This window comes from Pollicipes pollicipes, unplaced genomic scaffold, assembly GCF_011947565.3.
Source record: "Pollicipes pollicipes isolate AB1234 unplaced genomic scaffold, Ppol_2.1 Scaffold_4295;HRSCAF=5057_pilon_pilon_pilon, whole genome shotgun sequence".
In the NCBI taxonomy this organism is placed as follows: Eukaryota; Metazoa; Arthropoda; class Thecostraca; order Pollicipedomorpha; family Pollicipedidae; genus Pollicipes; species Pollicipes pollicipes.
The window spans coordinates 26,444,678-26,506,637 of NW_023596461.1; the positions used below are offsets into that span (position 1 = coordinate 26,444,678).

Genomic DNA, 61,960 nt, shown 5'->3' on the forward strand with positions numbered 1-61,960 from the left:
GTTGAAGACATGTAAGTTGCATCATGTTATCCTAACTGCAAGGGGCATTTCTTTTTGTAAGGCGCCTGCTCTCTACGCTGTGATGATAGAATGATAGCGTCGTTTTTTAAACAATGGAAGCATTAACAGCATTTCCGTAGAACGCGGTGCTCTCTTTCAGTCATATGGAGAGGTCAGCTTAACAAAACATTGCAAAACAAAACAATAATTTTGTTTGTCCTTTGGTGCTGAAAAGTACTTCTGGAATTTGGTCTGCCTCGTCCTAGGGAAAAAGTTGCAAAACTTGTTTAATTTCCCAAAGCTGTAAACCAAATCAGTTAAATGGAGAGGGATAAGTGACATACGCAACCCGGAATCAAGGAGTCATTTTTGGCTTGGTATGACGACGCACTGCAAGCAGCGCCAGGCATACCAGGATTATTGCTTTTAACAGTTCATTAAATTTCCAAAACATGTCTGCTCGAGAAATAACGACTGTGGGTAATTGGCGTTTCTCATACCCTCGACATGTATGTCCGTCTCGTCATGCAAACCAGTACTTTTCAGAGCTATCAAATCAAAAAACTTGACCGGCTTTGGATTGCACACAACCCCAACTTAAGTTCGCTGACTCAGTTATACAGCGAATGAACCAAAACTCAAGCAGCCAAAAAAGTGAAGATTCGCAGATATGATTTATTCGCTCACGCATGATATTTAATTGCTACCCATTAAAAAATGATAGATTTGACAATTTATTTAAATAAAGAAATATATATATATATATATATATATATATATATATATCTCATCTCTCTCTCTCTCTTCTCTCTCCTCTCTCTCTCTCTCTCTCTCTCTCCCTCTCTCTCCCTCTCTCAAGGAAAGTTCCAGGACAGTCGCGGTTATGGCTACCAGAAAGATCGCATGACTTTCAGCTTCACATCCGTTCTTCACCGTTTTGTTCCGTTAACAGGGGACGAGAGATCGCCTCCGGCCATTAATGGCACTTCACATGGTAACTGGAATATAGGTCGTTGGTGCCAAACGTGACAATCCTCCAAACGTGTCCGTCCATATGTAATCAGCAAAGAGACCTGTGACTTCGCACATCAACGCTCCCCATTACAACAGCGTAGCAACAAGAGCCAACAACGGATGGATAGCTCGACTAAGCGCCTTGACGAGCTCGATGCCCGGTCAGCTCAGCGCAGGTGCCAGCTGTCGCGAGTTCGGCCCACCCTCGCTCGGGCACGTGCCGCCCGGTTCCGGCGTGGTCCTGCCGGCGTGGCGCTGCAGCGCCGCTTCGCTGTTGCGCCGCGGGCGCCGGGTCAGGAGCTGCACAGCAGCGCCAGTGTTTGCGCGGTCCTTGACCGGCCGCCAATATTGGCCGGGCCCTCAATCGCTCAAATTACCGGCAGCCTTGTGCGGCGGGACGTCGACCAAGTACGGAGCGCCGCCCGGCCGAGCAGACGCTGCCGGTAGTCCGCACATCCCGGTGACCTACAGCCGATCACGTCCGCCGCCCCCCCCCCCCCCCCCAGCACCCCGCCGCCGCCGCCGCCGCGGCGCGTGCGTGTGCGTAAAGCGGAGGCGACGCGCCTGGTGGCGCCAGCCTGTGACCTCGGCCCGTGGGAGGAGGTCCGCTGCGCCCCTCCCCCTCCCAGCTCCCCCTGACCGACTGACAGCACCCAAGGCGGCTCCACACTCAGTGCGCATGTGTGTATGTGTGGGTGGGTGGGGGGGGGGGGGGGACTGTGGGGGATCGTTCGGGCTGGGGAAGCGTAAAAACTGCTAGAAACGGCGCCGTTCGATTTTGTATTTTTGTTCTGTGTTCTGTATTCTGTAAAGTTTGCGACATACCAATTTGTCAAAATGCTTGGGAATACATGCTACAAAAGCTTGATACACCCGGCTTAGCAAGACGTGTATGCAAACATCAGGCTTTTAGCCCTCGAATTCAACGACACGTTATCCTACGGCTTGGATTTCCCCAATGCCATTAACCACAGCGGCTCTTTTCGGAACACAATTTGGCTTTGGGAATTAGAATATCATGTGTAACGCACAGTAACGCGCTGGTTCAAAGTTCAACCAATGCGCTTCTCGGTAACTGGCTTTTGCCACCCGCTGTGCCAGTCACAAACGTTGCTGTGTACTGACTTCATTCACACCAGTAGAGGTGCCACTTTTAAGCCCGCACGCCCGCAAGGTGCGGGTTAAAACAGCTAAAAAAGCTGATGCCCTTTACAGCTGACAACGGCTCACAGCAAATTCTACCGTCTACATGACGACGGCTAGTTGTCGTGACGGCAGTGGTTGCGACAACTGCAGCTGTCAACGAAGAACTGTAGTGCATTTACAAAGCGTTGGCAGTGTTATTTGGGCCCTAAAACAATTAAAATTTACACGCTTATCATATATTGATTGTGTTTCAGCGGCACTACCCGGTGCTGTTATTAGACGTAACTGGTCCTGAACTTTCACTGGAGTATGTTTTCGAAATATGTCCCGAAGAAGGCACATTACCTTGAATTCCGCAAAAATTTGGCTGATTCTGGAAATGACTTCACATCTTTAAAGGGAGTGTCCCAACTTAGGGGGATATTTGATAAAAAACATATTGTTATGAAACCTCAGGACCAGTTGCGTCTTATAATAACACTGGGTAGTGCTACTGCAGCAACGTCAAGGCATCATAAGGACGTAAGTCTTAATGATTTTCGAGTCTAGCTTAGGCTGTAAACGTTTTGTAACGGTTCTACTACTTTTTCCTGTAGTCACGACCACTCTCATCATGACATGCGCCGTGCGCCATCGACTGGTGCGAATAAAAGAGCGTTTGCAATTGGCCCAACGAGCCATAAGGGCCTGTTACCGAGAAACGCACTGCCTGAAGTCTAGACCAGTGTGTCACTAGGGACCATGTGGTTGTCCCATTCCCAAAGCCAAAGTGCACCTCTAAAAGACACATTGTGATAAACGCCACAGGGGAGAAATAAAAACCATGGTATAACGCTTCGTTGAATTCGCGGGATAATAACTTTATATTTGTACACCTTTTTGTCTACGCAGAGTGCTTTAAGATTTCGTTGCATCTATACGTAAATATTATGCCACATTAGTTTGTTGCAAACATTGCAGAACGCACACGTAGGAAAAGCAAGACAAATGAAATATATTACTTTTATAATGGTGAGCAAGGAGTGAAATGAGATTTCTGCCGCAGGAGCGGCCACTTTAAATATAAATTCTAAGCTATTAAAAAATCGAAAAAAACTGGCATTGCTGATCAAATCGTACTCGTCTCATCTAACAATAAATGAGAGGTATAAAAAGGTGGGGTACTCCGTTAAACCCTGGGAGATTTGGCAGCGATACCGGTCATGCGTCTAAGCCCTGCGGTTACAACACCGGAAGAGCCCTCGCTATTCGCCGTCCTTCTTCGCTGTCGCGCTTTTGGCTATCGGATGTACGGATCTACACGGGCGAATACCTCTGAAATTATGTTCGCCCCACCGACCTCCAAACGCCATCACACAGCGGCATTTAGGCCATGGCACGGCTGTGCGACCGCAGTCAAAACAAAACGCCGTTTTTATCTTGGCAACAGGATCTCAGCCCTTCCTCATACAGCAACGCGCCGCGCCTTGCGATGAGAACTACCACAAAACAACTCAAAAAGGCCGTACGAGATTCAGCGATCTACAGAAGTCAGTGCCCTGGAGTCGTGCTTCCTCGGCCGACCTCCAAACGTCCGCCAACACCGCATTCCACTCATGATTCGACCGCACTTGCAGCGCTCAGAGATCGCTTCATCGCCTTGTTTTTACACAAGCGACGTGATGCCAGATCTGTCATGCAGCAGCATGTCGAACCCCACGACGAAACCACGGAACGGCGAGGGGCAAAGTCCATGCCAGATTCAGAAATCTTTACAGGTAGGTATCTTTGAAGTAACAACTCTTCGGTGAGCATTTAAACGCAATTTGACATTGGTATTTACCTCACGGCACCGCAGCACGACTGGGGCATAATGTGTTATTTCTTTTTAAGATGGAGAACGCCGTGCTCAGGAAGACACGTTGCATTTTACTGTCGATCTAGCATGTGACTGGTACCGACAGACTGGTGCTCTTGGCTGCCGGAATCAACTCCCAAATCAGCCGAACCTCAGGGAATGAAACATTGATAACATTTGTTGGAAAAGTTGAATATGTGGTGGAGCCGAATCAAGCTTATCGTCTCGTACTTTTCACCGAGAAGACAGCTGAACGACCAGTTAGTACGCTTTGCGTGGGACCGGCGAGATAACAGCAGAGTGCCGCAGCGATATTTGACCAGCGAGGTGACATCAAAGTGCAGCAGCGATGCTGGACCAGCGAGGTGACATCAAAGTGCAGCAGCGATGCTGGACCAGCGAGGTGACATCATAGTGCTGCAGCGATGTTGGACCAGCGAGGTGACATCATAGTGCAGCAGCGATGTTGGACCAGCGGGGTGACATCATAGTGCTGCAGCGATGTTGGACCAGCGAGGTGACATCATAGTGCTGCAGCGATGCTGGACCAGCGAGGTGACATCATGGTGCTGCAGCGATGTTGGACCAGCGAGGTGGGTGACATCATAGTGCTGCAGCGATGTTGGACCAGCGAGGTGACATCATAGTGCTGCAGCGATGTTGGACCAGCGAGGTGACATCATAGTGCAGCAGCGACATTCCTAAGGCCATTTTACTGAGATACGATGCTTGTGGACTTTTGCTCTACCGGTACGTTTCCTCGCTGCATAGCGCTCCCAAAAAGGCTCATCATTCTGCTCTTGCGTGATACTTAGTCAAGTTTAGCCGTTCACGAAGAACAAAATCAGACTTTTGCTTAATTATCACGCGCATTTTATGTTAGTTTTCACAATGGAAAATTACGCCGCGATTGCTGTTTGCGTACTTGAAAACGTTTTTTTCTGGTCCGATCTAGCTCATGCTACCGCCTGATCACCACCATCTTCTAAACTTCTGCTGTTGCTCATGTTGCTACGTTTGAGATGACTTCGATCGCCGAACGTCGTCACGGTCCTTCCGCGTGCGCTTCGTAACGATAACGAAGACTAGACAAAAAAAGCGTCGGTTTTAAATCATGCTGCAGATGTTGGGTCTTCAGGTCACTGGACAAATTTTTTTATTGAGTCAGTGAGGCATGCCTGCTGCTCACAGCTGGGGGTTTTCGTCTTGCCCATGCCACGTTCATTCTCAGATCGCGCTAAATCTTACGCCATCTTTGTTATCCTGACCGTAAGTGCATACGGGACTGGTAGGTCATATTTATGCTGCCATTTTTGGGATTCCTGTCAGTCTTTTCTTACGACCATCAGTGGTATTACAATGGTAATCAGTGGCAATACACAATCTCAGCCACCTCCTTGAAGCGCTCGCTATAGACCCTGCCGGCCGGCCAGTATCAAAGTGTTGAGCCTGGAGGGCGGCACCTGTACCTCACGCGCTCCAAAATTAAGTGCCTTCTTAGTCTGTCCTGGTTTACGCCCTGTGTCAGCCTGAATGAGCAGGGTCTACCAGGCCAGGGTCTCTCTACACCCTGTTAAAGTTGTCAACGAGCTCGCGCTTGATTCGGTTCAAACTGAGAACCAAGTCAATTATCACCCAAAATTTATTTGAGTCAAGTTTGAGTCAAATACCCAGCTTTTTATATGACTCCTGAGTAATATTGAGTTGCGATCGTAAGCGCAGCTTGAAGCGTTTTGCTTTGACAGTATTACCAATGTCCAATGTTTTCTTGATAACATTGTTTAGCCAGGACTTCCTGGTGCATTGGAAGTCGAAAGCAGGAGCTCGAAGCCATTCTGGCCTACGAATACATGACGTAAACTTCACTCATCAAATAAATGCACAGGATACGGACAACAACTTTGTACTTAAATGTAATGCAAATATTTTCCTCACGCTTGGACAAAGCCGAAAGTTTGTTGTGAAATGCATTGTGAGGCAAATCGTTTACAGGGGGCTAGAGCTTCTAACACCACAGCTATTCGATACCAACATCATCTTAAGCCCTGACGACCTTGTTATAAGCACGCTCTTGCGCTGCCAATGTTTTCCTCAATTTAAATATGATCCAGACACTAGTTTTCATCCAGAATTAGAGCCCGATTCAAGTATGCCAATCGGTTTGAATAAACACTTGCCGGATCAGTATTTGAAACGTAAGTTGATGCCGATTCTTGATTCGGCTCCTAATCAATTTGAATAAGAATCGAAATGATTCATATGGAATTGAATCGAGCATAATTCTGATCATAGATAAGGCATATATATTATTTGGGATCATCGTTCTCGTGAACCAAATGTGGGTTTCATTGTGCACCACGTAACCGGCCGAATGTGTACAACAAATAAACAGTGATGCAATCGATTATTAACTGTGATATATGTTTTGTACTGTCATTCTGAAAGAAATCTGTACCAGCACCTGACATATTCCATAGAATAAGGGTGTACATTTGTTTTTTTCAAGAAAGACTCTGTTGGTCTGCTGTCTTTTGGCCAACGTATCTTATTCCCCTAAATTGCAACCGATGTCAAATTTGCAGTCCCGCTAACTCCTCGCTTGAATTACTTTCCAGCCAAGAGACCCTAAAACACAAAACACCTCATGCGCTGCTACTGATGGATTATCCTCACACATAGTGACTCGGAGTCGGGATCGATTCCGGTGGCAAATGTGAAGCACGGGCCGTCTGCGGTGCACGCCGGGACCGCAGGCCTGGCTTCAGATGTTTACGCTGCCAGGACCGCTAACCGCCGGGTGGACGACGAACGCCCCCTACATCACGCCATACGGCCATAATTCGATTGCTCACAAAAGCAACGATGAAAAATAGGGTGCCGCTCACCGAGGCAGCCGCGCACTGGCCACGGCCGGCGGTTTTTCCGGATATAGCCGTTTCCGGCGGGACTTGGTGTACACTGGGGCGTCTCATCGTCAGTCATCGGCTGTAAGGAGTGCTCGCAGACGGTTTATAGCTTAGCACGTGATGACCTCACCCCATGAGATGCACGGGAGCACTGGGTGCATGTGTTTGTCACATCTGCTTTTTCTTCTTCATGCGACACCGTCGGCCATGTCATGCAATAACAAAGAAGCGTCCAAAACGGTCAGCCGCCACGCTGTATTTGTAAGAAACTTTGTGCGGGACTGAAACCTGGTGGGATAAGGTAGAGCAAGCTTGATCACATTTTAAGAATATTATTTCTGAAGCCCTATAACGGGCTCATTATGCGAAAAACAAGTTTCATACCCATAGGCTTTGACAACCAGTTAAAGTTCTACGAAGGTCCTGCACTTTTTTGTTCAAGTTCAGCGCAGTAGTCTTGATGAGCCGAAACTCCCACATTTGAAGTAAAGTGAACACGTTAGGTGGACAGTGGGCTGCCATAGCTAGAGCATGCAAGACGAGGGAAAAATGGGTCAGTGAGAAAGTGTTAACTACAGTCAAACATGAAGCATCCCATCAGGGTAAATTCGGACACCAGGACCCAGTTCGCCCCGGCGGTGACATGAGAAGGGGTAAGGCATAACGCGTAAAGTTATGAAAAGGAATTTATAGTTCAAGAAAACACGAAATCGACAGCATTGCGGTAGGTGTGGGGAATAATGAGGGGGGGGGGGGACGCAATGCCGATCATGGTACAGCATGCGGAAGTTGGGGAAACACGCAATCTATCGGAACTGTGCAGCCTATCCATCGGATAGCCTCAAGACACGAAGAAGTACATTGCAGCAATGAAGCGCCTTTTGATTGATGCTCTTTTCTACGATTAGAGCTGAAAGCGAGTTTCAGCGGCGAAAGCTATGTGGGTTGCCTACGTCATGCGCCACTAAGTGCCCCGTCTCACCCCACGTTTTCAGATAATCGGAAGTCCAAATGCGCTAAGCCATGCTAAACTACCCATTTATTAAGGCAACAGTTTGGTTTGTGGATCCATTGCGGCGGCGCCACCTTTACATCAGAGGGCTCCGTGCCACTGCAGATTGGAAACTGGCCATGCAAAGACATACCAGGTGGAACCCATCTGCCGGCGTAAATCCCACCACATTGCTGCCTGGTGAAAGGCTGAACAGGCTTTTTCACTCCTTAGACGTTATTTCGAATGGTTTGAATAGATGACCTTGGATTCAGAGCATCTGCTAGGTTGAACTTTTCGCATGGATCTGAGCTGCACTGATCCAGTTTGTGGCATGGTTTCAACCCCCGGGCATTTTAGTCATGCAGGAAGGCAAATGTTTTTAAGTGTCGCGCGGTGCTGTGGCGCATCCTCCGTGTCAAGCTGGTCCTCTCAGACCAGTCGTCAGCCGGCATTTCCGCGTCCGTTGTGGAAAAAAGTCTGTCCTACGACTCGCATTAAGAAACGCTGGATTACGAACCCGGCAACTGTCCCCACATCCCCCACCCAACATGAACTGAACGGCAACATCTTGGTGAATGGTTATGGTAAACACAAAGAGCTCAGCTTACCAAGTGCTCTGGAAACCAAAGCAGCCGTGCAAACCACTGGAAATGGATTTTTTCACGAGATATACCAGCCTAACGGACCGGTAGAGACGAGGTGTTATTATCACGGGTGAAATAAGTGCTCTGACTACCACCCTCGTATGTCGTTTTAGTACGTAGGTAACGTTTCGGCCAATTAGCTCTCCGGCCGTTGCCAGATATTTAGAAGTCCTTGGAAGGACAGGACGGCTTTCAGCCATGTACGCGTCACAACCCGAACTATCTCCTTGGAATTGCTGGGACGTGAACCAGGGTCTTTTGATCACGAGTCCAGTGGCCTACAACTGAGCTAACCGGGAGGGACAAGGCCAGCGGAGGACTTACATGGCTGAAAGCCGAACATCCCTCGGTCCCTTCAAGAACTTCATAACACCTCAGGACGGCCGGAGCGCTAACTGATGGAAACATTGTGTACGTACTAACCCACCAGACGAGGACGACAGTTCCAACATCATTCCGCAAGACAGACCAGCAAAATCCTTCGACGCTGTAGCAAGAGTTTATTTCTTCACAGTACAGCGCAAAGACCTGTTCACTCGTCCTTACGTTCGCTGTTTGCTAGTTTGGGCACCACCGTTGCGCAACAGCAACATCCTCACGTAAACAGTCAGGAAGGTACTTACCAGCGCGCAGCGTACTGGGAAACACTAACACGTCACGGCTATCGTTCAAAAGCCAGACGTTCAGTGACAGCTCGGATGGATGGCTGTTAACGCCGTCGTCAAATGCAGGGTGCGTTCTAGTCGGGGTCCAAGACGTGATATGAAGAAATGAGCGGCTGCATGACCACACGCCGTCGATGCGCCTTAAACTCCAACTCCGAAGTAATGGGCGGCCAGTGCCGTCACAGTCGCCGTTAGAGTGCCGTTGCCGGTACAGCACCGCTACCACCGTCATTCAGCACCGTTACAGTCCCGCCAGTTACCAGCACCGGACAAAGGACAAATCGAACATCTCAGCCTCTTCGGAAACCGGTGAGCTCCGGTAAGACATGTTTGTAATTATGCGATTCCTGCTTCAAGTCTGGTGGTTCCTCCTCCTTCAATCGGATAGGTTCGTGTCGCTGCGCTGATTCATGTACCGATATCGGTCGACAACCACGAGGAGGACGCGGCCCGTTCGGTTCAGCTGCACGTGAGGTGACCTGACAACGGTGCGCGGCGCACGTGAGGTGACCTGACAACGGTGCGCGGCGGAACAGTGGCGTGCATGCAATAATCACGAGTGGGAGGACGCGACCGGTTCACGTGCTGACACGCATCACTTCTGTCCGGCGCCCGAACCCGTTGACGCAAATATTAGGCACCATAGCAAACTTCCTCGGCATAGATGCGTGGTGTAAACCGATAATTTGAATAAATGACATTCGTACAAAACTGAATATTTGTAGGGCTCTGGTAAGTGGTGCGTTGCAGTTTGGATTCAGAGATTGCGTCTCAGTTCACTTTGGTTTCAGTTCCCTCGATCCATGTCGCTGCACTGATTCGTGTGCGGATATCGGTGGACCACCACTAAGAGGACGCCGCCTGTTAGATTCAGTTGCCCGTGAGGTGACATGACTGACTCAGTTGACCGCAGCTGATTGTGTCAGGCGTGTTTCAGAAGCCCGCATTAAGCCAGCGCAGTTTTGAGTTCGTTGCGTCGTACCCGTGCACATTTAGTTTCGAATGTCATGCTATTTGCTTTTTCTCGGAATCTGCAATCGCTTGGGTTGATAAAAACCAAAATAACTTAATGCGCTCTCCGGTGAAAACACTGGGTCTTCTAGTGAAGATACTGGATCTTCTAGTGAAGACGCTGGGCGTTGTAGTGAAGACACTGGGTCTTCTAGCCCACCAGGCATGACCGTGCTGTGACTAACATTAGCACATTACAGGCTGAAAACCTCATACCATTCCTTGTCACTGGGGTTTGAAACGCACTCAGCTGCTGAGGTTACACGGCGTCACTTGCCTCTCACCCTGGCAGGAATGGCAGGCACCGCTGGGAATCAAACCCGGTCCTCACGTTTCCCAGATGAGCAGTGGTTAACGCAGACGCGTTAACCGCTACACTAGCGGCACCCCTCATACCTTTGCATGTTTTGCCTTCAGCATGGAACGTGCTGGTGAGGTCGTCTTTTTTATATGTTCGAAGCCGGAGCAACGGAAAGCTGAGTTGTCCCGTACGTCATCAGGGAGGGGATCGTGCACCCAGTCACCCTTCAGCGAGCGACCGTGCACCCAGTCACCCTTCAGCGAGCGCGGGAGTACCGCGGTATGGCCGAGGATATGGAACCAGGGATGTTGGAATTGAACGATTTTGGTTGGAAGCTTGTGGCGGGGCATGTAAGTAGATTAATCGAATCGCCTCTAAGCCTCTGCCAGTTCCGGATAAGCTCCACACTCCCGTCAGCAGGACGCGCAATCAACCGGACACAATCAGTCGGACACAATCAGTCGGACGCAATCAGCTAGACACAATCAGTAGGACACAATCAGTCAGACACAATCAGTCGGACACAATCAGTCGGACACAATCAGTCGGACACAATCAGCCGGACACAATCAGTCGGACACAATCAGTCGGACACAATCAGTCGGACACAATCAGCTAGACACAATCAGTAGGACACAGCTGCCCAGACACACACCAAGCAGGAGACACATGCAGCCGGAGACGCAGAACTGCGTCCAGTTGGACCGGTTCCTGCTTTAGCACTGAGCCTGCCGTCGGTGCCGGTCTGGAATTGGTGTTGCACCCGCAGTTAATGTCTGACCCGCAGTTGGTGCCGCGCCCGCAGTTAGCGCCTTACCCGCGGTTGGTGCCGGACTGGCAGCTGATATCACAACTCAGCTGGTGGACCCGTTGGCCCACGTGAGCCGCCGGCTAGTCGGCGGTATGCGACCGGCCGCCGAAAACAATGACACAGAGGCTGCGTTGACACACGGGCCCCATCAATATTTGCTGTCGGGCGTTTGTTTGCCAGGCTGGAAAACACAGCTGGCCCTACAGGGACGCCTTGCAATCATGCAGCAGCGACGGCGCCGCCACTTTCCACGCCAAAACATCCGGTGGGCCGGCGCCGATCCCGGCCGCTTGCGGTGCGGCTCAACGCGCCACTTCTGCACCATCGCGCCACTGCTGCACCACCGCGCCACTGCTGCACCACCGCGCCACTTCTGCATCATCGCGCCACTGCTGCACCACCGCTCCACTACTGAATCATCGCGCCACTTCTGCGCCATCGCGCCACTGCTGCACCACTACGCCACTTCTGCACCACCACGCCACTACTACATCACTGCGCCACCAATGCACCGCCGCGCCACTGGTGTACCACCGCGCCACTACTGCACCATCCCGCCACTTCTGCACCACTACGCCACTTCTGCACCACCACGCCACTACTACATCACTGCGCCACCAATGCACCGCCGCGCCACTGGTGTACCACCGTGCCACTACTGCACCACCACGCCACTACTGCACCGCCGCGCCACTGCTGCACCACGGCGCGTCTACTGCACCACCGCACCATGACTGCACCACCGCGCCAATTTGCACCGACGCATGAGTTTGTACCACCACACCAGCACTGTGCCACTGTGTCAGCATGTTGCTAGAATTGGCAACGGGTTTGATCGTTAGGAGGCATCCTTATTTCTTATGATGAGTAATTGGTGTCATTCAAGCTATATGTACCGTGGTGGGCAAAGTGATAGGTTGTTGTACTATACTTTGACAATCTCCAGATAACATCAATCGTCAAATCATGGCTGCAGGTGGCTCATCTAACGAGAAAACGGTGTTAAACCACCCTGCGCGGCGAAATAGTTAAGCCACCCATCCACCGGCGCACAGCTGGCACGAATAACATCCATCCAGCTTCTGCAGAGTTATTCAGAGACAGCACCGAGAGCTTCGACAGGTGAGATATCATCGTTTCCTGAACCGATGGAAATGCAGCGGCCATGGGGACGACACTGCCCTGCCGCGCCGTCCTCGGGCGTCAGCGGCCGTCTTCCGCCGGCAAGAGACGGACCTGCACGCCGCGGACGTGACAGTCCCAGCGACGTCGGCCGAACGGCGCCCGTCGCCGAATCCGCGCCGAGATGAATAGAATGCTGGTGTTCCGCATGAGATGGCAGCGTGTGCGACAGCTGCCGGGGGCGTGCTTATGCAGAGTGGTCAGGACATCGTGACCGACCGACACAGGAGCCGCCATGACCCTGGCGCTTCCATAGCGGCCGAAGCAGCCGGACTCGATGAGGCAGAATGTTTCCGCAAACAAAATCACGGCGGCCATGTGGCCGAATGGCCTGAATCAGTTGGACTGCGGAACAGTGTGCTAATGACCGGCTTCTGGTCCTGATTTCGCGGCCATGTTGCCGCGGAGTCTGTGGATCTGTGGTGTGTGGTGTGATCTGTTATCTGTGGATCCTGTGGACCGACGGTGATGTGTGACAAAAATGACAGAGGAGTTGGCGGACGCTTCGTAATATTCGATGGCATGGCAGTTTGTGCACGATGTGAGATGCATTAGAAATACAGCAACATTTCTCCCGGTGCTGCGCGTTAAACTCGAGGCGCGCGCCTTAGTGCGTTGACGTTTTTTCTGTGGCCCAAAGTTCTTAGTAAACATGGCGTGTCATTGTGTCTGTAAGAACGAGCCCAGTCACCTATTTACACCAAACAGACTATTTAGAAAGGCGAGGACACTGGAACGTTTTGTTTGCCACTTTGTTTGCAAAGCGGCTAATGCATACCGCGATTCAAGTGCAGCTAAGGGGCACTGCCAAAGCCTGGGGGGCCATCAGCTGTAGCTCAGCCACCCACCTATCTTTGCAAGTGGACTGAACTGGCGTGACTCAGGTCACGTGTGGACGGTCCGGACCGGTGACGAGCAACGCAGGAAGTGTACTGCGCATATCTGTATCCGTCGCCGGACAGCCTGGAACGTGCTGACTCAGCTCCTGCGGCATCCTCCTCCGAAACGCTGCTCTTCCGTTTGTCTCTGTCTGAGAGGAGATAGGCCCTCAGACTTTCTCAGGATGGTTTTCAGTTCGGTGTCCTCGTCTCTTCGCACGATGCTATCTCTGCATGCTTAGATCTCTCTCTCCCTCTCTCTCTCTCTCCTCTCTCTCTCTCTCTCTCTCTCTCTCTCTCTCTCTCTCTCTCTCTCTCTCTCTCTCTCTCTCTCTCTCTCTCTCTCTCTCTCTCTCTCTCTCTCTCTCTCTCTCTCTCTCTCTCTCTCTCTCTCTCTCTCTCTCTCTCTCTCTCTCTCTCTCTCTCTCTCTCTCTCTCTCTCTCTCTCTCTCTCTCTCTCTCTCTCTCTCTCTCTCTCTCTCTCTCTCTCTCTCTCTCTTCTCTCTCTCTCTCTCTCTCTCTCCCTCTCTCTCTCTCTCTTTCTCTTTCTCTCTACCCATTCTCTCCACGTCCATTAATCCATCCTCCCATACATTCATCTTTTTATCTACCGCCATGCATGCTCTCCCTATCTAGGATAGGACACATTTTTGCCTGCTTACCCCTATTACCTTTGTTTTCGCTGAGAACGTCTGTGCTATCATATGACCTCTGGGTGTTTTATACCAAAAGCGCTTTTTTGCTGGAATGAATAGCTACGCACAACAAATACAGATTGCCGTTTTGTATCACACCTTGCCGACAAAAGCGCAATGGTTCGGGGAAGCAACTTGACATCCATGGTGTTTGTATTGTGTGAACAGACTCGATTCCTTACCACCATCCAACCTTTCCCATCCCGCGCCGTCCGGCACTGTCCCGTCTCGGCCACGCGCCGTCCTGGAGACCACTGCCGGGTCCTCGCGGCTCACAATCTCCTGACATGACCTCCCCCGTCGCGACGCCGCATCACTTGTCGAGTCCCGCGTAAATACCTCGACACTCTCGGTGTCCCAGTATCCGGGATCTGGCCACGCACGTGACTCAGCCGCGTCCCTAGTGCACGTCACACGTCTGAGGACACGTGCTGCGAAGCAGTGCGACTCCACGTGCCGCCCTGCACGAAGAATAGCTGCGCTGGAAGTTGTTATCATATGTGCGGGGCTGGGGATGGCTACCAGCCGCTGGCTCGGAACAGAACGGTGTCGGCTTAGGGACGGTCCGATCGCCTCTGCGGTGCCAGCAGTCCCGAGGCGGCCTGTTGAGCCCCTTTTTGACCTTTTTGCCGATACACTGGATGTCGGAGTGCGAAAGCTATGTGTGGGTTTGCTCGCAATAACGTGATGTTCGCTGAGGGGACAAAGAGACAAACGCATGCATGCGTTTCATACTGTCGTACTTACCAACAGAGTCGTGTCCTTTTTATCCAACTGGCCTTCGATTTTGAGATCTTGGTAGATTTAGAAAAGTGCCGGATGATTTTGGCTGTTGCTGATCTGTAATTATGGGGCTTAACTTACGCTCAGAAAATGCTCCTTCATGTTTTGCCACCCCTAACCCGTGCAAGCAACTCAATGCAGCTTAGTTGGTTGTATGTTTGGGCGGAACAGCGAAAAGTAAGCTCGTCACATGTTTTAGGCTTCTCATCTCGACGTTTAAACTTAGCCCGTGTCAAAGTTGGCTGTTTTTCACAACGCATATTGAAATTGCCTACTCCTGATATGTTGTCCGCAAAGTCACGAATTCAAACGGTGAAAACAAGTTGCGCCTACCGAATCCTATCATTGCATCGAACAAACCATATGATCTCATACCAAACGATCACTCTTCGCTTCTTGTGACGTTCACTCCTCGGGACGGTTTTATGTTGTCCCTGAACTCTAACCACGTAACCTGTTTTTGCTGATGGGTGCAAACAAAGCCCGGACTGCCTTGGTGCCTCATTTAGACTGGTGTTATCGATTCATTCCAACTCGATCTGACCGACATGTCATGAGCGATCGGCCCGGGTCTTTACCACCCCCACACACGCACTTATATGGAGCGTGGTGGAAAGTTAGTTGCACCCCATCTAACCTACCCAGCGCTAGCAAGGCCGGCCGACTTGGTGTATCCCGCATAGATCAGGGGAATTATACTAGAGCAAGTCAGCGTTCCGTGTAGGTGGACTGCAGATGGAACGCTAATCCAGATATGTTAGCTGAGCCATGGCCCTAGGCCCTGGGACAGGGCAACTGAGCCCCAGACATGCTGAGTAAGTTCGGGGCAGCTGGAGTCTAGACAGGCGGCAAGCACTGCCATGACCCGAATGATTTTATCAGCCTGTGCACTCTCTTCAAGAGGCCACTGAAACGCCCAAGCCTAATCGGGATTCTACAGATCAACAGACCTGACACACCTGGCGTCTCGCGAACGGACATCACTGTACAAAGCAGTCCCGTTTCGCTATTTTGAGCGCCTGCCTCCTCACCAGTGTTAATCATGTTTGAATGAAAATGCGAACATGTTACCGGTCTTCTCAGACGCAGAGTGCGATATTCATTCGACACTCTATTGCCCTGTGGACGCGCCTGTTGTGTGCTGTGTGCTGTGTGCAGTCATCGCTTATCAAATCTGACAGCCCACAACTTATGCATATATTGTGAAATTACAGGCCTCAGAGGGGATATCAGATGACAGCCCAACATATCACTAGCCGTATTTTCAGACGTGTCCTAGTCCTTATGAAAAGGTTTTGAGAGCTTTAATACGTCAGACACCCACCGTCAAAGAGCCTTGAGGGCCTGCCTGCGCTGTCCGTGACCCATCGGCGCTAAATGGGTCGCCGGCTGGCCGGGACAGCGGCGGCCCACGCGCTGGGGACCGCCTGACCTGCGCCGTCCGGCGGCCCGCTACGGCCGCCGCCGGACGTCGCCCGGCCGAGCCGGTAAATCCCGATCACATCCGGCGGGCGTGCGACCGGCGGCCGGCTGCCATGTCGGCCGAGCGCGCTGACTAAGGGCGCCTTCCGGAGACCCGGCGACGTTTGTTAGGGCCATGTGTCATGCGGTGTTTGGAAAGCAGGGCTCATTGATCCATAAGTGGTCCCTAGTTTTTGAAATGGAGCAGCCGGTTGCACATGGTGGCTGTTTATGCAGCGCATTAGTATTCGATGTTATGTCTTGGTTGTCGTCGGGCGGGCGTTTTTCTCGCCATGCTCGGACGAGGGGAAGCTTCACAGACCCCGCTATCTTGAGAACTAAACAGCCGGAGAATAACGGAAAGCGTCGTCGGAAAGCTCGCATTAAGCCGCATCGGAAATGTCACTGAATATCGGTGCAGTTGACCTGTGAGGCCTCAAACGTAAACGACACGTGAAATAGGTGAAATTATGTTCACTTTTGCATCTTTAAAACCATGCATATTATATCAGTGGGGACAGCAGCACTGTATGGCCCTTGGCACACTGAGACACATGCCGCCAATAACACATCATTCGTGTACGATCTATGATTCTTCAAATCGGTACAAGCCCTTGTATGCTTGAGCATCACACCGCTATCTCAATGGCTCGCGTGGTGTGGGAACAAAACGGGTGGAGCTGCACACCGTTTGTTTACCTGCATCAAACATCGTTGAATTCAGCCAGACGTCTGGCCAATCAGCTCATGAACGCTCAGCAAATATTTCTATAACGATGCTTTAGTTTAAAGCATTTAACCTTGGCAGACCTTAGGTGACCTGACCTAATTGTATGTGTGGAATCGTTCACGAAATGGAAGGGAATTGTAGGTCTTTGCTCATTTAGAACGACTATGATCCTCCGGTGAGGATCAAGATTTACAGCATATGAAAATATAGGTAAAACTCGGCTGTTGAAAATTTAACATCGTGCGTTACCAGTTTATCAAATTACTTTCGGAAGACCTTATGAAACCTTCATGTGACCTCTGAGCGTATGTCCCGTCCGACTGGGGCTAAGAGAATTGGGCTTACCAAAGAAAATGTGCAAATATATTTTTCAGCGAGGCAAAATGGTGAGTCCAAGCGAGTTCACTTAATTCCGAACAACTGAAGATCAATCTAAATATTTCCTTTTTGAGCTTCTTTGTTCCACCAACCGTGCCGTGAGGCTAGTTTCAGACATTGCAGCATCCTATAAGCGCTGCCGTATGTTAAAGTACCAATATCGCCATTATTACGGGCCGTATACGGATTTTCTCAGTTTGGATTACTGTAGCGTCTCGCAGCTGTGCTACCTGGAAATATGTTGAAAATAACTTTTCAGTTACGGTATCAATTGTTTCATTGTTGTTAAAGTATCAGTGATATGATCTCGGCAAATTCCCCCAGGGCATAGCACAACGGGTACGTGATTACGGCCCCGAATTAAATAGATGGTTGTGCACACGTGTAAGTAATATAGCTGTGCTGTTGGGAAATGTGTCAGCACGTTTCTTCCGCAGTGGTCATTTCAATATTGATTGGTAGTTGTGACAAGCATAAAAGGGCAGCAAATTCATCTTCAGACCATCATGCCATTGGGCTAGAAATTTGACAGCGCGGACCTGCAGCCAATGATACCGCAGCGTGATGCGTGACTCAAAATTCTGACGCTACCTGTTGGCGCTTTCATTTAAAGAGGGACTTGCTGCACTCCTTCGCTGAATTTTGTTATTGTCAAAATACTGTGTATACCTTACCATGCCGTTGACTACCCATGGCGACGTTGAAGAGATTGTCACTCTGGAGCAGGCGGTTCAGCTGATTGGACGCATTGCCACAACAATCCCCTCGCTACCTCATACGTGACATGTGCAGAGTCCCGAGCGGAGCGTCTTGGAAATGCGAGTAATCAGCGTTCCGAAGCTATTTATCAGCAAAATGAATCGGGCCGCTGTGGTTTAGTATCGTTTTATGTAGCCAGTTCCAACAATAACTTAAACAGAAAACTAAGCCTATTGGCTCGGTGGAAATCCACTACCATTGAAATCAAAACTTGTTAAATAACTAAAACGTAAAGAGTGAACGCCTGACGAAGAGAAACATACCATGCGAATGAGAAGGAGCTGTATGCACGACATGTTTCCCTCTTCTCTCAGTGTTCCTTTCTTTATGTCTCTCTCTCTCTCTCTCTCTCTCTCTCTCTCTCTCTCTCCTCTCTCTCTCCTCTCTCTCTCTCTCTCTCTCTCTCTCTCTCTCTCTCTCTCTCTCTCTCCTCTCTCTCTCTCTCTCTCTCTCTCTCTCTCTCTCTCTCTCTCTCTCTCTCTCTCTCTCTCTCTCTCTCTCTCTCTCCTCTCTCTCTCTCTCTCTCTCTCTCTCTCTCTCTCTTCTCTCTCTCTCTCTCTCTCTCTCTCTCTCTCTCTCTCTCTCTCTCTCTCTCTCTCTCTCTCTCTCTCTCTCTCTCTCTTCTCTCTCTCTCTCCTCTCTCTCTCTCTCTCTCCTCTCTCTCTCTCTCTCTCTCTCTCTCTCTCATCTCTCTCTCTCTCTCTCTCTCTCTCTCTCTCTCTCTTGGGAACACTGTCTGTAAGAGGCCGAAAAATTTAATTTCACAGGTCTAATGCACAGGATCAGTTTCGTGAGCACGCGTGGAGCAAGACGCTGGGCAGAAGCTCTTTACCCAGAAAGAGTGTTGCACAAAAGTGAAACTCGGGAATAAGCAAGCAGCATGATCCCGTCTAAGCTGTAGCTCCACTGTCGCTTATTTTCGCGCAATTGCCTACAAAACCGGCTGTACAACACGGGCTCCCCATTACAATCGGCCTGGGTCCCAAAACGGAACCCGCCCCAGGTGATCCCGAGACCCGGATCCTCTCCCAAAAGGGTGTTATCGGATCCAGGTCTGACCCTGGGACACATCCAAGCACATGTCCGATCGAGAGTGAACATCGCATCATTCATGACCGCATCGATCCATGCGTCGTAAAGCAAACCATGGTGTTACTCAACCTGTGGGTCTGAGTTCATGCCCTTTTCATATTGCCGAATATCCTGGTAAATCTTGACATTCAAAACATCCGCTTGTGCTTCCATTACCAGGGGTAGGCCACGAAGTCGTGGCCCTAATCAATAGGCAGAATCGTTTCTATTTGGGCTTTGTCTTTGGACAGTCTGCGCGGTCTTTGTAACTTGACCATCAAGACTCGAGTTCGGATGTACCCCTGCTGATGTCCGACATCCCGCAAATTTGCATATTGCCATACCACAAACGTAACTCATAATAATCTCAGATAACTCTTCTATGTCTGTTCAGGTGAACTGTGCAATTGTCCCGTCAAAATGCATAGCCGAATCCCGTTTGAGAACTGACAAAACCTTTAGGCCAAGTCAAGCGTCCGTCGTGATCATCCAAGACAAATCTCCTTGACATACTGAGGTGCCATGGACACCGTGTGCAAGCGAATCAATTATTGCCTACCAATCCCCCGGCGCCCGCTAAAAAAATAAGCAGCCCCGCCACCAGGACATGCCTGCCAGACGCGTACAAATTGGGACCTTTGCTAGTGGCGAGCGACCGAGCGATGACGTCACGCGCTCAGGCTCCGCCCCGCACCGTGACGTCAGGTGGCTGGCCTGACGCCGCGCGCGCCGCCGCCCAGGCGTATTCCGACCGAAACAGCGCTGTGAGGTGGGCGTGTGGCGCGAGCTCCTAGCGCGGGCTTCGACCGAGCTGCGGAGGACGTTGCGAGCGCGCGTCGAACAGGACTGGACGAGCGCGCGGCGCGAGGGGCGCGGCGATGCGCGAGGTTTTCGACGTGCAGTGCGGCCGTGCGCCGCGCCGCGCGCTGCTGGCAGCGGCCTGCGGCGGCGGCTTGCTGACCCCCAGCGCTGACCGGCTTCAGCAGCTGGTACGACCGGACTCCATCTACGACGTCTACCTGGTTGAGGACGTGCCGTTCGCCAGGTGAGAGTGCCTCCCGAGCCGGGGACGCCGTCTGTGTGTGCCGGATGGGAGGGTCACTCGGGGTGGGAGGTCGCCGCGCGGCTGTGCGGACGAAGCATTGTGGCAGTGGCCTGTCACGCTCATGTGACCTGGCGCGAGAGCGTGGCAGGTGTCGGGAGCGGCTCGGCGCCTGGCGTTTGACGTTCGGCACGGCCTCTGGGCCAGGCTGCCGACACGTCCTTTGCCACATTTCAGCTGAGCTTGCAGGGGTTCAGCGTCGATCACGCCCGCACGCATCAGCAAATCGCTCCCACGCCTACGCGTTCATGTCGACTCAGAAAGAAACACTGCCTGGCAAAGGCTTCCCTATCGGCCATTGGCCGGCGTCGGTGGCCGGCCGGGTGCTCAGCGAGTCGCTCGGGGCCGGTCGTGCGGTCCGGTCCTGACGCGGCCAGCCCGGACCCCGGCCGCCCGGGCCCCGGCCGCGACCGGTCGGCCGCGTCTCACCGCTGGAACGTCCGGCCTCCCGTCTGCAGCCCGCCCATCCACCTGGCGGGCGCCGCCCCGCATTGTGACCGCTGCGTGTTCGGGCGCCGCTGCGGCGGGCGCGGGGTCACGCGAGCCGGGCGGTGCCGATGGCCGCGTGAGGGCCAGCCGCGCGAGACGGAAGTTGAGGTTCCCGAAAAATGCGGGGTTAAGGCGGATCTGGCGCGCCGCTTGGGCTCGACGCCGGCTGCCGTGGGACGGGCTGGAGAAGGTGCACCCACAGGGGCTGCCGAGTCACAGCTACTGCGACGATTGTGCCGCTAGCGGGTAACTAACGCAGATCTGCAGTGATGAGAGATTCTGGCACCGGTCTCAGCAGCTTTCCTTCCAGCCCAAGCCCATCCCAGACGGGGCAGGGGAGTAACCACTGGCCAGCTGGCGCAGGGTGCCATTTAGGAGACGGGAGAAAGCTGCCTGGCCGACGGGACCGGTTAACAGCTGGGTAGCGGCTCGACCGGTGTTGATCAATGGTGGTTGGGTCAAGTTTGTTTGTACATAAAACAATAAGTTCATTTATATCTGTATATTGAGTTACGTTAATCTATGCCTAGAGACTAGTTTAGTTTGACTGCACGGCGGGTTAAGTTCAGCTAAAAGAAGAGCCTAAGCCTAGAAGTTGTGAAATATAGCATCCTCTGTTCAAAAATGAAAATTTTGTATTGTCTTACGACGGCGTAATTCGAACATTCCTCTTTTGATGGTCTGTGTCTGAATGGCACAGCTACCGCGGGATAACCTCAGTGATTCGTAGCAATAGCTACATACAATGAGCATTCGTCCGGACGAAAGTCATTCACTGCTCTCGGACGGTCACCGAACCCGCGCCAACAAAATCGTTTGGAAGCCGTGAAGCGACGAGCCGAAGAGGCAGAAGTCCCGCTTTCTGTGTCGTTTTCCTCTCATCTGCCCGAGGTCAAGCAGGTCACGCTGCGACTCCTTGCGTGCATTCCCCAATATCTGAAGCCATTATGTACGTGACAGGCGGGGCTCGACGACTCCTCGCTGTCGGGAATGTTATTTTGAACCGCCGCTCACAAATGTAAATATTGCCTGGTCAAGGAGGCTGAACACAATGGAGCCCCGGAGATTCGGCGAGGGCTTACGGTGCCCGTTGTCCGGAGCAAAACACTGCGCAACAATAAACTGCCCCGTGTTTATGCTCTGGGATGGGTCCCGGCAGGGAACAGCAGCCCGGGGCATTCAGGGAATGCTCCGCTGGACATTCTCTTTTTGACAGCTCCTCCAAAACAGGGATCCTTTCCCATAGTTCACATTGTCGCGGCCTTTAGCGCAGGAACTTGTCCACCGCGAGGGCGCCTGTTCTCCCTGAAACGGAGCCCCTGCGGCGACGCTGGTTCCCCATCCGAGCGAGCTCTGCCGGCGCCAGCCTTCCTGGGATGGGGCGCCGACGGTGTCAGTCACGGGGTCACGGCGGGGGCTCGTTTCCACGCGCGGCGGGATGCCAGCCGGCGCCGCTCGGTCGCTGAGTCAGAGTTGTCGGCTGCGCGTGCCGCCGCCGCCGGCCCAGAAGGTCGTCCGAGGCGCCGTCACTTCCTGGACGGAGAGCGGCGGGTCGGGGCGAGCCACGCACGAGCGCAGCAGGCTGGGCAGGCGGGGCAGGCTGAGCAGGCGGGGCAGGCGGGAGAGGCGGGGCAGGAGGGGCAGGCGGGACAGACGGGGCAGCCTGGGTAGACGGGGCAGGTGGGCAGGCTAGGCAGGCGGGGCAGGCGGGGAAAATGGGGCAGGCGGGGCAGGCGGGGCAGACGGGGCAGACGGGGCAGGCGGGGCAGACGGGAACAGACGGGGCAGACTGGGTAAGTGCGGCAGGCAGAGACAGACAGGGGCAGGCGGGGTAGATGGGGCAGGCGGGCAGACGGGGCCAGGCAGGAGTGGACAGACGGGAAAGAAAAGGAAACGGGCATCATGAAACAGACAGATGTCAGGCAGGCAAGATGGCGGCTTAGTCTGGTAGCCAAACCGGGCAAAAGGTAGAATCAAGAAAGGAAGGCAAATACTGAAAGACTGAGTGGCTGGTCTGTCGGCTGGAGAGTGACAGAACCGCATGAGTGAATGCCCAGGGGTTGTTTGTAGGCCAAAAAGGAGGACCTATCAGGCAGCGGTCGGATGCCGGGCCGAGCCAGATGCTTGGTGGGATGGTCAGCCGGACAGGCAGGCGGACATGCAACCGAACATGCAACCGCAATGACTACCGAACAGACTATCGGAGAGGCAGATAAACAGGCAGATGACGAGGCAAATTGTAAGTACCGTGACGCGCTGCGCAGAGTGTATCGACATGGTTTGGTTGCGAACAACCAACTGAAGGGGGCGAGATATCACGCCGAGGGATCCGTGCGGAGCGTCTGCGACACGTGTCCGCCTCCAACTTGGCATCCTTCAGCGATGTAGACACGTTCGTGGACGCGTAACTAAGCGGTCATGAATAGCATGGCGCCACGGTGTCATTGTGAATTCTGCTGTTCAACGTATGCAAGGTCGCCGGCGTCCGGTTTTGGCGGCGTAAGACTGCTCGCCCTGCCGGACATCTCGAGGGTTAGGTTTCTGGTCGCGGTTGCAGTCCCGACGTCTTCGGCTGCGTTGCAGTCTCCGGTCTTGGTTGGATAGCCCGTTAGTCACATGAAAAACCCTCACCGTTTGTTGTGCCGTTGGCTGTCCACCCAAGGCAATGAATGACGCATGCTGCTAATCGCTATGTGCGTCAGCCAAGTTTTTCTGCGCCGGCTGAGAATTCCGATGCCGAAGTCAAAACAACACGCATGGCTGCAAGAATGCGAATGACGTTAGCAGACGTGCGTCTGATGCTTTCACCACACAGCGCACTGTCTGTCTTTGTGGTAACTGGAAGGGCCTCCGCATCCAAAGCGCAATTTTTGTCAACTCAGTTAAGATGGGCGCGGTCAGCTGGGTCGAGTCGGCCCGTTACCGGTTTAGCAAGTCCCGAGCCAGCGTGGTCGCGAGCCAGCACGGTCCCGAGTCAGCATCCCCCGAGTCAGTCTGCCCCGAGTCAGCCTGTCCAGAGTCAGCTTGCCCCGAGTCATCCCTGCCCGAGTCACCCCTGCCCCGAGTCAGCCTGCCTCAGCGGGCGTCCGCGGCCGTCGGGGGCCGGCGACGTCGGTGCCGTCCGCAGCCGCGTGACCTTCCGCGTTCGTGCGATCAAGGCCGCCCGCCGGACGGGACGTGCGCCGTGTGGAGACGGCCGAGCAGGATGTGCTGCGGCGAGCGGCCTCCGACCTGGCGCGCTGGGGGAACGACACAAACTCCTCGCCGCTGGCGGACGGGTCGGGATGCGCGTTTGAACGGACCAGGTGCGGAGGTGGGGGTCGTCCATGAGTCATCGAACGCGCGGCAGACGCCGAAAAAGGCGAGATTCGTCGTCTCCGGTCGATGCGGACTATCCCTGGAGCCGGCTGAGAGTTCGTCGCGTGATTCCGGCTGGTTTCGGGGCGTCGCCCGATGAAGTGGCACGATTCTCGATATTTACGCCATGGATTGCTCTCGACTTGCACGTCCGGCGCCACGAAAACTTCGACGCGTAACGGTCGCGCGGCTGCGCCGGGCTGCGGTGAAACCACGCACCAGCTGCCGCCCGCAGAGGCTTTTTGTCCGGCGTTACCGTTCGCCGTGCATTTTTGCGCCGCCTCGGGCGCGTGCATTTTCCGTTCGTTACCAGGCTGTCGTTGAACTCCTGCTGGCCGGAGACTCTGGTGCCGGGTTCACACGGCGGTTTGGGGTGCGAGCGAGTGCGGTGTCCGCTGAGGGCGGGCCACCACTGTCGCTCCTGATGACGTGTCCCCTGGCCGGCTGCCCGGGCCGGCTGCCCCTGCTGTGAGTGTGTGGGCTGGCAAATCTCCGATGAGCGCCTGTAGTGACTTAGCGGAACTCTGAGCGCTGAGCAAGGACCACGACCTGACCGAGTGTTCAAACGGCGGCTCGCTCGGGATAATCAGAGACAGCCGCACGAACTTCATGAACGCCTCATGGCCGGGTCGGCGCCAAGTGACTACGGAACCGGGTACACAATGCCCACCTTAGCGAATACCCAATCACCATTCAGCCCAGCACATAATCACTGTGAAACCGGGCAGAATAACAGTTCGGGGCGTGGACGCACCAGCACGCCGCATGCCTTCTCAGCCGCTCCCATGAGCTCCGTCATGTATTGAGGACGCCAAGCCTCCACTGGCACCGCCGCCAGCCAGCCGGCCGACCGCACAGTATCCGGAGGGGGACGCGCCGGCGCGTCGCCTGCATGATGTCATCGCGTGGGTGGGCGCGCGCTGGAATGCCCATCCCTGCGGCTGCTCCCCCCCAAGGCTCACAAAGAGGCTAAGCCGGGCCACGCCGCGTCGCGCGCAGCTGACGGCGCGAGTCGCCCGACCGTCGCGACACGCCGAGTCGAGGTCGCCGCCGGCTCGCCGGTCTCGGACGTAAAAAGGAGAGCGGGTGCGCCGCGTCCCGGCCGGGGTGCACGTGATGGCCGGCGGAGGCAGGCCTCTGCAGCAGTGTCAGGGCGATCAGACCAGCTCTCGGAGCTCCTTTCCGGTCGTCGCTGCTTGGGCGGTCCTGGCACCGGCTGCCGCGCCACGGCAGGCGTGCCAGCCGTAGGTGGGGTCTGAGGAGAGCAATCTGGCACTCACCAGTGGCGCGCGCTGTGTCGCCGGCTCCAGGCCGCGGCAGCTGAGCCTTCGCGCCGCGCCTGGGTGGAAGAGCGGGCGCCGTCACCGGCCGACGGCGGAGCGGTCGAGGAGGGCGCCTGCCGCCAGCTCAGGAGCGCCGCCTCCACAGTGCTCTCGGCCGGCTGCGAGGTCGTGGCCGCGCGACGGTAATGACGCCGACGCCGTCAGCTGGTGCGAGACGACACTGTCGCAATGCCGGTCCCGCTGAAAATGACCGGCCGCACTCAGTCGACCTCCAGTAGTCGGCCGCCGCCGCCCTGCTCTTGAACTATTTCGGATCAATTTTCTGGCCGGCTGGGCGTGCGAGATGCCCCCCACCTGACATTGACAGTAGGCCGACCAAGCGTGGATCGCCCGCTGTTGTGAAACAGGCCGCAAACAGATGGAGTCCCCATCATTAATCAGCCGACAGCGTTCCCACACTAGGCAGCGATGCACGCAAAAGTGACGCTCCGAAATGAGTTCAAGGCGGAGGTGGTGTTTAATGAGTGCTGCGCTGGGGCCGCGTCCAATTCGCCCGCTGTCCCCGCGCTGACAGCCGGATTATGAAACGCTCCTGCCGGCCGCGCCGCCGAGGTATTGTTCTATCCCCTCGCCCCTCCCCACCCGTCCCTGCAAGGACGCTTCGAGCACGACCAGCACGGTTTGGTCGAGCTGCGGCGCAGCAGCGGGTTTTTTTACAGTGGCGCGGCGCGGGATCGATGGGTTCGACGCAACAGCTGTTGCCTCTTCTGCTCGAGGTGAACGCCGGCGTTATCGGGCAGCGCGCGGGCATGAGGAAGTGCGCATGCATTTGATGTCGTGTTTTCGGGATCCTTTCTAGTAAAAATTTCATAAGTAAAAGTTCCATTCAAATAGTCCTGGAATCGACCCATCTGACCTATTTTGAACGATGCACGCCATTTCTGACGGGACGGGCGACTCTCGGAAATTTCCTAAGCCAGCCAGCGACAGGTCAGCGTGCCCGTATTCGGGCCTGGTTTGTCACGCAGTCTGCCGACGGGGCAGGGGAGGGGTGTTCCTCCCACGCGCGGCAGCCTCCTCTCACACCGGCCTGTTTTGGCGGCGTGCGCCGCTCGACCCGTGACGTCACGAGCGGGCCGGTGCAGGCGTGAGAGCCGAGCCGAGCCGAGCCGGCCGGCCGCCAGGCTCGGGGCAGGGGGGGGGGGGGGGGGGGGGGCTTCAGGCCGATGAGCGGCGAGAGTAGTCTTTGGCGTAGCTGAACCGATATGGACTGTGACCGAAAATGCTCGTGCGGCCGGTTGCATGACGCGTTTCAGTTGCGGTGAGTCGTTCAAACCTTCGGGGAACGGAGAATGCTTCCATGGGCGTATACCCTGTCTGCCTGCATGCTGAAGGCTCCTTTGCACTTTAATCCGTGTCGTTCTACGAATGACCGTAGTTGTCATTAGTGAACTTGCACCATGGTCCACCCCTACTTGCAGCCGCGCCCACTCCTGCACCTAACCACCATCACAAAGTCGTCTTCATGCTTGGCATCAATACCTAGCGAACCATATAGCTTGTTACATGCGACATCATCGATGTAATGTAAACAAATGCACCGCTCGAGGTCATGGCTTTAGGCATGCTTGTGTCTTTTGTTCAGCCGTTCGTGCAGGGTTTCAAATCAAGTCGCACTCCGGTTGTTATCTATGAAGGCAAAGTCAACAACAAGGTCGATGCGCTATCGCGACTGATACGGCTATCTGGCGGAAAAAGTGCCTCTGCTTCCCTTATCAGCTGACAGGGGCTTAGACACTGCGTCGCATATACGGCCAACGAGCTGGGGTTTTTGCGTCCCCAATCTGCGACGAGTCACACTTCGAACGATTCCCGCGTTCCTTTGTCGGCTCAGCATTTTGCCCCGAGCTGATATTGTGGTTTGGAAACTTGCGTAACGACATCCGGCCCGGTCGTCGCATCTACGCCGTCTCGCGATATTCCTCGGCCACGTTACGCAAATGATGGCTCGCTGGCGATCGATCACCGCCGTCTTGACCAGCGCTGGACGTCAAAACATCCACATCGGCGCGCGCCGCGGCCCCATCAAGGTCAGTAGATCGTCTGGCCGCTGGCCGCCCGCCTCGCCAGCCCCGAGTCGGACGTGTGCGCGTCTGCACGGGCGGTGATCGCGCTGCGCCAGATGACGTTAGAGGGCATCCGCCTTTATCACTCCAGAGGTGGGTTTATGGCACGCTGTCAGGTCTTCTCTGAAAGCCAGTCAGGGCGGCGTCACCTGACGTCATGGCGTTACGTTCATCGGCGGCGTGGGTGACTGTTTGCGCCGCCCCCGCGCCGGTTTCGTCCTTCCGACTGCCGCTCCGTGCGCCACTTTCGACGACTCAGACCTCAGCACGCAGCGCGCGGCGTTCGCCGGCCACTCCCGGGTAGGTGGACCTCCCAAGGGCCGCCAGCGCTGTAGACGGAGCACTCACGGCCACTAAAACACGGCCCATTGTTCGCGCGGCCCCGTGTCCGTCTCCACGGGCGGTCGGCGCTGAGACGAGCCGGCCGGGATGGGCGGCCGCCATTACCGCCCGTATCGCGCCATCAGCCGTCTGGAGACCGCACAGCTGTGCCGTCTGCCGGCGGCCGGCCGGCCGGCCAGCAACGGGGTCACAGAGGTCACGAGCGGCCGGCAGGGGCGCCGCCAGTTCGCAGGTGGGCGCGGTGCAGGGCCGCCGTCAGGGACGGAGGCATGCGGGCCATGAGGCTCGTGGCGCTGGCAGGGCGTCACGGAGCGGTTGGACGGACCCTCTGCACCCAGGGCACCGGGCCGTCGTCTGGCCTTGCACTGTACGTTCACTTGACGGGCGAGTCGGCCAATTCTTGGCTAGCCTGAGTGCGCCTCCGCGACCGCCTGCCTGCCCGTGACAGCGGCTGGCCGGCGGCGGGGGCGTCCACGGAGCTGGCCGGCCAACAGGTGTGCCAGCCGGCGGCGGCGGCGGCGGGTGGGCGGGTGACACCAACCGCTGCACGGTGTCGCTGAGTCACCGGCAGCACGGCTGGCAGCCAGCCAACCGCTCCCCCCCCCCCCCCCCTCCTTCGCGCACTGCCTGAGCGCGAACCGGACAACGAGACTGCCGGCGTGCCTGCGACCCGCCAGATCGGCGCCAACCTTCAGGATATGTGTTGTTTTGGATGTGACCAAAACCAGTTTTGGAGCGCTGCCGGACGCCGGTGAAGCCTTCTTGTCGATTCACGAGTCTGCGGTACCATTTTGTCCGGCTCTGTTGGCGTCGCGAAGTGCGTAGTTGACCGCCTGCATTGCGGTGTTGTCCGGGAGATGATGGAAGACGATCACTCACATGTGACCTTCTGCCTCGTCTTCGAGGACGGTGACGAGTGTTTTCCCATCTGCACGCTGTGTCGTGTCCGTGTGACAGTCAGCGACCTGTCAAGAGCGCTAGCATTCACCGTGTTCCATCTCTGGTTATCCCGGTCGTCCGGCTACCGGGCCGCCGATGCAAAGCAGCACTCAAAGGCGTCGTGCCGGTCCGCCGACACGGTATACAGCTGAGCCGAACCGGGCCATGCCGAGCCGAGCCGAGCCGGACCGGGCCATGCCGGGCCATGCCGAGCTAAGCCGAGCCATGCCGAGCTGAGCCGAGCCGAACTGAGACGAGCCGAGCCGGGCCATGCCGGGCCGGGCCATGCCGGGCCATGCCGAGCTAAGCCGAGCCATGCCGAGCCGAGCCGAGCTGAGTCGAGCCGAGCCGAGCCGAGCCGAGCCGGGCCATGCCGGGCCATGCCAAGCTAAGCCGAGCCGAGCCGAGCCGAGCCGAGCCGAGCCGAGCCGAGCCGAGCCGAGCCGAGCCGAGCCGAGCCGAGCACGAGCCGAGCCGGGCCGATATAAGCCGCTGGCTGTTTTGTGTACCATTGCGCGTGGACATGATTTACCTTTATTGACGCCGCCTCCCACCAATCTCATGCTAATGCTGAGTAATGCGTAATAACTGCCGAGTTTCACTTTTTCGGGGTCAGCTGTCGACGCTGTGGGCCCGACTCGCGTGGTAGCTGGGTGCCGCGCCCGACCCGGCCCGGCCGCTCGGCCGCCCGCCCGCGCTGACCCAGTTGTGCCATTGACGCTGATTGTCGCTCGCCCGCATCCCGCCGCGGCGAATTTAATTGCGGCAATGCATCAATGCGCCGATTGTGCACAGTTTGTGGGCGGCGGCTGGGCCTCGGGCGCTGGTGGCCGCGAGCCGTAGCGGGCGGCCGCGGGGCGAGGACGGCGGGACCTGACGAGCTCCGGTTCCGACCAGCGACCGAGCTCCCGAGCAGCCCACACGGGAGCTCGGTCGGCGGGAGTGATCAGCGGGCGGCAGAGTGGGAGTCAGTTGGAGCGGGATGCAGCGGGAACATGGAAGCAGCTGAGGTGGGGGGTCAGTTGGAGAGGGAGTCGGTGGGAGCGGGGAGCGCTCTGAGTGCACCGAGAGCGCGGCGGCGGATTCCGCGGCCGACACCGCCGCGCGCGGCCCTGTCCGGCTCCGGCCCAGGCCGTCAGGGTCCCGGCACGCTATCGGGGGAGGATCCGGTCTGCGAGGGTGGTGATCCGTCCGGCGTCGGCAACGCGTCCGGCTCCGAACGGAAACGGCGTGCGGGAAGCCCACCGCCGGAACTGACTCCGATAGCGCCCGCGTTTTCTGACGTTGGTCGGCGGCCGTGCCCGAGCCGCGCCGGGGTCGCGCCGGGAGGCGCGGGGAAGCGCCGGCCGCGGCCGCTGCGAGCGGATTAGAAAGCGGCGTCGGCTCGTTCGGGCGCGTGTTTACGCTTCCTCTCGCGGCGCGGCAGCCTTGCAAAGGCACGCAGCGGCTGGCGGCGACGCGTCCGCCAGGCGGCGCCGACGGAGGCGGCAGCCCCTCCCCCGCCGCCGCGACAGGCTGCACCCACGCACCTGCCGGCCACGGAGCATGACGGCCGGCACGCGCTCGGCACGCACTCGCCGGCACACGTCAACGGCAGTCGTGTGGACCGGGCCGCCTGGCGCAGCGCTGGTGGACAGTCGTTACAGAGGGATTGGCTCTGTCTGGACTGTGCTTGCAGCGGGGCGTCACCCCGTCCGTTGACCGCGACCTGCCCTGACCCGCTCGGTCGGAGGCGGCGTGGAAGTCACGCGGGACGGTCGGGTGCCGAGCCGAGCCCGCAGACAAACGCCGGGAAGCGGCAGCCCGGCCCCGAGCCGGTCAGCCCCCAGCCACCGCCCGCTGTCGAGCGTAGTGTAGGGCGGCGCGCTCGCAGCCGCGGGTCTCCGGTGTCGGCCGGGGTCGGTCGGGGTGCCGTGACCGCCCGCCCTTGATCGGGACTCGAGCCTGACAGCGCGGCGCCCGCGCGGCCCTCCGCCCTTCAGCCCGCGGCGGCCTCCTACGCGCCCCGCGCGGGGGGCCGGCGCCGAGCGTGGGGAGGCAGCACGCTAGCCTGCCAATCCGGGTGGCACAGCCTCGGGTTTGCAGCCGGGGAACGTAGGCCGATTATCGCGCAATATGCATTATTATCCTGTCTGTGTTCATTTTCCAGCGAGATTCAAAGCAAAGGCGGGCATAAACATTCTGTTAGCGTCAAACTCTATTCCTTTGATTTTTCTCTGACGCCATGCAAAAGTTCTTTCGCGTGAGCTTTTTTTTCAACGATCGCTAAGGCATCGACAGACTTTGTCAGCTCTGTGCCCGGCGCGTTCCGCTCCCATCCGCCGGAAGAGGAGCGGCAAAACTGAGCTGGCGGCCGCCTGCCGCAGCAGGCCTCGTCGACGGCCGGGCCGCCGGCGCTGGCAGGGGCGAGGACGCGCCGGTCGGAAGGGCGCCACTTCCCGCTGCGGTAATCGGAGCAGTATCAAACGCGCGGGCGCCAGCCGAGGCGCCGCAGCTCCGGGCGTGTCGCGCCTTGATGGATCGCCCTCCGATCTGACGCGCCGGCTCCGGGAGGTCCAGGCGGGTCGGCCGGTGCCGCCGCCGACGCCAGTCCCCGTTTTTGTAAGTCATTTGCCAATCCGCCGGAAGACAGTGCTCGCTACCGCAGACACACACGCTGTTTTTGTCGGTGCCATTGCGCGGGCGAAGCCGGGCTTTCGCAACGGGCGCGCGGTGTCCGCCTCGCCCCCTGACATCGCTGTCAGCTCTTGTCGGGGTGGGGGCACGAGCGCGCGGTGCCCGCCGCATTCCCGGACATCGTCAGCGCTTGACGTCCGTCTCGCAATACCGGAGAACAGCCGGGCGGCGCCGCCACCGTCGTCGCAGTCCTGTCAGCTGCGTTTGCGAGGAACCGCCACCACCAGCGCCGGGACCGGCGCCGCCGGCCGCCGTCGCGGCGTCACCGGCGCCGCGGCGCGCCGCCACCAGGTCCGTTAGCGGAGGCTCCCATGACCGCCGAGACGTGCACGCCGCCGCTGCTGGTCGGCGTTTTTTGGGCTCGGCGTGAGTTAACCCTCCACGCTCGGGTCAACTGGAAATATGACCGGTGCCCGAGCAGAGCAAAAAGCACCCGACGCCGCCTCCCTGGCTCAAACTGGATTAACGGTGCGCTCGGCGGCAGAGCCGATGGAAAGTTAACCTCGCCGTGCTCCGGCACGGTTCCGTCGTCCGCACGCCTTCCTCCGATTTCATTTCTCTCGCCCACGCCGCGACAGAAGAGGCCACCTCCGGGCTGAGCGGCGGGTTTAGTGCCTCCTTCAGCCACCGCAGGGTTTCGCCGGTTGTCAGGCGCGTGCGGCGGACGGAGGCCCGGAGCGGAGCCGGCGGCGGCGGCTGGTGGAATCAGGCCCGGCCGGCGGGGCTGCGCCGGCGCCGGCGCGCGCCACCCACTCTGCTGCCGCTCGCGAAGCCGCGACACATCCGGCCGCAGCCTGCCGCCGTCGCTATTTACACAGTGCCGGCGCGTTAGTAGGTCGCTTTCGTGCGGCCGGCCGCGCGCCCTGCGCTGACCCGACCCGCCCTCCCGGCTCGCATTGTCAGGATCGGGGCCACAGCACCCGAACGCGGCGGCCGGCACGACCTCTCGACCCGCGGCGCCCGCCGCCGCCCGGCTAGCGCCGCAACTGCGACGGTTCGACAACGCTGTCTTCGCAAATATGCTGTCGCTCTCGTCCGCGATAGCTGTGCCGTTTTTCCCTGCCGTTTGATTGCGCGTTTTTCGTAGCTGCTCCCCAGCCAAGGCCGCGTCCTGTTTGCACGACGCCGGCGATAGGACGGACGCCGCGGCAGGGCAGATGGCTGTCGGTTTTGGTGGACGGTTGAAGGGTGTGTTTCGATTGCTTAGCTCGTAGCCGACTGAAGAGGCATGGCTGGTATCAGTTTGCCCAGTGTCTGCAGACGTGCACCGGCAGCCGGCGTTCGACCGGCGACCGCTCGGCTCCGCAGTGGCTCCGCGTTTTAGCGCGGGGGCCGCGCTAACGCGAGCCCCACACCATCGCGGAGACCGCGCTAACGTGAGCCCCACGCCATCGCGGAGATCGCGCTAACGTGAGCCCCACGCCATCGCAGAGATCGCGCTAACGTGAGCCCCACTACCGCGCTAACGTGGGCCCCACACCACGCTCGTCGTGCCGGCCGGTCGGCCACGCTTTCGCCATCTGCCGAGGTATCTGCGCAGCCGCGGGTGCGGGCAGAACTCACACCATCCGGCGATTGTCCCGCCACTGCCGCACTGCACCTCTGACGGCATGCCGGCCGGCCCCACCTGACCGACCGGCGGCGCCTCGCCATCGGCGACACCGCTGCTGACGGGCGAATTCCAGTGTGGCGGCGGCGCCCGGCCGACGGCGGCGCCCGGCGACACGGTCCATGCAATGGATCGGAGCTCGGTGCGCCGCCGACAGGCAGCCGTGTTGGCACGCGCCGCCCGGCGCCGCCCGGCGGAGGCGTCTCAGGCGCCATGTCGCTGCCGTAATAGTGTCGCTGGTCACTGTCACGCTGCCGCGAGGGACCATCCGTCACGGTTGGCGTGTCGTACCCGTAATAGTGACGCTGGTCACCGCCGCGCCGCTGCCAGCAGCCGGCTGTCACGTGGCAGACATGTGACCTCCGTAATGGAGGTGGCGGCTGCTGTCGCGTCGTCGCATGGTCCGTTGTCGGTCATGACTCTCCCATACGAGTGGCGCCGGTCGTCGTCACAGCGTTACGCGGCGCCATCCGTCACTTGGCGCCGGGAGCATCCGTCCCACCGCCGCCGGGGTTGCCGCCAAAGTGGTTGGCCGGGCCGACACAAGGCTCGCTCTCGTCCTTGACACGGTCGTCTGGGCAGCTCCAGTCAGTCGGCTGCAGCGCCGAGGGGTGTGGCCGATCGGCTATTCAGTCATCCCGCTCCCTGCTGATTCACAGTTCGCGGCTGGGTGCGGCACTGGTCGTCTCGGTGAACTTGCAAACTCAATCGATTAATCAAGCCGAATAAACATTAATTTATTTATGCACGGGCGAAATGGTGTCTCCAGTTTGTCATCGGGATGAGTGGCACATTTCACGAAATAATCCGAGTTTATCTGCCGTTCCAGGGGCCAGTTTGCCTCCGTCCGCAAATGCACACACAAACTGACAGGACAAAGATTCGCCGCCAAGGTTCTGCGCAAGAGGAGGCGGCTCACAGATATCTACCACGAGATCGCCGTTCTGGACACCTTCGCCGACTGCAACCGCATCGTCCAGCTGCACGAAGTCTATGAGACCAACACGGAAATCATACTCGTTCTGGAACTGTGAGTACAGTGCTTTCCTATGCGGTTGGTGTCGCTGTAATCTCGGCCTCCCCGGGTTCTGGGACACCCTCTGAAAATGCGCCATGACCGGACGAAACCCCGACCCGAGCTGTGTGACGACCGTGCAGGGACGCGGTGTCATGCCGGCGCCTGGCACGTCGTTCAGATTCGTCGCGGACGTGTCGCACCGTGCTGTGAACGTGTTAGTAGTGTGCCTTAACCGTCCTGTAGGCTGTGCGGTGGAGGCATCGGCGGAGCGCCGCGATCTTATGCTGTGAGGTTTTTGACTGGGCCCGCGTCTGATGCTCCATGGAAGTGTTTGACCTTTCCCGTCCTGAGTCTGCGCTTTGCACATGCCTGAGACTGCCGTGCGCCTCGTGCCGTGCCGTGCGCCTCGTGCCGTGCCGTGCTGCGCCGCGCCGACGGCCGGCGGAGGCGCGCGGCCAGGCCGGCGGTCGGGGCACGTCCTGTGGCCGCGGTGCAGCCGTTGACCTGGCGCGCCGGAATGCCAGGCGGTCGGCAGCCGTGCAGCGGCGCCGCACGCTGCCTGGGAACCGGACGCCCGTGACTCGGCCTTGTTAACCTGCCGGGAATGCGGCGCCGCCGGGGAGGACGGGACCGCGGGCAGGACGAGTGGAAGGGCGGCTCGGCGGGAGGACCGCGCCCCGAAGCCGGCGCCGGGCCTGGAGCCCTCCCTCGGCCCGCTGGCGGCTGTGATCATCGAGAACGGCTAGACTGGGTCATTCACCTATCTGTAAATCTACTCTTTCGCTGCAGCTTTTTCAAACTCAAAGGCCGGAACAGCTATCTTGATTGCACGGTTTGTAGATAAAGGTTCCGGATAGTTCCCGGTAAAAGCCCGTTCGCTAGGCCATTGTTCTTCATAATTGTCGTTGAGGTCGCTACATTTCGAGCCTTGGAATGTAGGTGAATGTCAGCAGCAAGGTAAGCGCCGATATTGGCATACAAAACGGGAGGTTAATTCGCCGCAAGAGATCGGGAAGACTCACTGGCTTGCATGCCCTTGTCTTCCTGCTGGCATCCTCTAAGGGCTGTCGCCAGCCGGCGTCATGCCACTTGCCTCAGAACGCTCGGAGCGACATCAGAGTTTCCCGCGATCGTCCGTCCAAGCCCGGGAAGCTCGGCCGCGGCCAACACCTGATACTCCGAGGAGGCGAGCGCCTCCCAGTGAAACTGACCGCAAGAGCCTCGCCTGGAGCCCACACACACGGCAGACTTTTGCAGCGCGGTGTTCGTCGCCGGGCCGGGCGGCCGTCGGGGCAGCGTGAGGGGACCCGGCGTGCCGCGGCCGGGCGGCGGTCGTCGGAGCCGCGTGCAGCCGCGTTATCGGCGTCTGTTCGGCAGCCGGCCGGGGCCCGGCTAACGGTGTGTTGTTTGCGGTAGCCGGACCGGCAGCTAATTAGCCGTGAACTGATTGGGTCGGCGGCTCGGGCTCGACACGCTCGGACGGTCGCCGCTGCCCTGTGAGCGTTGGCGCAGGCCCAGCCTCCGGATCGCTGGTAGAAGCAGAAAGATGATGCATTCTGCCAGGAAATGTGCAAAGGACGCAAAAGGAAATTGACTGAATGGCGAACTTGCCACATTGACAAACACGCGTTACATTGCCAGCAGCTTAGAGAGATCGTCATGAAACCCGGAAGATGGGCGACACGCCTGCCTCGCAAAGGATCAACTGCCGTCTGTTGGCCTCAATACGTCTCTCCTCCGCACGGTCCCCTGCTCCGTGAAGCGGCTCCAGCCGGCCTCCACTCGCTCCGCGCACTGTTGATCGCCGGCACTCAGAAGGCGTTAGCCCGATTACCACGACCCGCGTGCGCGCGCCAGCCGCGCCGCAACCTGCAGCTGCAATGAGGAGCTAATGACCGCGAGCGCCGCCGCCGCCGCCGCCGCCGCAGCTGCCGCCCGTTCGACAGTTCTGGGTCATGAACCGACGGCCGGGCCTGCAACAGGCGAGGCGGCAGCGGCCACCGGGCACCGTTATCCCGGCGGGGCGCCGCCGGGCGAGACGAGCCCGACCAGACCCGGCGCGGCGCACCGGCGCTCTGTTTGAGCTCCGTCTGGTAGCTGTCTGAGCGCTGTCCGGTGGCTGTCTGAGCTCCGTCTTGTGGCTGTCTGAGCACTGTCCAGTGCCTGTCTGATCTCCGTCTGGTGGCTGTCTTGAGTGCTGTCCGGTGGCTGTCTGGGAATCCCGTGTCGTACACACCCACTGTGCGTCCATCGAATCGCCTGCGTGTCTGCCGGTCGGCCTGCTTGTCGCTTCTAGATTGTGGACCAGCGTGGACAGATGTCAGTTGGGACGAAGTTTAACTTCATGCATTACGAGCTTTGTGCTTGCGTTTTTCCGTGTTTTTTTCCCGCCTGCCATCCACCCTTCCGCCGTCTGGGTCCAGCCTATTTTCCATGAAAATATAGTGACGTCGATGCCTGCGTCACCCACGCGTACCGAGAGACAACATCTGATGTAGTGTTGTTTTGTCTCCGCAGAGCCACGGGAGGCGAGATGCAGACACTTCTGGATGTGGAGGACTTTATCAGAGAAGACCAAGTTATCAGATTAATGCGACAGATACTGGAAGGACTGCACCAGCTGCACGATAACAACATTGCTCACCTTGATATCAAGGTAAAAGCCGGTACTTAGCTCTTGCTTAAGAGCCTTCCTCGCCACCTCATGCACCTCACTGGTGCACTAGTCATGCGCCAAGCGCGCTGAGCCAACGAGAGATGACGCAGCAACGCAAACTTAAATCTTATCGGAACCGATCGCAAACAAAACCGATGGAGATTTCTGAACGTGCATGTGATAGCGACGTTACCTGGTGCACGCGAATTCCCAGCCGTCGCGGAATTCGTTACTGTTTGTCGCCAGACATGATTGGGATCGAGACAAACGAGAAGCTACTTTAAGATTGGGGTCTGTTCCATGTATATGTAAATGCAAACTCATGATAAAATGCTTGGACTTGGTGACCGACCTCGGAAATTATCTTTGTCAATACGCTTTAGTCGAAGGCTTGGACCCGATAATCCATAGTCAACGAGGCTGTGCAGCTGCAGGTTTCTCCACATTGGACAAGTGGATGCCAGATACCTGTGCATCCACTCCAATCGGGGTCGGTACATACAGTGTTGTGTGCATGTCTGGAATCACATGACCGTTGTATCGGATAACTGGTGGTGCATTCCTGCCCATCCCTGTCCCCTCGGTCAACATCAGCCACCCACGTGGGCGGTGCCCCCCCCCCCCTTCTGACAGGACTAGGGTGGGTCCCTCCCTACGGCTGCAGGTCAACATCAGCCACCGGCGTGGGCGGGACCCCCCTCCGCCGTCAGGCAGGACTAGGGCGGACCCCTTTAGGGCGACTGCAGCTACCGTCGTGCAGACGGGAAGCCGCGGGAGCCGAGCCCCTCCCCCTCCCTCCGCATCCTCTCGTGGACGGACTCAGCGCTCCTCACGCGCGGGTCGCAGTCGGTTGCGCCGGCCGCCCCTGCCCTCGCCGTCGCGCCCGCCCGCGCGGAGCGGCGTCTGCCGCGTCATCGGCCACGACGAGCTGGTCACGCGCCGCCAAGGTCGCCGGCCGGACCTGCCGGGCCGTGACGGCAGCTGCTCCGACCCTTGTCCCGCCATCGGGAGCGCGGCCGGCCACCGGGCTCCACGCTGACCTCCCAAGGACGGCCTGGCTCGGGGGCGGTGCTTCACAGCTGGCGGCCGGGTCGCAGAAGGGGATCAAGTGGCACTCGATCTGTGACCGAGCCCAGTGGCTTGCGTGGGGTGGGGTGGACTTGAGATCCGGGCTTGTTCGAGTGGACGGGAGAAACTGGCCCAGAAATGCAGCCTTCCTCCTTAATGTGACCTTTAATTATCTGTCCTTTTCTCTCCAGTCATTCACTCTTTCCCTCCCCGTTTCACTGCGTGAGTATTTGTCTCGGGTCACGTCTTGCTCCGAAGTGTCGTTCGATTCCATCCACCGCACCTTATTTAACAGGCAGACGCGTTCCCTAAAGCTGCACACGGGACCCCGCTAATTGTACGAGCATACTCCCCTCCCCTCGCATGGTGAACATACAACCATACTGGTCCTGGCGCGGCGGCGCCGCTGCCACACCTGTTCTATCGGCGCCTGAGTTTTGCCGCCAGGCGCCGGCGCCGGGGAACTAGCTGCGGCGAAAGCCCGCCGACGTGGCTAGCAGCGATCATCAGCTGACTGGGCCGAGTCGTCTGCGGTGGCCGGCCGGGGCCACCGCAGACGACTCGCCGCCGATGATGGCCCCTGGAAAGTGAAACCCCAGTGCCGTCTCGGCGGGGAAAGTTGGCGCAGCGTCCACCCTCTCAACAGCTGGCCGACCGGACTTCACTGTTCGCCGACGAGCTGTGCTGGCCCGGGCAGGCGTGCTGGGATTCATTGTACCCAGATGGGACGTGCTGGGCTCCACTGTTCCAGGATGGGACGTTCTGCGTTTCACTGTCTTTCGAAGGCGCATTAGGCTCCGCCGCACGTGGGGCGATGCGCTGGTTCCGCTGCGCTGAGGGGACAGACGGGACCCGACCGCACCCTGGGAAAACAGACAATAGATGCACAAAACTCCACGTCCTGTGACACTGGTAAACTTCCCCTTATCAGTAGGCCACCTCGACGATCACCTACGCAGCGCTAATCTGAGGTTGTTACGCATCTAACCAAAAATCTCTAACTCGTTGAAGGCGTTGGCTGGCTCAACGGCAGTGTCAAGGCTAACGGGAATGGAGGCAATCCGTTTATATTTCACCAGAATTTGAACCGCTTTTTATGTTTGAAATTCGCTTGTCATTTGTGTACAAAATGCAATTAGTTTTTCACCTACTCGCGTTGTTCCTCACTGGTGTAGAAATCAGCGCCAATGCGTCGTGTTCCATGCCCATGCGTCCTTTCGAAGCGACTTAAAATCACCTTAGTTGTAGTTTGCTTTCAGAACCTGGCCTCTGTGGCCGGTTTTTCACATCTGGAAATCACACGCGGTCTTACGTTTTCGGGTGTTACGCAAGTTAAACTCCCTAGGAATGTTTTGGTAGCTGTCGCTTCGCTCGTTCCGCGAGAAGCTGACGAAAGTCCTATCATTCTGCTTCTTTCCAGATATGTCGACCCGTTTGGTTTCCCCGCATGCTTGTGGCTTCTACATATGGGGAATAAAACTTATCACTAAATCCGAGCCAGTGACATTTCCAGATCACATTGATAAATTAGTATCCAGGAATATTTTTCATTACAAAACATAGCTATCGGCATAACCAGATCAATTTGAAACAGCCGATGTCGGTGACCCTCCAAAACGAGCGTAGCAATAGAAGGAGGATAGACTTCTCTGTCTGCCTTCTTAAGCGGCGATCGCTGGAGCGCACAGCACGCTCTGACATGGCTCGTCGCCGGCTTTGTGATCGGGAATGGAGACCGCGCTAGACGGCGCCGGCTGACGGCGGCTCTGCCTGTTCCAGCCCCAGAACCTGCTGCTCACCGGGCCGTTCCCCTCCTGCGACGTGAAGCTCTGCGACTTCGGCATATCGCGCCAGGTGTACGGCGCCGGCGAGCTGCGCGAGATCATGGGCACGGCAGACTACATGGGTAAGTCGAGACCACAGCGCGACCGCGGCCGCGGCGTGGGCCACCCCTGGTGCTGCCACCGGGCCGACCGTGGAGTCATTCCAGCCGATTCACGGGCGGACGGTCAGAATGCGCAATTGTTTGCGAAACCGGTTTCTGTGGCTGAAAGCGTGCGCTTGAATTGTGCATGCGCCCATGGCCCTGCTGTGTGTGGCTGGCCCTCGCCAGCCCATCATCACAGCTGATGCTGAGTCTGGCCGCGCTGCTTCCTCGTGCCACTGGCATTGCACGAACTGATCGGCGCCGTCCGGCGCGTGCGAAGGTCCCGCTGCAACCCTTTGTGAGTGTATTTAAATGAGCGGCTCGTTGCGGCGGCGGGCGCCACCCCGGCGCCCCATTCGTTCACGATGGCGCAATGGGTGACGGGCCGGCAAGGCCGCGCGCCAGCGACCGGCGCACATTCCACGTGCGCTCACGCGGCCAATCATCGAACTCGCGGCGCCGCTCTGGCGCCGGCCGCCGACGGCGCGCGATTTATTTCCGTGCATCCGTCTACATCTGCTGCTCGTCTTTCAGCGCCGGAGATCCTCAACTATGAGCCGCTGTCACTGGCCACCGACATGTGGTGAGTAGCGACGGTGACGGCACAACAGCCTCGGGGCGCGGCGCGGCGGCCGACCTCTTCCGGTCGGCGTCTCGGCAGGGGAGGGGGCGGGGGCGGGAGGGAGCCGGGGCGGGGGGGGGGGACGTCAGCTGCTGCCGCTCCCCTCCCGGCATTCTCGGCGGCGCTGTATAAACACGCCAGCGGCGGCGGCGGCGGCGGCCGCAGCCGCGGCTGAGTCACGGGCCGCTGCACGGTCGGCCGGGCCGGCCGGGGCGCCCTGGTCGGGTCGAGGGACGACCCCGGCGCCCAGCTGCCGCCGTCCAGCGCTCCTCCTCCGCTGCGCCGCCACAGATCAGCTCATTCACACCCGCCGAGGTGCTTTGTCCCGACTCTGTCGCGGCACTAGACCCGCTAGCCGACCCCGGTCCCCGACACTGTCGCCGAGGCGGCGCCGAACCCGGCCGGGCAGCCGGCGCCCTCCCCGACCCCGGCGCCCACCCGGAACGAGGCCGGCGCGGCGGGCGCGGGCGCGTGCTGACCCGTGACCAGTCCGCGTGCGTGCGATCCCGCCGCACCCGGACGCCGATGCATCACGGGTGAGATCGGGCCGGCCGCGGCGGTCGCCGTGCGCGCCTCCGCGGCACAATGCGCCCGGCCGGCCGCGCCGCCGCTTTCTCTGCGCGTAACACAATATGCCAGAATGCGGGCGGTAATTTATGTCGGCGGCGGCCGGCGCCGCGGCCAGACGCGGCGCACACAATAGGCCCACGTCCGCGCCGGCCGCCATCCGAGCCGGCGCCGGCGCGGCCAAAACAAGGCGGCCGGGCCGCCGCCTCCCGATACGGCCCGCCGGCCAAAGCTGCGCCGGGAACGCCGCCACCGCGAGAGGCACAGAGCCGCGGGGGAGGCGACGGATCCGGGGTGGCCGGCGAATCAGGGTTCTGGATCGAGGTTGATTTGGGCCTCAATTCTCTAATGCATTGTTGATTAGTGGTCGGATGTTTAAGGCCAGTAACGGCCTGAGTTGTCACTGAGTTGTGTCAGTACGGCAAAGCATTTGAGGCGTGTTCTCCGCCTGCAGTGGCGGCCGTGCTTTGGCTGGTGGGCCCTCGTTGACCCGTGTTTGACCCGTGTTTGACCCTCGTTGACCCGTGTTTCCGCCTCCCCAGGTCGATCGGCGTGCTGACCTACGCCCTGCTGACCGGCTATTCCCCGTTCACCGGCTCCACCGTCCAGGAGACCTACTGCAACATCACTTCAGAGGAGGTCGATTTTCCCGACGACCTGTTTATCGACATCAGCGACACAGCCAAGAACTTCATCTCGGGCCTGCTCGTCAAAAACCCGAGGTAGCTACCGCGTGTGACGAGCGGCCCGCAGGCACACCACCCACGCGGCGGCCCAGCTACCACCCTGACCCAATTAGCCTCAGCTGGAGACGTCGGCGGCCGCCATGGAGACGCAGCCACCGGCCATGGACGAGCCGGCCGTGCCGGCGTGCCCAGCCGTCGTGAGCTCATGACTCAGCGGCTTACGCGGGCCTGTGAACCTGTCGTGATCCGTCCCCCCAGCACGGCCGGTCCTGCTCCGCCTGGCGACCGGGGGGGAGGGGGGGGGTTCAGTGGTTTGTCATGCGGCGAGGACGCGCGCCGGCGCCGTCGACCGATAGCGCCGCTTGCAAAAGCGGCCTGCCCGACTGTCCTGATGCATGACATTGACCAGGTCCGGGGCTGACCGCTTGTGGGCCGCCCGCGCCCGGCAACCCTCGCCGACCGATACATCAAACGCGCTTTAGGCGGCTTGTTTACATGTAAGCCGCGCGTGACGATGAGCAGAAGTCTGGCTGCTTACGGTATCACTTCCCTCTCTGTCCCAGCGATTCGGAAACGCTGGCAGCAGTCGGGCTGGGTCGTGCCAGCAGCAGGTCTGCCTTGTCCTCACCATTCTCTAGCTGGCCTCGGTTATTGCTCCGGCCCCAGTACCCAACGCCCGGACCGCCGCTGTGTCCAGGTGCCAGCGGTGGCGCGTGGACGGACGCGTGACCGCGGGGGCCCCGCTCGCCAGCACCTTTGTTCAGCGTGCCATGTTGGCCGCAGTTAAAAACCGCCCGCCGTTGGCCGCCGACCGCCTCCAAAAGCTGATGCTAAGCCGTCGGCTCGCCGCCAGGCTGGAGCCAGCTGCGCCATATTTGGCGCAGGCCGTATCTTTTACCCATGAGCCGTGCGCCATTTGCGGTTATCGCTGATGACGTGGCGTGGAACGCACCGTCTCGGGGGACAGCAGGCGCCGCGCTAAAAACACCCGCGGCGAGCCTGGCGCGCCGACGGACTGAGGCCGGCCCGACTGAGGCGAACACGGCGGGCCCACGCACCAAACACGGCACCGTGTAAAACATCCCGCCCAAGGCCGCGCGGAGCCGGGCAAAATCCAGATCAGCCACAGAACGGCTTTGACTCGTCTCCGCGTTCGAGGCGGTGCGCTTTGCTGGTATGTCTGAGTGGCATACTTCGCCGTCGTATGGGGACGCGCGCGTCGCTAGCATGGCTGATGCATAACGCATGAGACAATGTGTCACCAAAGGATGCATCATACATTCCCAAACACGAGACGTCTCGAAGAACCGGTGCTGCTTTCGGATCCCGTCCAAGGGCTTTGGAAAGGCGAAGCCGTTGCATGTGCCGTTTCTGTTAGCTGGTCCCGGGCACCAACTCGTCCTGATTGACGACTTGTAGCGTGACGTCAGCGCCAGCCCCTCCCCTTCCCCTCTCCGGTATGCCTGCGGCATGCTGGCGGCCCTAAGTGAAGCTTATACCACTCCCCGCAATGGAACGTCCCTTGTCTGACGCGACAGAAAACAGACGCCGTTCGACCTCCAGTGACTATCTGCTGGCGTCTCATTACCCGCATGCTATCGCACTGACACGACGTGCCGTCGCTCTGGGCTCGCGTTGTTTGTGTGCTCGGAGCTCTTAGTGGCGATGTGAGGCTGCGGCAATCTGTCGTTAACGCTCGCCGCGTTCCTTTCCAGTGGACGACGCACAATTCACAGCTGCCTGGAGCACCCTTGGCTGTCGAGCCCTGCGGCGCCGAGCGCGCCACTGACCGTGCCCGACCTGCGCGCCGACGACAAGGACAGCGGTTTCAGCAGTCCGGTCTCGTCCGACGACGAGACGAGCCTGCCGTTCACCGTGCCGACGCCGACGCCGCAGCCGGCGTGCCTCATCGACAACGGCAACCTCGAGCCGGTGCGCGTCGGCCGCACTGGCGCCATCACCGGCGCCTACACAATCGAGAATGCGCTTCCGACCGAGCCGCGGCCGCCCGTCGACAACGAGCCGCCGTCGCCGTCCACCGAGGTCGGAGTGCGCCAGCTGACCCCGGCCGAGGTCGCGCTGCGGCCGCTGACCCCTCCAGAGGTCACGCAGGTCACGCTGCACGCGCTGGCGCCGCCCGAGGTCACGCTCCACCCGCTGAACGCGACGGAGGTCACGTTGCACGCGCTGACGCCCAGCCCGGCTGAGGACGAAGTGAGTGACGTCACGTCCGAGGCCAGCAGCGACCGCACGAGCGACATGTCCTGGGAGGAGACCGAGTTCTCCTACCGGCGGCTGTCCGTGGCGCAGCTCACCGACCGCGTCTGGGACTGCTTCAACGAGCACGACTTCAACGTCGAGCCAGTGCGACCCTGGGAGAACGTGTGTACGGGAGCTGTCGGTCGCGCCAAGGCGCTCTTCATGGGGAAGGCGGTGGCGCCGGCGCCCGCGGCGCGCGCACCCGCCGCCGCCTCGACCCGCGCCAGCCCGCGCAGGCACTGAGGGCGAACGCCCGCTCGCGTCGCTCTGCCGTCATAACTTATTTCCATCGTCATTGATTAAGTGTTATTGTGTAACTTATTGATTGTGTTTCTCGCTGTGGACTCTTCCGTACTAATCAGGGTATGCTGAGTTTGTTGTTGGGCGCGCAGAGAAGCCACGTGGCACCTCTGCTCGCTGTCAAATGTGTAAGTCAGTTTCAGTGAGCTGCAATATGGCCGTGATATGCGCGTGAGTGAGTGTGTTCCATTTTAGCTTACCATGCTAGTCAGATCCATGTAGGCTATTTGGCGGACGTACGGTCTCGCCTTCTATGGAAAGTGTAATGGCGCCACCCGTACGGGACGCGTGCGTTTTATCGTGTGCGGCGCATCGAAGTGTTGATGGTGTCCAATATTTTAGAAATAATAAACATTTGACAAGTTTATTGAGAATGCCTGGACGTGTACGAGACATAACGAAGGCTCTCTGGGCGACTCCACCTGTAGATCCGAAAGAGGAGTGAAAATGGACGCTCTGACGTTGTGCAAGCCACAGGGACGCTCGAAGGTGGTGGTTTGAAACCTGTAATGATCTAGGGCTGGGGCGGGCGCGACGATGCGTACACTGCGCAGTGACGGAACTGCATCACCGGTCATGGTCCAGAAAACAAATGCCCATCTAGCGCTACTAGACAGGTCGGTTCAATAAGCACGCCATGCGCAGTAGTCAGCTGTCTGTCAAGGACTGATCCGGGTCAGTGCACAGACAGCATTATAACTCATTGTCAGCAGCGATTGTTGACACGGTTGTCATTACACGCAACAGCTGGGGACCACGGCAAAGGCGTTGCAAACCTCCGGCAAGCGCGACAGGGAATGTGAAATGCGCAATTGAACTTCAGTCTGCCGGGTCATGCGATACATTAGTTTTTCAGCAGTAAGCAGCATGTGCTGGTCAGTGCCGATGCATTTTCAAGAGAATTTTACCAGGGTCATTGGGCAATGTCCAGAGCTAGCACATCAACGGGATCTGGTTAATACCTGATGCTTGACGCGACACCTTCTGTCGCAACTTTGCAGGCATTGATGACGATCACCAGACGGCGTGCTTTTAATGCAGGCATGCGCATTGGAACGGCTGGAAGGATTAGACGGCTCCGAAAGGAGCATAACTAAATCCAGCCTCAAAAGGACGGGAGCCTGGTCGCCCAACCACAAAACATCCACGCACAGCAGGTGCGGTGCCTGCCGAGGCTGGGCGGCTCATAGCTAGCATCTGCTGATGGGATCATGCTTCGAAGCACGCACCTCAATACTGACTAGAGGTCCCAAGCCAACACGCTGATCACAACGCCTGCGTTTCTATCAATGGGCTGGACTGCTGTCAGTGGAATAGGCGTTCATGGAGTTAACCACTCATGAGAACACCACTTGTCATGGCGTGCGCTGCATTCATGGATCGCCAATGAACTTCCGCATGCCTTGCACTAATGCACAAACACCAGGGGGGGGGGGGCACATTCGCGCACTAGGAATTCCGATCAAGTTCATCTGCGCTGGTATTTAGTTATCGCTCTCCAGTTTTGACGATGTCCGTGCTCGTCACCTCCGTTTGACGGAGGTGACTCTATCGTCGTCCCTATTGGACCTAATTTGATTTGTGATTTATTATCGCTTCTGTTTGATCCGATGGTAAATGCAAGGAAAAATCAGGCGGCAAAATCGATATCACTGACAAAACTCATGATGCCATCATAAACCGGCCAAAGGTAAAGTTGTGCTATGTTTTTGACAAGCTGATCTTGGCCTGTCCTTTACAGGGCAGAAAACATGTTCAGGTGTAGTCACTCAATCGGCCTCGCTGTTCTTTCAAAATAGCAAAATTCCGTCAGTAATTCGCGGATCAATGAGGTGTTTAGCTCCGTGTGCGTAGCTGAAGCGATCAATGTCGTCATTGTACCATGACAGCGTAAGCAGTTACATCAGTTATCACACCAGTCAGTTATGGCAGTTAACATGTCACAACAATGCAACTCTACTCACAACGCGGGGAGCCTGGAGTCAATTTCGACCTGAAATTTCGAGAAAAAGTCTGCACGTGAACACGCACACACTTGATTCAACCATGAGGTCGGCTGGAAAACAGGCCTGTGATAGTGCCACTGACACGGGTCGTCTATTGCGAACAGCTGTAATTCGCTGTCTGCAGAACAATGAGTCCCGCGTAGTCCGCACACACGCATACAGGTGTGACGTAACGCCCGTTACTGCACTTTGCGGCGAATCATCCCGGATTGCCACCAATTTGAAATATCTGGTGAGAAGGGAACTGAAGTTAGCCAAATCAATTTCATTATTGCTCCGCTCAGTTTGGGTTCAAAACTCATTTTGAAGGGTTTATAGGAAGGCGAGTCTCCACGCTGCTCTACTTTCCTCATGATAGCTGCCTAATAAGACCCCTCTCTAAAGATGGCGTGCTAACGCACACCGTCTTCCTCTCGCCGCGAGCCGTCACGATGCGGACGGGGGAGGTCCTCTGACCTTCAGCGCGGGCACCGGAGGTGAACGGTCGGCGTGTCCTGCCCGCGGCACGCCTCGGGCGGGGGATCTGCTTAGCGGACATGCCCTTCGCATCGCAGAGGGGATGTAGCGTGCCCCAAGCAGCTTATTACGATGCAATCAGCGCTGTAAACACATACACTGTCATGCAGGTGCGCCCTCGGTGCAGGCATGCTCACTTGGCCGTCGCCCGGGCTAACTCCGGGAAAAAGTTCCTCGGACACGCCAGCGCTTTTTATCCAGCGCTGCAACGCAAGCAGCTGTATTTCGCCCGTATCTGCCGAGATCACAAGCGTAAGGTGTACACGAGGCTCATGGCTGTAATACGTGACGCGCTCGTCCCCGAGATCCGCACAGCTCGTGTTATTAAGCCGACTCAAATCCCAGTTGCGAAAGGGTCATCACGCGTTGTGCGGTAGATCTGCCTGATACGTACGTCATGTGCGGGGATGGACTTACGCTACCTCGCACCGACCGGCCGCTGAGTCGTTTTCATTGAAATCGATCCTAAACGATCGAAACTTCTCTTTTCACTTAAGCGCCAATCAGAGATAACAGAACAAGACCTCCGGGGACCCATCGCGGTAAAATCCGTCTGCAGGTTCTTGCCGCGCTCGTGAACACGCTCGGTAATATGCAGCGCTGCGCAGCATAGCATGGCCGCACCTTTGCCTGTACTTCCTAACGTTCACCGTTTCGGCCCTAGTCTAGCACCAGCGCTGGCTCGGTGTCCATTTCGGCCTTGGTTAAGTTATGCAGTCCTGTCATTTTGCCAGAATTACCGAGGCCAAGTGGGTTTTGATGTCGACCCTTATTTGAGTGACGTGTCTTGACGGGTGCTATCCGCTGCCCTCGCCCATTGTTGCGCAGATGCATAGACCGAGCTTGTGTTGAACTCAGCGCAATTAGGAGCGTTATGCAACAGTCCGTTTCACGTCTCGTTCTCAGGCTCGGGACCACAGAGTAAATCCGCCACGACTCAAGGAAGAAATCATAAAGAAACTGACCAACGCGGCGCGTTTTTGCTTCGCACGGTCCTCCTACGCGCTGCTCGGCCCCCATATGGCCAGTGCCATTCGGTATAATCCGCTCCTCTCGCTTCAGAATTCCAGAGTTGCGTCAGCCCCGCGCTGCGAGCCGGCCGGCATCTGCGCACCTCAGCTGGACGTGTCGTAGCCATGACCATTTTTGCAAGACTTAAGCTATGTTGACACTGTCTTCCCTCGAAAGGTAATGAGGTACAGATCACCTCAACGATGACGACAAAGGCGTCACCCGACACATCGCCTGGGCCGTCAGTGGGCGGACACCTCGATTCTCGACCGTCGTGGAGGAAATGGCCTGGAGTCGTCCCCACCGCGGACGGCTGACCGCTGGCGAACGCTGCCTGAAGACGGGAGCGACTGGTGGCATGGCAGCACTGCTCACTAACCTCTCGAGACGGGAGCACCTGGTGCCACGGCAGCATTGCCCACTAACCTCTCGAGACGGGAGCACCTGGTGCCACGGCAGCACTGCCCACTAACCTCTCGAGACGGGAGCACCTGGTGCCACGACAGCACTGTCCACTAACCCTTTGAGACGGGAGCACCTGGTGCCACGACAGCACTGTCCACTAACCCTTTGAGACGGGAGCACCTGGTGGCACGGCAGCACTGTCCACTAACCCTCTCGAGACGGGAGCACCTGGTGCCACGACAGCACTGCCCACTAACCTCTCGAGACGGGAGCGCCTGGCGCTACGACAGCACTGTCCACCAACCTTTGGTGTAGAGGGGGTTTGTGTTTACCAACAAAATGTGTCACGGTCAAGTAGTTGTGTAAAAAGCTGCAGCTAATCCTGAGGATCGGTCTGTGTATTTCCTTTTAATGGGAGTTGACTTTCCGCGTCGCGACAATTCTGATATTTTGCGTTCAACATGATCCCTATAGGACGATAGAGCACGGCAGTGATATCTTTTTTTAATTGGTTCAAGTGGTACTTTCAGCCGTAACCGTGTTCCAGTTGATAGAAGAAGTGTTTGCAGTTGTATCAAGGCTTTAATTCGTAGTATATGTGCTTTCAGTCGAAGCAGGGTTTTAGTTCCCATGGTAGAAATGTTTTCAGTTATAACAGCATTTTAGCTAGTAGCGTCACGACCGAAGAAAATGTTTAAGGGGTATCATTTCAGTTGTCATTTATTTGCTGAAGTCGAAGTACTCATCCATAATGTTATTTTTCTCCTCATTCTGACCAAACATAAAAAACATTCCAGGTGACCTTAATTCTTCGCAACTACATATTCCAGCGAGAGGACCAGGTGATCCTGGAGACGGACAGGACCGCTTGCACGGACCGGACGGGACCCGACCGGACCGGCCGGCCGAAACTACCGAGTCGGGAGCGAGTTATTTGGTCGGCGCCGAGCCGCACGCCGTCGCGGCCTCTGCGCCCCTCGCGGTTGCACGACCTTTGCGGTGGTGGACGGCCTTCCCGGTGGGCCGGGCTGGTGCCCCTCCCCCCCCCCCCCCCACCGGGGTGGCGGAGGCCGGCCGGTCGGCGATGCCGTGATGATTGCGGCTGTCGCGTCAGGACCGCGACAAAGCTGTCGCCGCAGATATGCCGCTGCATAGCCGGCTAAGCCGGACCGCGGAGGCGTGACGACCGTAGCTGACCTGAGGGGGGGGGGAGGGGGCCCGGAGCTGACCATTTTGGGACGCGGCGAGAAAGGGGGACATTGGCGAATCATGCGGTGCATCCACGCCGAAATGCGCCTGATGGCGTCGCAGGTAGTTTTATGGTCTGAAGGAAAACAATAGCTCCAATTGTTGCATTCTAAACCGGGAATACGATGTCGGCATAACGGCCAGACAAATCTGACCCATGGAGCCGGACTCACTGAGAGAGCCGTGATCGAATATTTCAGCTGCGCCGTGACGAGATTTTAATCGTAGTGTTCCTGCAAACCACCAACTGACCCATCTCACTAAATGTAGCCCATGGCATAGCACTGTTCACAGAGGATCTATGTTCTGACATCTGCAATTGGGCGCCAGTGTAAACTCCCAGTGCCAGTGAGGTGGCGGAATTCGATCCAATCGCATCGCTATGCACTTATCACTTGCAGACAGACGTGGATTTATGAGTCGATGAGGGCTAACGCACCCCGCTGCAGTTATTTGCTTTTACACTAGTCCGGTGCAGGGCTCTAATCTCCAAAATTACAGAGCGGACTGCAAGCAGACAAGTTGCAAGTTATCGGGTAATATCTAGGTGACTTGGTGTGCTAATAAGCGGTTTCTTAGAGAAGCCGATGCACAAAACGGATAGAAAAGTCGATAATTTACACCAACTCGGTGATCCAAGTATAAGCTGGTTAGGTACAAGGACAAAGGCAGCTTGCAACCAGGAACAGGAACAAAGTTCGCTATCACTAATGATTTGGCTTACCTGGAAGTCATAAATGATTGGAAGTAAATATATCTCTCATCTTTATGGGCGCCTAGTGATGATTATGCTGTAGGAACAGACACCCATGGCGCCCAGATTATAGCCTCAGGCGCATCTCAGTTTTGCAACCCTCTGTCTTAAGCAACATTTCTGGAAGTAGCGGAGGACACGGCGCAGATGTTATGACAGGCATCCTGTTATCATGTTTAAAGTCCGTGAGGCAGCCCGGTGTTGGCAGCTTCGTCACTGCACACTGACCATACACATGCTGCACCAATTGAACTTCCCGGATCGGCTTGGAGTTCACAAAACTGCTCTATGAGCCATATGACAATGGTTGAAACCCGGACCTCCGGTGAGTTCATGATCTGAATCTGTATCGCAGTTAAGGGCAGCTTTGGACGCGGTGTCCGCTCATATTTAGTAAAGTGAGCTGGCAGGTCCCGGCGTCGAGACAGTCCGCAATAACAGCGGGTCTGAGCACTGCAGCCATCTGAGCTTCACATTTTGAATGGTGTCTTTGCATTTTGAATGGTGTAATAAATCAAACTAATGCTGATAATTCTGATGGTGCCAGCGGGTGGTGAGAACAGCAGAACCACAGTTTGGGATAATACTTGTTAATCCTCTATACCGCTGTACAAATCCACGTATCTCATGCGTTAAGTGCTGCGTTTCTCTGGTAAATGTCAACCGATCAGCGACGTTCAATACATGACATTCGATTGGAGACGCTCCCGGGGCGTTGCTTTTGATGCCAGTATGGATTAAGCGCGCGCTTGGTTCTAGTGTAAACTGGATCCAACACTTAATAGCGCTACTTATATATATATATATATATATATATATATATATATATATATATATGTATGTATGTATATGTATATGCACGTTGAGGAATATCGGAGCTGTGCTGTGTTGAAACAGGCCCGGGATTCTCCGGATGACCTCTAGGTCTCCGCGCTCACATGTGCGTACATCGTAAGGGGCGGCTGAGCTTAGGCTGATTTTCCGGCTGCACCTGTTCTGTGATTGCTTTCTAAAGCCCAGTGATGGTTTTTGGCTTGGCTTTGGAAACTGCTTCCTTCGAAGACTCACAGATGAAAACGCGGGAACTTGCTGAGTGCCAATTACTCACATCACAGAAACGCGCGAGCAGAAGCATCCCGAAACGTCTTGCATCACATTCTGGGACCAGTTTGGCCACGTGAGGCAGCGTGCCACCCAGCTGAAACCACTGCCCTTCCCATGCATTGTTTCTACTCAGGAGAAACCAAGTTTTTTAACACGCACCCGGGTGGCCGGCTAGATACCCTTCGCTCGGGTGGGGGTCAATTTGATCCCCCTGAGATCTCGGGAACAAGGGAAGCTAGGGACACCAAATTTACAGTGTGTTGAACTGCACGTGAACTCACTTAGATCAAACTTTCAGGTCCTAGGTCATGACCCTCAGGTCAAAAAAGTTCAAGCAATGTCCAGCTCCAGGTTGGTCTCTAAATTGACCCCAGAACCTAGGTAACCATTTCTAAGCAAAAGGTCACGTGCTCATTTGAGGCCAGTGGCCTTTTTGACTTTTTGAAGGTCAAGGTGACCAAAATCATACAAGACCGCTTTGAGTTTTGCATTTGACTAAGCGACAAAGATTACGCTGGCAGTATGTTCCTAAAACAAAATGTTGACTTGGGTCATTTTAGGTCGATGACCTTTTATGACCTTCAAGAGGTCCATGTAAGATGTATAATGCGGTTCATGCTACAAATAAATTCGAAAGCAACACCAGAAACCATCCCATACAGCAAGCCCTGGAGTAACAAAATAGTTTGATTTTGACCTTGGCGTGACCTTCATACCTAACCTTAGGTCAACGTGGTTTGCTCATTCAACTGTTGTGTTTCCTAAGAAAGCATCTTAGAGATGTATGGTTTCGTCTAACTCTCCGTTGTTGGATCAGATTGAAGAATTCCCTTGAAATTGCCTCCGCTGAAACCATGGCCTGACTTCGACCTACCATAAGTCAGCGACCTTACAAGGTACATCTAAATGTGTAACACCGAACGATCCGCTATTCAATTGACTACAGCTATGCAAAATTTGGTGCGGCTACGCCGCGCCGTTCAGAAACCATTCTAGAAAAACCTTCGGGGGGGGGGGGCTATTTGACCCTCCACCCGACCGCGTGTTAAAAGAAACTCAGTCCATCTGTTGTTATAATTCCCCTTCCATCATTGAATGCACATCAAAACATGGAATGAACTTGTACCTGCGTGACATGTATAGGACCTCCATGAGCGATGGGCTCACTGTACCGGTATATGCTGGTACACTGATGTAAACCAGGTATTTCAAGCGTTCTAAAACTTTTATATATTCCAAAAGCAAGTTAAACAGCCGTCAAAAAGGCCCTGTTTTCCTGTTGATTTTTTCTTTCACCGGCACGTTGTTCCCAACAAAAGTCTCTCTGTTCGAAATCGGCACGTGAGTGTTTCTACCACCATTCAAAAGAAAACCGCGGAATTCACGTGTTCCGACCGGCCCTACCCTTCACAGAACCAGCCATAGCGCTGCACACCGGGACCGTTATGGGGTGACTCGCTGTCATGGCTGCTGTGGCAACAGGCGCCAGTGGTCCTGCGGCAGGGCCCGGCGCATCCGCCCCGTCCCACGCCGCCTACCGCGACTGCAACGGCAGGGCGGACGCTGCGCTCACGCCGCCCGACCGCCCGTTTCCGTCGGCCGACGCCGCGGCGGCTGCGCCGCTTCCCCTGTCCGCCGCAGCGGCGCAGGTGGCGCAACTCCCGCGGCTTCCCCCGCCCGCCGCCCATGTCCGGCGTCCGCTGCCGCCAGGTCCCGTTCGCAACACGCGAGACTCGAGCACGGCCCGACGGAGACCGCAGCGCGTGGACGACGCCCCTGCCGGAGCGTTGCACAAAGGCTCGGAACATGACGCGCCGATTGCAGCTTGGGTTGTATGACGCTGGGATTCTTCAGGCCGCACGCGGCTGCGCGCTGCGGCTTGCCCCTCCCGCTGAGGAGGGAGGGGCGGGCCGTGCGGGGGTCACCATCAGGCGGCCGGGGCGCTGCTGCCAAGCTCATCGCCGCTGACTAACGCCGCCTGACTCACCGCTGCAGACGGGCCGTGACACACGTGTGCACGGCCGCCCGGGGTCGACACGCGGCGCAGCTGCACGGCCGCTCGTGGCCGCACGTGTACGTCGCGCCGTGGCTCGTTCGCCGGAGGAAGCAGCCCGCCGTGGGTCGCGCCAGACAGCCGGCGCGCCATAAAGCCTGGCGCCGGCGATCGTCTGCCGCACCCTCGGGGGCGGAGAGGTCGTACGACCCGGACATTCGCCGTGATAGAGCACCGCGGACCAGCCGTCGCGCGGCAGTTTGGGCCGGCTGCGCCCTTGGCGCGCCGGCGCCGGCACGTGTGCGCGGAACTCGCGCGCCGCCCGGGAAACACAGAATGTCAACGGCAGCACGGCCGGCGCCGACTCCGCCCATGGCCGCGCCACTGGGGCGATACGGCCAAGGCTGGCCTGCGTCCACAAACAGGCGCGCTCGGGGCGCCGCGACGGCCGGACGTACGACAAACGGCAGTCGGGTCTTTCCGCCGCGCTGGCGCTGCACGCCGAGAGGTCGCGGTTGGGCCGCTCCGACCGCCGGCGTTGACGGCGGCTGCGGGCCGCGCCAGGTCGGCGCCACGAGAGCGCGGCCTTCCTGGAAAGTGAGCCGCCACACGCTGCCCGCCACCGACTGGGAGCCATGTGTGAGGGGTGTGCGTGCCATGTGGCCGCCGTGATGCCGTGATGTAGGGGATTGGCGCACAGCTGGTCAGCCCGTGCGGCTAGCCCAGAGCCACGGACGGGCGGAGTGCTCAGGTCACGCACGCAAGACCCGATGATGCCGGCAGAGAGCACGCACACATATGTCTCGGTGCGGACGTTGGCAGTGCTGCAGACGGCAGGCGCGTGCCATTCAGCATTTTGTCCAGACGTGCCGACGACATCGCAGCTGAGCCTCTTTTTTGCGGAGTGATCTGCCTCGAGCCCTGATAACAGCATAGATGTGATGGGAAAGCCCCTCTCTAGCTGGACCTGTGCCCGGCGCGGAGCAGCGGCCCGGCTGCGTGGCACCCTCAGCCACGAGCGTCGCCTGCCAGCGCGGCCGGCCACCCGCCCGGAGGCCGTCCGTCTCGCTCGGCGGCCGCGTGGTACCGTTTCCATCAAGAGCCTTGTTCGGGCCGTGGAGCGTGTGTTCTGTGAAGAGGCGTTGCGCTGCTCTGACGTCGGTGACGCTTTTCAGCGCGCCGCTCTGACGTCGGCGACGGCTATCAGCGCCGCGCCACGCTGGAAGTCGCCTCCGATCGCGCAAGCAACAGGGCAAACTTCGCCGGAGCAGCGGCCCAAGGCGGAACTGCATCTCCTGCTTCTGGTCGCGCGCGTCCGGCGGCGCCCGGGGCAAACTGCGCCTAAGCAGCGGCCCAAGGCGGAACGCATCTTCCGCCTCTGCTCGCGCGCGTCCGGCGGCGCCCGGGGCAAACTGCGCCGGAGGAGCGGCCCAGGGCGGAACGCATCTTCTGCCTCTGCTCGCGCGCGTCCGGCGGCGCCCGGGGCAAACTGCGCCTAAGCAGCGGCCCAAGGCGGAACGCATCTTCCGCCTCTGCCCGCGCGCGTCCGGTGGCACCCGGGGCAAACTGCGCCTAAGCAACGGCCCGAGGCGGAACCGCACCGCCAGTCACGCCATGCATGCACAAACGGACAGCGGCGAGCAACAACCGCGCACGCCGCTCGCGTGCGCCACTCCGCACGTGCACCGTTCGCAACGGCGCCAACCTGCCGGCACCAGCCGGCATCTCACCGCATCCATCAGGCCAAACCGAGCAATATTCACATCCTGGAGGGCCGGCGCCACGAACGTGCCGATTGTATCGGGTCGGTAGCGGTCCAGCGGCGCGGAATGCCGCCAAGGCCGGTGTCCGCTCCGCAGCGCATGGACGCGACACAGCTGATCCCAAACACCGGCCTCTAGCTGACGCCGCGTCCCCAGCACCGGGCAAGGCGCTGCGTTGTCGGCGGCTGTGAGCCCTGTGAAACATGGCAGCGACAAGGTGGGTTTGAATGACGCCTGCAAAACACGGCGGGTTTGAATGAGGAAGGGAAAATGGCTTGCATGCAGTGGGATTACCGCACGGAAAGCTGTTGCTGAAAATGTAACCAATCGTATTTCGGACCATTTTGCAGATATAATGGTTGCAGGCGTGCCTCATCACGGGGTCGGTCGACTTCAACTTCCACACATGTGTTCATTTCGAACACATCTCGTGCTGGTGGGACAAGATGCCACTTCTGCCACGACCTGCAGAAGATGGCAGGACGTGACTGGCGTTGTCCAGAATCAAGACGCTTGCCAGTTCCGGGAGCAACTTCCGTCGTACGACGGAAGTTCCAGGTTCTGGTGACCTGTACCACAGTGAACTAGCGGAAATGGCTCGGCCACTGCGGCCATGATAATGCGGCCTACAGTGAACACGGCCGGGGAACGAGCTCCACCCTAGACACAGCCGGCTGTGGATCACAGGCCCACCCTCGACACCAACGACAGCGGACTGTGACTAATCTAAGACACTGCCGGCTGTGGACTGTGGCCCATCTCAGACACACGCCACTGTGGGCTGTGACCCATCCTAGACACTACCGGCTGAAGACCTCGCAAGCTACTGGGGCCCCGGGCTGTGACAGAACCCAGACAACACTGGGGACCAATACCCAATCTAGATACGATATCAGCTATGGATTGTAACCCACCATAAACGCTAACGGTTGGAAACTGTGATCCGACCCAAACAGTATACGTTGCCAGTTGTGAACCGAGACCGAAGCCGAACACCAATGGCTATGAACAGTTTCAGTCCTCGATGCTATCACCGGCAGTGGGGTATCCCTCCGTCCTTACAACTCATGCGCCAGAGGCGTCTACAATCAATTTCTATACTTTCTGATCCGACAATAGCTCTGAGCAAATCAAGCAAATGAAGCCAACCAGTCAAGCCATAGCTCAGGTCATGGTTAGCGACATGGCCGCCTTTTGCACTTCTGTTGCATCTGGAACGCTGTGTGCCTGGTTACCCACAAGTCGTTTTTCAGCAAACCTATCGTGAAAGAAAGGGGAATTACCCGCGGTCAGGGTAAGCTTAAACCACCGCGATCGCGCGAGACGCGGGGCAGCGATGGCATTCGCCGAGTGCCGCGGCTTGGACATTCCGAGCGAGTTCGTGGGATTGTGCATCTGCCCTCTGGCCGGCAGCGCAGTGCCCCCTCCCCTCCCTGCGCGTCGTGCCTTCCGCCCCGAGGTCGTCGCTTGGCTCGGAGGGTCGCGCCATTCCGCAGCCGTCAAGAGCCTTGTTTGAGCAGCGGACCATGTGTTCCGCGAAGCGGCGGCGCGCCGCGTCGGTGTCGGCTTGGCATTTGTTTGTGACGGCGCTTGTGTGACGTTTGGGACGATTTGCGTGACGGGCGGCCGCCCCCTCAGGGCGTCTCTTCACGCCCAGAGGCCGTCTGTTTGGCCCGTTGGACGTGCTCTGCCGGCTTCCGTGAAGCTCCGTGTTAGGCCGTGGACCGTGCGCTCTCCGCGGTGGCAGGACGGGCGCTCGTCGGCGTCGTGGCGGCGGTGGGAGCCCCAGCTCGCGTGCTCCCGGCGGAGCCCCGGGCTGAACTGCGACGAACCGCCGGCGCAGGAGCAACGGCCCATGTTGCAGGCGGAACCGCGCCGCCGGCCTGCCCGAACGGAATGCGTGCGAACCGAGACAGTGCGGGGCGTCGTGCTCAAGCTGCCGGCTAGCAGACACCGCGCATACATGCCTGACTGTCACGACAGTCCGACATGGTAACACCGGCAAACGCACTCACTGCACGCGACCAGCGATGGCCCGTGAATGTTGATAGCTTGCGTGCACGTTTCATGAAATACTCGACACGGAAGGTCTGGGGGCCGTTTGGTTGACAAATGAATCAGTGCATTGGCCAGTGAATAGTGGGCTCTAGCCAGGCTGCGCGGGTCTGTCGAGCCAGTCGCCGTCCGCTGCCTGTCCCAAAACACTTGCCTGGACGAACAAAGCGCGCGGTGATAGGTAAAATATCTATGCGTTACTTATAGTTAGGCACGGTTGTGAAACAATGTATTTTGTTGATCCTACCCGAGAACTTCACTACTTCTACACAAACAGTCCTTTAACGCGAGCAGACGTATTCTATCGACGCTACATAACAGATGTCCTTGGTCCGGCACAAGCACTCTATTAACCCTAAGCAAAGAGATGCCGCTGTTCCTGCAAAAACTTTCTAATGGTGCTGTACAATTTTTTAATCAGTCCCATTCAGCATGATACCAAAGCAGTCATAATGTGCCTTCGGTGAAAAGGCTCGACTGGCGGTATTATCTGCTGGCAAATAATGCTAGAAACAAAGCGTTTTTTAATCAGCTCACCTTTTCTGGGCTTCAGTTAAGAATAAGAAGAGGCAGCAGTCGTGTGCTGCTTAAAACAGGCATTATTTCTAGTGATCTCTACACCAGCTTGGCATGGTAGGAAGGACGATACCGACAGCTGATTATTGAGGACAAGCGTACAACTTAAATGCAGTCTTTCCGCGCGACATCACGCACTAACGCCACTATTCAGCATGGCTGCTGAGACGGGTTCCGTGGTCCCATCCGATGGCGTTGCGCCTACACGGCAGGGCAATGAGACAAAGCCAGATATGACCGCGCTTTAGCCTACATCGGGCGCAGTTTAGGGCGCTCCTCAGTTTCAATGACCTGTGATGGACACGCCAGAATGGCTTCCCGCGATGTCCTTAACGAATGAATGCAAACATCGTATTTTACCCGCGTCACATGGGAGTAGGACGCCAGACACATCACTCTCAATGCACTGTTATTATCCACATTGCTGTCCGCGAAGGCCGGCAAAGTGCCGCGTCCCGTCAGGCGTGCATGGAGCGCTGCAAGTGCGGCCGCCTGCATACTATGCCCTCTCTGTCGGCATGATTTAGCTCATCACCTCCGCCGCGGCGCCGGGGGCCTCCCGAGGGAGATAAGCACCGTGCGGCAGGTCGCCACCTCCTGATCCTGGAACCCGGAGGCCAGGTTCCCGCCGCCCCCGGCTGTGTTGAGGGGGCGTGGGCCGGGGGCCGGCGGCCACCTCAACACCAGACTCACTGCGCTGCTGAGGCTTGTGGGCTGCGCTTGATCGAAAGACCTGAGCTTGGGGACGTTCTTTCATTGTTTATGTCTGAGGAAAAGCGTTGCTTTGTGACGTTGACGAGAGCGCTTCCAAGCAAGCATGAATGCATGGTCTACATTGCGGTGACATGCTTAAGTCGTTTCAAAGAAGTGCTCCAGTAAGGCGTCATTATTTCTTAATAACCAATGAATCCGGGTAATCCGGTAGAGTTATTTGCACAAGGTCTTTGATGAGTGCATCATTCATAATAGACGCCCCTGCTGTTCTGCAATGATGAACACATGACTTTCACTGTCAGGCACCCATTTGTAAATACACTTGACAAAATGTAATCAGCAATTTTGCTACTATATTAGGCAGTCATCTTCAGCAATACAGCTTTATTAGTTGCGATGATGTTATCAGGATATGCTGACTGACAAGTCTGTAGTGTGAGCCTTTAATTATTTGATTGCAAGTATGTGGACCAACCAGGTGATAGTTTCAGCTGTCAGGCACTTACTTGTAAGTTGTAGACAATGATCTTCAACTAACGGTTGATGTTTATTGGTTGTAATGATGGCATGAGAACATGCTGTTTGACTTGGCTGTAGGGTGAACATAAATGTGTTAGTTATCCTGTGGGATAGTTTCCGCTGATTCAGACTCCGGCATTCACTTGTCAGCTGTGAGCAGTGATCTTCAACTGTCATTTGAGCTTTTTAGTTGCAGTGGTGGTATCAGGGCATACCGTTTGTCTTACTTGTCTGTGGTGTGTAACTTTTGCGCGCTGTGAGAGCATGAATATGTAGGCTATTCTGTACGACAGTTCCAACTTCCAGACGCTCACTTCTAAGTTGCAGGCAAATGGTCTATAACTAGCTATTAAGCTTTGTTAGTTGCAGCGGACGTATCATGGCGTGCCGATTGGTTGAGTTGCCGGTGACGTAGGACTTTTAGAAACTCAAAAGCAAAAATATGCGGATTGTCCTGTGTGACTTGCACGACTGTGGGGCTGAGAACCATGAGTCAGGGTCTTGTACTATTAAAAAATCAGTGACAACCAGCATTCAAGGTCCAGCGTTTTCAAAACAATCAATGAGAATCAGGAACCAGGCACATGGTCTGCTAAAGAACCACTGGTAACAAGGGTCCAGAATTTGGCATTCAGAGGAAACAACGGTAAACAGGACCCAGGATTTTGTTTTGTTAAAAGAACTAGTGAGAACAAGATCCAGGATCTTGGTTTGCCGAAAGATCCAGCAGGAACCAATATCCAGGATTGTTTTCCCAAAAAGGACCGATGAAGAACCAGGATCCAGTGTTTTGTTTTCTCAAAGGAGCCAGTGGGAACCTGAAACAAAAACTGGGAACCAGTCACATGTCTGGCTGTGACGTGTATATCGTCAAAAGTCAAACACCATTCAGTCCTTTTCAGGACTCAACAACACCTGGCGACGGCCGGAAGGTTTGCTCTCCCAAACGTCGTGTACGTACTATCACCTAATGAGAACGGCAGTCCGAACAATTACTCCATGCGTATAATATTGCCGCTTCCTAATCCTTCAGTAAAACTGAGACCGGTTGATGCGGGGTCTCGCTCCAACTTTGCCTGAAACGTTTGCTGTCCCCAGCCAGGTGCATCTCTCTGGTATCCCCATAGATGTGGTGCAGGATAATAACCTGGCGTGGAGGCACAATCTGCGGGGGACTTTGGAAGTGTTTGCGTGCAGAAACCTTCAACGTGAGATATTTCCCAAATCGCCCCACTCGCACGCCACTCGGCCCTCGGGTACATAATGAGCAGGGCCCATTTCATTGGCCAGATTCGCGCATGACAACAAACAAAGCCTCGGGAGGAACTGGCCTGCCATCGCACGTTTTGGTGTCCCCGCCCAGCTATGGCATGTACTTACCCAGAACATTTTTTTGTTGTGCGAAAGGTCCATGGAAGCATCGTTGTTCACTACACGTTGTGTATGGTGTGCACCGAAGCCATCTGCAGCCAACCTGCACTTCATAATGTGTAGACTAGAGTACAGTTAGATATTCGGAGGCTTACAGGCTGCCTTACATCTGTCGGCTTGTTCGACGATCGCCGCGGCACGACCTGTTGGCACACGGACCGTGGATTAATCATGCTTAAGCATGACTGAGGTCGAAATGCTCAGCCCATTCATCAGACCGCACCCGCGCGGCATACCTGCATGTAAACCCAGCCAGCGAGAAGCCGATTTTCCTACGATCGGAGGTGTAGTCTGTGGAACAGCATTTCGTTCGATGCACCGGCCCGATGCAGAGAGGCGGAAATGCCAGCAAGGCGATGGGCAGACGCTTCAGTGGGCGTGATGGGAGTGACAGCGGCCGATTGAAAAGCTCACGTTCGGAAAAATCGTGACGCGCTTCTTATCCAAACGAACTTATGACACGAGGATGGGCGGGCACCGTTGCCCGTTACAGCATGGCAATGCCTCAAGTTTCGATCGGCGTAAACACGCCGACCCGTAACCGTTATGCCCGTAGCGCACACGCGCGCGGGAAGTTTTGCCGCTTCCTCCGCGCCCGCCCCTATAGCGAGACCGCACCGCGCCGGCACGCAGTGGCGGACGGCGCGGCCAGCGCTGCGACGGTACCGTCATTGGCTGACCTCAGGCGACGGGCGCGTGGCGGTATCGGCTCTGTAAACACCTGGCCACACCCAGCGTCGACAGGCGGCCGGGTGAGCGCGGGCGGGGCTGCCCCGGCGCCGCCGCAGCTGAGCTCCCGCGCACGGGACGCGGCTGGGACGCAGCCAGACAGGGCCGCTGTAATCCCCCTTCCCCCAGCAAGGGCGTGACTCGGAGGGGGGGGGGGGGGGGGATTGAATCGAGGAACTCGGCGTGACCCGCGCTTTGGCCTCACTTGCCATGACATCACAACTCTCAGTTTGGTTGGAACAGAAACAATCTGTTGGAAGTGCATTTGGCCCCTGAAGGAGTTGGAGCAACGAGGTCAAAGCCAGCATAGCTAGCGTGAGACCTAAGAAACTCAATGATGTGCAGTTAACCCTCGTCGGGTTAACCAACAATCTGTCCAGGTCAGTGTAATCGTAATGTTTGAGAAGCAGGAAGCGGACAGAAAATTCCTTACGAGGCAAATAGGATATGTTTAGTTTGGTCACATAAGCTCTACATAAACGTAAGCATGTAGGTACATGAGCATGATGCTATGATCTGAATCATGTTCCGGGTGCGAAAGTGGCTTAGCACCGGTCTAAGGTATTTGCAAAGATCATCACTGGCTTTTCCCTGTCCGATCTAGTCGCCCATTAAGTAGGTAAGTTAACTTGTCGCCCATTAAGTAAATAAGCTATGTTTTCCGGGATGGCGTTCGCCTGCGGGCTAGCGTTCCTCTACACCAAGTTGATACCATTCATGACACAAATACTTATCTATTGCTATGAAAAACGTGGACTGAACCGTTGCAGCGCTGGTTAGACGTGTCACGCACAACACCGCCGTGACCCAGTTGACCAGATCGGCTCGCGCAGATGTTTACGGT

At 57.1% G+C, this 61,960-nt stretch overlaps 1 protein-coding gene across 1 annotated transcript; it reads left to right on the forward strand.

The window, feature by feature from the left end:
- The first annotated feature begins 20,026 nt into the window (after positions 1 to 20,026).
- Positions 20,027 to 44,659, forward strand: LOC119096321 (serine/threonine-protein kinase 17B). Its single transcript, XM_037219160.1, has 7 exons — positions 20,027 to 20,311; positions 34,019 to 34,219; positions 36,725 to 36,863; positions 39,711 to 39,837; positions 40,393 to 40,441; positions 41,590 to 41,769; positions 43,449 to 44,659. Exons 1-7 carry the CDS (start codon positions 20,145 to 20,147, stop codon positions 44,233 to 44,235), a joined length of 1,650 nt encoding a protein of 549 aa, XP_037075055.1. The 5' UTR covers positions 20,027 to 20,144; the 3' UTR covers positions 44,236 to 44,659.
- Positions 44,660 to 61,960: the final 17,301 nt, after the last annotated feature.

What these genes read in the sequence shown, in the direction of transcription:
- LOC119096321 (XM_037219160.1), top strand. Translation starts at nt 20,145, where the DNA reads ATGCGCGAGGTTTTCGACGTGCAGTGCGGCCGTGCGCCGCGCCGCGCG. An exon ending in TTGCTCACCTTGATATCAAG is followed by an intron (nt 36,864 to 39,710) that starts GTAAAAGCCGGT and finishes TGCCTGTTCCAG; the next exon opens with CCCCAGAACCTGCTGCTCAC. An exon ending in GGGCACGGCAGACTACATGG is followed by an intron (nt 39,838 to 40,392) that starts GTAAGTCGAGAC and finishes CTCGTCTTTCAG; the next exon opens with CGCCGGAGATCCTCAACTAT.